Genomic DNA, 71,219 nt, shown 5'->3' with positions numbered 1-71,219 from the left:
GCTCCTGTGTAACTTGTATGTTTTAAGAAGAAATAGCAGCGTTGGTGCTGATGTAGCAGAGATACAAAATGTGTGTACGGTGTGTGCAGTTCTCAAAGTGAAACAAAAGTCAACAGCAGCTGAGGGCGCTGATAAATGATTCAAGACCGATACGTCAAGACCAAACTTAATTCTGTTTAATGTATATATATTTTTAGACGAAGCATATTTGATGTCAGCCGCTACGTTAATAGCATCTTTAATATTATGCGCTCCCAGTACAAAACCTACGAGCTCAGACATGATCAATGACTTACCTTCTGTCAGTGGCACAGACTGAATGTTATTATTCACAAGCTTCACAAAGACCGGGTTCACTTTGGGACTGGATTAGATAGTACAAGTGTACCTAGAAACTGGTAGCTCAGTATTTTACACTAATTTCACACAGTTATCCTTGTATTGAAACTCAGAGCATGTGGATTAGCACTAAACATTATTATTATACAGCAACAGCATGAATCAGAGGTCCTTTATCAGAGGAGTATTTCCAAAAAACAACATCATGACAGGTATTATTTGTTATACATATTTTTAATTAACAAAGTATCAAAAACAAAAGTTGACATATCACAAAGATGGAAGTACACATTGGTAGTAGCAGTGCAGTTGTACCTGACAGCCTACAGTTTATTCATTTAGGCTATAATGCTCCGACAGTCGAGCAGCTACAGAAAAAAAAAAAAAATTGCCTCCGGTAGAAGTAGGCACAATAGAATACATACGCATTGAACTCAGAGCCTATTAGCTATCTAGCCACGACTAGCAATGGTACAATGAACATCTTCAACCACAGAAACAACATGCACACCGTGAAACACACGCAGACGCCTGCGTCGCTTTAACCGTGTGACTCTCAAAGTTTTCTGCTCACATAACACATACGATAAACAACACAAACCTTCTCTAAAAACGTCTGCCATGCAAACATAAAATATCAAACTTCATTCCTCACCGTCAATCCGTGTACAGTAATGTGCCGTCCTGACATAAATTATTCCTCTTCTGCTGTGAAGTGTTTGAAAATACTTCCCAATAAGCCTTTTAAGATGACCGTAGATGCTAAATATGCAAAGATGTTTCTTTCTTTTGATCTGTCAGCTGTAGGGTGAACTGCAGTGGCTGCAGAAGAGATGCACGGCTACTGATGGGCATGTTGGACTGATTCTATGATTCGGGTTTGACAAGACAATGGCCTCTTTGGTCTCGTTTGTTACACTCCCTCAGTTTCTGTTTGCGTAATAAACCACATTTCTCTTGAGGGATGTTTTCACGCTGAAGCGAACAGGCCAGAGAGAGGAAAGGGGAGTGGAGGGAAAGAGAAATATTTGGCAGTGGGCTGAAACCTGGATACTGATGAAATTCATAATACACAGTATAATATCACACCATCTTGCATAACTTCAGAGTCAGGCATGTTAAAGGACCAGCCGAAAGCTGATGCAACACTTCGGATACCTAGCTAATGATATCTAGTGAACACAACTTCCAAACCAAATGCTTTTAACAAAATACGTTTTTTTTTTTTTTTTTTTAAAAATAACAATCTGTTTTGTTTTGCTCTGTCACGACCAAATGAGGCATCCTGTGTTTACATACAGCAGCACAGTGTTAATGCGCAGTCAATACAATATACAAGACTTTAGGTAGAAAACATGTCTGAAAAATAACACTTGGACATCGTCACAGAAGATGTAGAAAGCAACACCAGCTCTGTTCATCTTAAGAGGGAACGCAGTGATAAATAAAGTGTACTTTTGAAATTATACACAGAGTTACATTTTTGTTTGGGCAACTGTTAAGAAAAGTAAGGGATCAACTGCATATACGATTATATTGTGATTTTTACTTTGCTTTTTTTTTTTTTAAATTAAGTGCAGAATCATGAACCCTGCCTGCAAAGCACATTTCCCTTTTTGCGACTGCTACTGCGAACCCGATCGATAGCAAACAACCTGACTTGTACTCAAACTTTTGAGAGGTTAGCTCGTACATTGGGGCGAAAAAAACCCCCAAAAAACATAGGAAATTGACTTCTATTGTTAGCAGTAGGTCCTGAGTGGTTAGTAGCAGCAGCAAATTTAGTAGTTCACGTTGTATGAAGGACAAGCAGACAGGGTTGATACGACATGTCATACAGTAGTTACTTAATAAATATACTATTTTTTCATACTCTAAGCACAAACAACACATTTTTTTAAAGTCAGTGACTTGCAGCCCAAATGCCTGACACATTCACACAGTCATTCTGCGTCTTCTTTCTTTGTGGTTGAACAGTTAAATTATGTGCCATGATCACCTTGAAATCACGCTTTGGTACAAAAATCAGACACTAAATCAGACTCTCATCTATTCAGAATAACAGTAAACTAAAAAAAAAGAAAAAAAAAAAACAGTTGTTGTTGTTTTTGGGTTGTTTTAGTGCTTTAGCATCTGTCCTTGGCTCTGACAGTTTGTAATGCTGTTTGAAATTAAAAAAATAAAATACACAATGCATGTCAAGATGCTGTCTGTGGTATGTCACTTCCTGTCCAATCAGCAGCTACGATTTCAAGGAGTGGGAGGTGCCGTCTCTCTCTCTCTAGCAGCTTTGTGGACAGTGAATGAGACAGAGGAGCCATCTGAGGGCAGCGTTTCTTAAACGTCACCGTCATTCTCCTGTCACAAGTCTGTGTGGCCGCTCCACCTGCCTCTGTGCTACATCGGTGGCAGCAGGTGAAAGTCTCCGAAAAGTCAACTCAAGAAAACACACCTGGCGGCTCATAGGTGACCGGGACACTGGATGTGGTCGAGTGTCAGAAACCCTCCGTCTAGAGGTGCTACTGTGGAGATGGATGTGGAGGAGGAGGAGGTGGTGGTGGCGGTGGAGGAGGTGAGGTTGTGGAGTTGTAAGGTGCTCTCTTTGATGTGCTGGATGAAGAGGTTCCTCTCGTCCTCGGGCGTTTGGCCGTTCTGGGCTCGGACGATGCAGGTCGGCCGGTGCAGGTTGAGCATGTAGACCAGCTGCTGCTTCTGCTGCTTCAGCTCCTCAATCTGAGCCTTCAGGTCGGCATTGACCGTCTCCAGTTTCTCCGACTCCTGCGGAAGAGGAAGAAGTCACTTATTAATGCTGTACTTTCATGTCGATTTAGATGTTAGAGCTGTGTTAGGCATAAACATTTTACAACATGAGCACTATACAGAAGCGTGAGCAGGAAAAACAGATACAGACACATTTTACTCAGCTTCTTTTTTGTCTGTCTGACCTCTAAATTTGCTCATTTACAACTTTACTTCATTAGAGCAAACTCTAATGTGTCTTCAGGCCATAATCTTGATGCCTTGATGAAATTTAGGACTGTTTCCTTGAACGTTACGTTAATAATCCAAAGTTACTATTGTTTCTATGGCAAAAACCTTTGAGCTCAAACTTTTCTAAAACTGATAGAAGTTGACAACTACCTTTTGCAGAGAATCCGTCTTCTCCTTCTTCTTGTTGCGGCACTTGGCAGCAGCGATTTTGTTCCTCTCCCTCCTCCTCTTCTTCCTCTCGTGCTCCTGCGGTGACATCTGAAAACCAGAGAGACACATAAGAGGTCAATATTTTACCCGCTCATTTGGAAAACCAGCCTCACAGTTAGTGTCAAAACCCACAGATGACAACATGCTGTGCTTTCCCTCTTCCTCACCTCTCTCTTGACTTGGGACACGCAGGAGTGGTGGTCTGAGAGTCGGTCCGAGCTGCAGTCGTCGGAGCTCATGTCGGCGCTGAGCCCATTGGACAGCCGCTTGGTCTGGATGGCCAGCCGCAGCTCCTCTTTCACAATGGGCGTGAAGTTGGTGAAGTCGTCCAGGGTGAGGGTGCCCGGCGGGGAGAGGCAGGGCACCAGGGCGGAGCAGCTGATGTCGGCCAGCGAGGGACCTGAGTGCTGCAGCATCATTCTGGAAACACAAAAGAGTCAAAGATTTTTTTTTTTTAGGAGGATCAGTTTGCTGAAAGCGGGCATTAAAAAAGAAATCGTACTGTTTACAGGGAAGTTGTGCAAAAAACCATAAAAAGTTTCTATAAACTCAATACTAAAACACACTTCATCTGCCCATGAAGGTGTTATAGAGAGAATATAAAGGATTAAATGGCAGCAAGCTCAGTTTATCTCAATGTAAAGCTGCAAATAAAACACAATAAGTTATCGTAGTAATATCATCTGAGGTTTAAAATACTTAAAAGCATGATACGGTCTTTTTTTTTCGCTGAGTAATAATGATACAGATCTCAAATAATGCACAACATCTACAATCTGCAAACAAAGTTTTGCACTTAAATGAAGAGATTAGCATGTTATCTCAGGAGGGATCACTTGTGGTCACAGAGCCAAATGGGTGAAAGAAACACCTGAACTTGAGCAAATATTTGCCTCGCGGAAAAAACGGCATAAACAATTACAGGGAACCATTGATAGGTGTGGGTGTTTGTTATCTAAACAGAGGAGTGACTCATTATGGAGAATTATGAGTGACAGCTTGATAAGAAGATTAGATCAGCTCTGAGAGACCAAAACAAACACATTCATGTAACACACACACACACACACACACACCTGGATACTAACATGACAACCTTACATGTATTTCTTATATAAATGTACATAGTTTCAAAATGAGGCTCTGAATAGTTATTATTCGGTTAAATCTCCAGTTAATCGATCATTGCAGCTGATTTAAACTTTGCTCGGTTATTGTTTTTTACTTCTATTAGATTTCTCAGGTTGTAAATGCAGCTGTGAGTTCACGAATTTAACCGCAAAATTACTCACAAAACCTATAAATCACATACAACTGAGACATCCTGAGAAGAACCCTGATTCCACCTTGCAAGTTTACAATTTTATTGATTATTATGACTCATTAATAATAACCGCTCACAGGACGTCTGAATAAGGCGGAAATTAAAAAGTAAAGTCTCTCAAAAGTGTTATAAACTAAAGAATAACGCGTTTACAGAGACAAATCATTCATATTTTACGTTAATACGACTTGTGGAGGCAAGTTTAGGAGTTTTAGTAAAGTGTCCCGGGACGGCGGAGCGCACCGGGATTCCTCCGCGTTGCTACCCGGGGACAAGACACCCACAACCGGCTACAAAACCCCCGTCCCTCCCCGGAGAGAGAGAGCCCGTCCTACCTGTTAAAAGCTTCGACCGACTGGGCTGGATGAGAAAATAAAACCTCCTCTTTCCTAGTTCTTCCGCTCCGCTGTGTGTGTTTTATATATGTGCGCGTCTCGGTGCTGCAGTTGCGCTTGTGGCCGCTCCGTTGCATCACCCGCCTTTTATAGTCTGACCGGTGGCGGAGGGGGGCGTGGCCTGGTGACGTAGTTACGAGCCAGACGGGGGGAGGAGGAAGAGGAGCGGGGTGACGTCATCCTATTTATAGAAAGCTTATCCTGTCATGATGCAATCGAGCAACCCCGAGCTGCTCTGCCTTAACAGGACAGGCTTCCCCCTCCTCTTCCTCCTCCTCCTCCTCCTCCTCTTCTTCCTCCCTTCCTTCCCTCCTTCCTTCCTTCCTTCCTCCATCCACTCCCAGTCTTTTCCTCCATCTATTCCCCCTCCTCCTCTCTTCTTCCCCCCTTTTTTCTCCTCCATCCTTCCGTCATTTTCTTTCCTCCCATCCTTTTTTTCTTTCCTTTCATCCCCTCTTCTTCTCTTCGTCTCCCTTTCTCCTTCTTCCTTTCTTTCTTACTCTTACCCGCACGTTTGTCCTGTTCCCTCCTCATCTCCTCCTCTTCTTTTCAATCCATCATTATCTTTTCTTCTTCTACTTCTTCATCCCTCTGTATTCTTTCCTATCATCCCTTTTTCTTTTTCTTCTTTCTTTTTTCTGTCCTCGTACGCTCGTCGCCTCCGTCTCTTCCTTTTCTTTCTTCTCTCCTTTTTTCTTTCTTTCATCCCCTCTTCTCTCCTTCCTTTCCTTTACATCTATCCTTCTTCTACTTTTCTCTTTCCTTCTCATTTCTTTTCTCTTGCTACTCTTTCATCTCCTCTTCCTTCTTTTTCCCATCTTTTTCTCATCTTCTCTTCTTTTTAATTAATCTTTCCGTGCTGCTTTCTTTCTCCCTTTTCTTTTTCCTACGCTCTCTCTCCTCTCATCCCTTCTTCATCCCTCTGGTTTCTTTTCCATCGTCCCTCTTTCTTTCTCTCATGTCTGTCTTTTTCTGTCTTCCTTTTCTTCGCTCGTTCCCTCTTTCTCTTTCCTTTCCTCTGAGTTTCATGCCACTTCCTTCCTCTATCTTCCTTTCATTTCCATCCCTATCTCTCTTCTCCCCTCCCTTTTTTTTTAATCTTCCTTACCTCCCTCCTCCTCTTCCTCCTCACACCTTCACACTCCAGGTAGATTACATCCTCTTCTGCATAAACACTTAAAAAAATCAGAATTAAACGCCTGATTTTAGAACAATTAAGTCCACAGATGGGTAAATAAATACCCACCCTGCTCCCTCTTCCCCTCCTTCTCCGTCTCCTCTCCATGTTTTCACACTGACACAGATTTCCATTCCAGAAATTCCACACTGACGAGTGAATAACGCTCTTCAAGCTGAATGACACCCAGTGGTTATTTATTCCCTGGTTACATCTCACAGGCCGGAGTATAAAACTATGAGGTTAGACAGACAGACGGACGGACGGACAGACGATGGATGGACAGTGATGGGTCTGTGCCCTCTTTGCTCCCAGGAGGTGACTCTAACCTGACAACCAGCTGCCAGGTAGGTAAAGAAAAGGCACTTTTTCCTTCCATGATCAAACCCGCCGCACGCCGTGCCAGAGCTGCTCTCTCTGGACGTGGCGTGCTGAGGCCGTGACACGTTGTAGTGGCGGGCAAGTGGCTTTACTGTAATCTACTACTCTTCTGTGGCTTAATTGGTCTTAATCGGTTGACCTTGTTTACACGCCTGCTGAGTCTCACAGGGATTTTCCTGAGAAGAGCAGCGAGAAGGAGTGTTTCCACTGTAAAAACAGGCCGATGATGACTGGTAGCATCATTATTAGAGGAGGACGCAGCTGTGGGGCGAATAAACTGCAGCAGTGCAGCAGTTATAGTCACACAAGTCTGACGTTTTCCTGTAACAACACACATCAGAAGTGGTAAGAGTGCTTTTGTAGTATCAGTTTTTCAATAAACTGATCTTATTATGATGTAAAACGACTTCTGCTGCGGTGCTACAACCAGCCTTCACTAAGTTTAGCAGTTACTTTAAAGGGACAGTCTGTATAATTGCAGTTTAATGACGTCTACTTGTAGTATTTTTATTGGTGGCAGGAGAAGTAGAGGAGTACCACCTTCTTCTTCCATTTTCCTTCCTTCCTGTCCAGGTTTTTGGAGTTTCAGCTGCACGCGGAGTCATTAAGGGTGATTAGTTTAAATATTTGGGGCATCCTGGTGACCGAGTGCTTTAAAATGTCTTCCATAGCACCGAAACACCCCTGGTATTGGCTGACTACCTCTCACCATGTCCCTCTTGTTGTTATCTCCACTGGAAACTTTTTTAAAAAAGTTTATTTCCATCATATAGAATAGCAACTGGGATTAACTTGACCTCATGTTATTTACAGTGAGTTCCAGAGAGTTCAGTCTGGGGGAAAACACAACATCCATGAAACCATTTCAGAGCAAATAAGCGGAGATTTTTCCTCCTCTGCCGTCACGTCTTTACGTCTTTTCCTCCCTGTTTGGTCTTTTCCTGCCACTGCCAGCTCAAAGCCTCTTATGTTGTAATCCAGAAACTTCTAGTTTCTGCTGCATGCAACCAAAAATTTCCACTTTCACTTTGACCAAATCTGGCCTTTCTCAGAAACAATGTTGCTTAAGGAGTTCAGCAGTTGTGAAATATCAAAATCAGACATTAAACCCTCCATATGTTGTTCACTTTACTCCAAATCAATTGTACAACAGGAAATGTGACTTTGTAGTATGACTGATCTAGAAACTTCCACTTCAGTGAGAAATGTCTGGGTCATGCATTGTTTCCAGGGAAGCCTTGGTGGGCCGCTGAAAACACCTCTGTGCTAATTTTCCATTCAGGAAAGCCTTCACAGTGTGTGCTCGTGAGCAGGCCATGTAACTGGGCCATAAAACGGTTAATAATCAACCAAACGGTGTTTCCCTCGCTGAAAAATACAGTACCTTACTTTACCGTGGAAACCTTTAGAAAAACACTCAAGTTCACCTGTCGCTGATTGAGCAGATTCAGCTCGAGGTCAAAGGGTTTGGAGATAAGACGACATCTGGAAGGATGAAGGTTCAACTATCCGAACGTGAACTGCCTCCTCTCAGGGAGCGGAAACAGTCTCAGGCAGTGTTTAAATCTTGACCAAACCCCACAGAGGTTATGCAGAAATAGTCACATCCAGAGGACAAGAAGGAAACATTAGGAAAGACATCGTGACCCTGAGATCTCTTCGAGAAGCTAGAAGACCTCTGTGTTATTTATCTGCTGGCTCCAGATCCTACACACATAAAACAAACATGCTAAACAGAAGTTACTACATGCTATAACATGCTAAATAGAAGCTAAGCAGCGCTCACTCTCAGAATATCTCTTTTTAAGTGGCAGTTGATTGAAATCAACACCTCAGCAGGTTGTGACGGACGTTACATCACTGATTACTTTACAAAAATGTAAACACGAGCATGCGAGAAATAATTACAGACTGATTAGTAAATAGTAAATGACACCCAGAAACGAAGGAGGAAGGGCTCCAGCTCGTGTGTAACCTGGACTTTGGAGGTCCTCCACGTCAAAAATAACCTAAAACCAGTTCGATTTCATGTCATTAAAACAACAAGACTTGGTTGTGCACGTGACTTAGCTGGTACTGAATGATGTGTATTAAAACACATTTAAAGCCTTCATTTGATTTAAGGTAGTCACTTCATGTGTTTGCTACTTAAGTGAGAAGTGCAGTAAGTCACGGCTCCCGGCCCAGAGCGCCACTTCATGGTTTTAGTTCCGGTTTTCTTTCGGTTTTGATTCGTGTGAAAACACACAGCTGGGACCACCTTCATCTGTCGTGTGTGTGTTCTGGGACATGTTTTGTAATATAGTGTGTCAGTGGTTCTTCAGAGGAAGAGCCAGCAGTGATGGTTACATAAAGATGGGAAACAATACACTGGATATATGAGCTCACAGAAACTGCAGCAAATGTGGTAAACCTGAGCAGGTGGACCGGTCAGCAGACTGGAGTTCAGGTTAAAATATCAGTTCCAGTAAGGAGCCGACGGAGGAGCACCTGTAATTGTATCTGTGCCTTCGGGAGAGTCTGACAGCCAAGTGTGAAAAAGGTCCGGCGAAGTTAATTTGCATGTTCGCTCAACATATCTGGTGGTAATGGAGAGAGGGGGGGGGGGCTCGTTTAGATAAGGGAGACAGAAAAGTGACAGAAACAGTTGTGAAACAAATTTAAAAAGGTGTGTGTGTGTGTGTGTGTGTGTGTGTGTGTGTGTGTGTGTGTGTGTGTGTGTGTGTGTGTGTGTGTGTGTGTGTGTGTGTGTGGAGGGGGTTTCCAAAGCTATTTGACCATCTGACAAGCACATCTGCTTTGGCCCACATGGCACACATTTGGCCAAGACATCAGCATAAAGTGCTGCAGATAAAACAATTTAAATAAAATCAGGCCACAGATGAAACAAAACTAAACACAGATTTAATTACGAAGAATTAACAGTGCCACAGATTAATGAAGATTTGAGATTAAGATGAGTTAAGATTCCACTTTTTTAGTCCAAGTGGCTGCAACTGATAAAATCAAGGCTAAATCTGTTGGACCCCTTTAAAGTTCAGCCCTGTCGGAGTAGTTAGCGGCTGGTCGGCGGTGCCAATCATGTCAAAGTTCACCACAGTAAGTTAACCTCGACACGACGGCTCCACGTGGACACGGCGCCTCTGTGAGTGATTCCACTGAAACGAACTGACTTTGCTCCCAAAATTCATTCTTTCATTCATTCAACAAATGTGTTTTATCCACATTCCAGTTCTGGCTAATGCACTTTTTTGTTTGGGTGAAGCTGTAACACAGAAACACACACACACACACACACACACACCCTCGCTCTGGTGTTAAACAGTGTAGGAGGTCAGCGTTGTAATCCAGATTGATGCTGCGACATGCAGTCATCCTGACTATTAATACCAAATGATCGGAGCGCGAACCCGCCGGCTAAATATGACATTCTCTATTTTTATATTTGGAGGGTTTGATACCGAGCTCTGTGTTTGCTCACGCCCACCAAACTAGCCAGGTTTTAGTTCAAGAGTGAATGTTCAGCTGTGAGAGAGGTGAAATGCCAAAAGTAACATCCAGACTGTGGTGCCTGATGTCTGCAGAGGACTGGAAGGAGACAAATAAACTAGTATAACAGCTAAAAACAGCTCCAGAAACAACAAATCAGCTGGTAATAGTTAAAATAACTGGAGCTTTTTGAATGAATTTAACAGGATGTACCAGTGAAAACAACATTAACATCACGGCCTCTCTTTCTTTTCACTTTCTCTTCTACCAAGAACGTGCTCTCGGTATGAGGAACTCCCCAAAGTCCTGATTCAGTTCTCTCATAGTGAAACTTAGCAGCTCTGCGTCCAATCACGTCTGCGGCTGAAAGTTCATACAAACCGCACACACACTCTGCCGCCCAGGAAGGGAAATAAAAACCGACGGCAGGTGAAAGTGAGAGCGTGGTGTGTGTGCACCTGATGTGAGGCCCTGCATGTACTCACCTCACAGCTGAGGGGAACACGAACATCTAAAGGCACGCTGGTGTCCTTTTATGGGGACATTTCAGATTGTTTGTGAGATTTTGGGCTCTTCTGCTTCCATTTTTCCAGACAAGTGGGAAGAAAACATCCAAAACACACATTTAGATGTTTCTTTCACTACACTTTGTGTGTTTGTGTCTCTAGATTTCATATCTTTCTCACTGAGAGACAGAAATCTTATATACACCAACCTTTCCAGCTTTAATCCTAATCCTCTTTATATACTGGAGATTTTTACACAGGGGTTTGTTCATATATCACTCGCAGACTGATTTATACAACAATTTATTCCTTAAAACAAAATGAGACATTGTATTTGTGTTTTTTATTGGCTGTTGACAGAATTTTCTGATTTATGGACTCATAAAAAAAAAGATCTGGCTCTGAGATGTCAACAAAATAAAACAAGAAAGAGTGAGACGATGATTCATTAGCATATCTAAACAGGCATTTTCAGACAAGTTCCAATACAAAAAATAATCGTCTTAATCCAAGTAATCATCACGGGAAGTTTCATGTCGATATCTATTAGTTCTATTTTTTACCCTATTGATCAGCAGCGTCTCCCTTTAATCCAAGTGTCCCCAACAGGAACGATACTGTAGATTATCAGGGAGAAAACACAGACTGAATCCAGATCTGATGTTTGGTATCATGATTTCACACCCTCTTGTCTTAATGTCTTCTCGGTGCATTACATCAGCCGTCTCCTCTCATTGTTGGACAAACTTTAGGTCCTTTAGGTTTCATTATTCTGCCTGTTTCTTCACCTGCATGTGATGTGTATGAAGCATGTGTCATGCTGTACGACCGCTTGACGTAAGTCCATCACGCTTTCAAGATGCTGATTAACTTCCTGCTGTTCTCATCTGAGCTCTGTGGGATTTTACATGAAAAATCTTACATTTTATTTGCGCTGCATTAAGTTTAGTCACATTTATGTCCACATGAACTATCAATATTTATGTAATTACATGTTAAACATCATGTAATTGTTGTGTTATTAGCTTGCACTGCGGAAATACTTGGATTTTAATATGTTTTTGAACTAATTTGGGGTTTTTTTGTGCGAGAAAAACAAAAATAATGGCGAATTTGTGAGACTTTACTTTGTTTTCCAGTGTTACCATGACCCTTTTTTTTTAGAGGAAGTCTCTGACGTTGATGGTCGACAGTGAAAGCAACATGTTTGTGTGTCTAGCTCAATATAACTGAGACAGGAAAAGCTCCAAAGTGATTTTTTACCCTAAGTGTTTGGGTGCTATGGGGTCCATTTAATAATCTCTCCCAGATTTACAGATTAAGAACAAAGGATTTGTTGTTCAGCTATTGCTGGAGAAAGCAGCCTTTTCCTATTCCCTGTATTTCTAAAAATTCTTATGGAGATGATGATAAGTGGTGAAGACGAGGAGGAAGAGGAGGATGCTTCAAATCACTCACACGGTGTCTTTTCCCGGTTCCCTGCTGGTTGCCTGGTAAAGCCACCGAGAGGATGAGAGGCATTATTTCCCGGAAAGAAAGAGGGTGACGTAATCCGCTCCTGCTGAGAATAAAACATGAGGAGGAGGAGGAGGGGGAGGAAGAGGAGGAAGAGGAGGAAGACACAGGAGCTTTTGTTTACAGCTCTGTTGCTGTAGGGAAAATTAATACTATATATATAATTTATTCTTATTTTAATTATTATCATAATTATGCCGGAAATTGTCTATATACATTTCAATAATTCATTATTTGTAAATGTATGTTTAAATTAAATGTATAAAATGAATGAATATGAAAATACTTCCTATTGATTATCATTATCTGACATTAATATTTAGGCTTTGCCTTCATGTATGTTTATGTCTAGTATTTATTATTGTTATTTTTAAAGAAAATACATTTACTCTGGACATTTTCCACTCCAGACAACCTTTTCTATTCAGACTTAAATAAATAAAATAATATAAAAACTTTATTATTACAAAATGTTGTGAATTTAAAAAACATATATAAATAATATAAAAACTTTGTTATCAAAATATTACGACATTTTAATATTGTGACTTTTGATTATTCAGGTTTATTTGAATAGAAATGAACTGAGTGAATAAAATTGTAATTTTAGTAATAAAAAATTATTATATTTTTAATGATGATGATTTTATACCAAATATTATTATTATTATTATTATTATTATTATTATTTTATCATTGTCCTCTTCAGTCCGTCCTGGTCCAGGTTGCGTCATCCTTTCCGGGAAGCTGCGGCTCTTCCTCCTCCTCCTCCTCCTCCTCCTTTTTCTTCCTCTTCTTTTTCTTCACGGGGCATCCGGGAAATCCCCCCTCCTCCCTCCCCTCCTCCCTCCCCTCCTCTCTCCTCCCCTCCTCTCTCCTCCCCTCCCAGCATCACACCACTGCTGATGGATGCTAATGTCGCTCTTACTGTACATGATAACGTGCTGAACAGGGCTTTTAACGCTACCTACGGCAGCCGGACGGGATCATTTGCACTTTCGATCTGCGTGATTCACCGCATTCCTGTAAATGTGCTGAAGCTGAAGCTGAAGCTGAAGCTGAAGCTGAAGCTGCTGTCAGACTGCAGCATCACTGCAGCTTCCTCCTCCACAGAAGCCAAATGTAAGAGCTGCTCCACTGCTGAAGAACCAGTGAACCTGAAAAACCAGCAGCAGTCATACAGTTATGTAGGATTTTATTCCTTAATTAAGAATTAAAATATTAGAGCTACAAATCAGAGGTTTCAAAAATAAAGCGATAATATTTTGGGTATATTTGGGTTGTTTTATATATATTATATATATTTTATATATATAATATTTGACTTCATGCTCAAAATGTTGTGACTTTTTCCTCATTACATTACGATTTATAACTCTACATATTTTTTTCTGATAATATTATGACTTTATTCTCAAAATACTGTACATGTGTACGGCTTTAAAAAAAAAAAAAACTTCTTATCTTAGACTTTTAATAACACATTTTTTTACTACAATTTTATTTTAAATGTCAAAATCATAATTTCTTTGTTCTCTGTCATAATATAACAGTCTTATATTATTAATTTGCAGTGATACTGAAACAGTCAGTTCATCGACTTGATGTAAAATGAATCATCACGGACTGAAATTCAGTCTCATCTTACTTCATCTGTGCTCTGAATCTGTTTATTGATCTTCTTGCTGACGTGGTCTCTTTTTATACTGTGCTGTGTTTTTATTGTCTCGTAGAGTTTTTTTTATGGTTTTATTGTCTTATTGTCTTATTTGTTATGACGTTTTACACCCCGGTCACACATCAACAGTGAGACAGTGATGTTTAACTTGATGATATTACAGAACGACAACCTGACGCTCAATCCTGACTCACTTTTTATTTATAGCTTGGCATTTCGGGACATTATCACCTGAACCTTTCACTTCCCTCCTCATTTGTACTTTGCACCGCCTTTTCTTTTACTTTCACTTTGTTGTATTTGGTTCTGGATATAAACTTTTCTTTAAATCCTCTGTTTGTGCCCAGATTGGTTTAAAGAACTCGTTTTTTTTTCCACACGTGCTTTAATGGCTTTCTAATGTCGGTGACATTCACAACAACAGCAGCAGCAGCAGCAGCAGAGGTCGGAGATAAAGATCGAGCTGATGTTGTAATGATTCATCATAATTAGACCAGTTTAATGCTGAATACAGAGTGATGATTCAGTGTTGTTCAGTGGCTGAGTGCTATGACATAATGAAGTCAGCAGCTTCACATGTGACTGTGACTGAGGACTTTGTGAACTTTAACCTTCAGAAGTTTGAGGACTTGTTTGTGACGAGAATGTTTGTGTATTTCTATTTCTATTATGGAGACATGTTCAGTCTGTCTCCTGCATGGGAAAGGGAGGCACGTTTGTTAAATGGAGTAAAATATCACCCTGATTCTTGTGATTTTTCAGCCTCTCCGTGGTTGTTTTGCATCATTTTGTGGTCGTTTTGCTCCATTTTGTGTATTTTTTGCATCTCTTTGTAGTCATTTTATGTCTTTTTGTGGTCATTTTGCATATTTTCTGCCCGTTTGAAGCTCTTTGGCTCTTCTTTGTAGGCGTCTTGCTTGTCTTTAGGGCTGTTTTGTGTATTTTAGCAGTCGTTTTGCGTCTCCTTGTGATCATTTGTGTCTCTTAAGATATAAGATATTCCTTTAATAGTCCCACGACGGGAGAAATTTAAATCTTTGTTGTGTTTTTGCCTCTGTGTGGATGCTTTGTGTCTTTTTGTGGTCATTATTTCTCCATTAATGTCTATTTTTTGCATCTCTCTGTAAATGTCCTGCACATGACTGACTCTCAGATGTTAGTTACTTGATGAATACGTACTGGTACTATTGGTTTGCATCCAATAGACCTGTCCAGTAATTCGTCCATGATACTGACAAGTTTCAACCCAGTGACCCTGGCACCCCTCCGGCCCCGGCCTGCTGTATCACATAAACTTCTTTGCTTTCGGTATACTCTTGATCTTTGTGATGAATTTCTTTGTTTCTCTTTGTTGAAAAACACTATTTGCTGCCTAGAGGCTTTTCTTCATGCAGTAAATAAACTCCAGCAAATGAATAGAAACAAGCTTTTTATGTTACAGTTAGTTATCCTGCTCCTGAACCTAAAACAATGGGTGGCTGTGGCTGCGTGGGCTGTAATTCGTGGGCTTTTAAAACCACTGCTGGGTGTAACAGTGTGATAGAAGTGGACTGTGTCAAATGTACATGCTGTGATCTTTCATAAAGGAACCAGACTGTGACGGCTGAAGCGAGCTGAAGGTCATGGAGGACAGTAAACAGCGTGATTGAGTGTTTTTCCCTTTGCACCAGTTCGCTGCCCAAACTGTTCCCGCTGTTTGACTTTCCCACTGCAGTACGGTACCTGAACAGTCGCAGTGAGGTGTGTTTTATCGTCGTTTAATTCACAGCTCAGTGCAGTTTGGTTGGCGGCCAGTTGATACAGCGGCTCTGTGTATCTGATACCGGCCTGTTTTCTATGTAAGGATGATGTCACAGTCAACAGGAAAGGTCAACGCTCACTCACAGATAATAGTTTCACATCTACGTCAGCTGAAAACTAGTATTATTAGGATGTTTAAGTAAAGTAGACCATATTTTACACACTTATATTTAAAAACCAGGCTCACAAATTTACAAATTAAGCTGCTGAATCCATTTTTTTAAATCATTCCAGGCAACACTTGGTTCTCGTTCATATCCATAAGACGTGAAAATCACTAATCAAGCTCCATCTTTACTGATGTTCGGTTGCTGTGCAGTCTCTTTGTGCAAAACTGCTCTACTGTACTAGGAAGTGCTCATTTAACTCTGACAACAAGACGTGACTCGATTTGATATTGCTATTCTTAGTCTACAGACATTAGTGGAGAGCAGCGGCTGCCTCAAACAGGAAGAATAATGCAGCTCGTGTTAAAAGCCCATCAAGTAAAAACATGAACGTGTGGTTTTCACGGAGATGCTTTGACTTCCTGGCTCGTCATTTTCATCATCATGTCCTTCCATCACTATTCATTTCTTCCCTTTTCTTGTCTCCCGTCATGCTCTTCTTCTTCTTCTCTCTCCCTCTACCCTTTCCCTTATTTCCTCTCCGCTCTCTTCCTCATTTGCTAACCTCAGCTCTGCAGTCATAGATCAGTCAAACGTGGTTTTATAGTAGAGGAGCCATGTTTTGGTGACTAAACCGTGACTAAAACATGTGCGTGACAGAGGTGGAAGTGGTCAGAGGTCATGGGACACAGGCTGCAGGTTGTCTTATCATAGCGTCACTGACGCAGAGTGAGACGTAAACTACTGAAGAACATTTCAATATATTGATTTTAATTATATATTAGAATTGATTTTGAGAGTATGAGTGAAGATTAATGAATATTTTTTAACATTTTGGCGTCAAGGCGCTGCTGTGCAAACAAAATCATCTGATTCAGTTCTGACAACACAATTTTAGCTTCGCAATAGTTAACAGATTTTTAAAATAGATTTTTAAACTAGGGAGTTAAAATGTGCACATCAAAGGTTAATTTCTAAATTTAGCAATATGATGATTTGGTGATTCTTTAAGCCAAAAGAGGTCAAATTAGACTATTTGGGTGAAAAGCAACAGGCGATAGGATCCATGTATTTTTTTAATGACTGTATTTAGAATCTGCTTCACATTAAAATGTAACCACTGAAATGCAGTTAAAAAAATATATATATATCTAGATAACTTTATGTTTTCAACTGAATTCATGTGTTTTAATTTAATGCATAACAGCTTTATTGTGTTTGTGTGTTGGATCCTGCAATAATCACAATAAATACTAAGCATGAATTGTATTCCTTTAAAAATTCTTTAAATATGTTTTCTCTCTTGTTTTAATCTCAGAATTAAACCAAACCAAAGTTTTGCTGCTAGCGTGACGAGGCTGCTCTTTGTTGTAGTTCCGCTCTGCTGCAGTGGCCCAGTTTCCCCTCAGGTCTCATTAAACTTTTAATAAAGTTTCATCTCTCACACTTCTTCTCTACTTTCTAGCTACAGCCCAGACGTTGCTTCACTGCGTGTGCTTTAGAACACAATAAAACTGCATTTTAAGAAGCTCACAACGGTCACACCGGATGTCATTTCAAACAGGAAATATTGCATCAATCACCGCCCTATACTGTCGAGCTTCAGAGGCTTTCAAGGAAACATGTTGCAACCACCTTAGAGCTTAAAACAACTTCTCGTTTGATTTGTTTCTGCTCCAGCATGACAGATTAGACAGATTAGATTCTTTCCAAATACCTTCAGTGCGTCAGCATGATATTTTAAAAAGATTTGGCGGAAAGTTCAATGTGGCAAAGAACAAGTCTTTAGTTTGGTGCAACTGTGGAGACCTTCTTTACCTTCTTTACATTTTCACACTTATTTGATCACAGCAACAGTGATGCTTTGAGAATTTAGCCTCCTGAAGTGTAAAAAAAACCCAAAACAAACAAACAAATAGAGAGCAGACGTCACAAAAAGCTTCATCATAAAAGATGAAAAGCAAGTAAAAGACAGAACAATCAAATCAAATTAGGTTCCTGATGATTCAAGGCTCTTTAAGAGATCACAACAATCCTGAACTGGATTCTGAATTTGAAACCTTTTTGGCGGACAAAAGCTTAGCAGCAACATTTTAAAGTTTAAAAACTTGTTTAAGCGATCCAGCGTGTACAGTGTAAACAGAATTGGACCCACAACAGACCCTTGGGGGACACCACAAGAGGAAATTATATAAATGATGATATAATTGCAATTGAGGCTGTAAAGTGTTGTTTTAGTCCAAAGAATCGGACTATTTTCAACCTGTTTTTAATACTAATCAGCTTGTTTAAAGTATTTTCTGGATATTAGCGTCTGTATATTGAACGAGAAATGAGTAATGACACCTCATTGTTGAAAATTACTGCAGCAAATTTGTGTTGGAAACTGGATGAAATCCTTTCACTGCACTGGCAGTCAATAATCACACCTTTAGGATGTGGAATTTTTTTTTTTTGCAGTTCAACTTAACCTTGCTGTCACAGGAGGATTTCTGTGAAATAATAGTATACACTGACGTGAAATCATGAGAGAAATTCCCACTAACATGTGCACATAGTTTAATGCCAGGAACCTATGACCTATTCTTATTGCACAACAATTTCCCATGAAGCTGCAGCGTAACAAAATGTGACAAATACACCCAGTTGGTTGAACTCTCATTCTGTTCTTTTGTTCTGTCTCGGCTTTGCTGCAGCATCACATTTTCCCTTCAGGGCTGATTAAATTTTCATCGTATATCTTTCATAGAAAGAGCCGGAAGTCTGTATACACTTTCTGCATTTTCAAGTGAAGTTGGAAACTTATATCTGTGGCTGAAGGAATCTGACTCACCAGAGTTAAATCCTAAATTTGTTGTCAGGTTAGAACACCACACTTATATAGTAACATGTGCTTGTGCAACACAGTAAAGTTATGAACATTTAAAAACGTAAATACTGTGTGTGTGTGTGTGTGTGTGTGTGTGTGTGTGTGTGTGTGTGTGTGTGAGTGTGTGTGTGGGCAGTAGCACAGACGGGAACCAGCATCACATGGTCATAACGCTGAATATCATAGTTGTTACTGTGGTTTCATTGTGTAACACCGAGCTCAACATTTTAGGAAAACGCAGCACATTTAGGAAATCGTATCATGTGAGTTCTATATAAAGTGCATGCAAATAATATTTTAATGTAGTGTTATAAAAATAAAAAATAAAAAATCAGCTTTACAGCAAAATTTCCAATCAAAATATAGATTTTTGGAAAACACACACATATTTTTGTCTTTCTATAGTTGTGAGGACACTAGTTTTTATAATGCATTCCCTAGTCCCTTATACGGTGGCCGGGAGGTGCAAAACAATTTTACAATACGAGAAACACTTTTACAAAGCTGGAGACAAATTTACATTTTAGAAAACATTTTTACAAATCAGAAAACAAAATTACATTGCCATAACACATTTACAAGTCCTGAGACAAATTTACAATTGAGAAAACAAATTTACAAGATGTGAAACACTTTTACAAACGCCAAAACAAATTTACAAGTAACTTTTTCAACCAGAAAGGGAATGTACCGCGTTAATCGGCTCATATGTTCGCCACAAAACGGGCAAAAGACCGCTTGACTGCCGTCCATCGTGGGTCGCCATGAACTCCTTATCACTTCCGGTTCTATTCGACAGTTGGTACATTCCCTTTCCGGTTGAAAAAGTTACTTGTAAATTTGTCTCAGGACTTGTAAATGTGTTATGGCAATGTAATTTTGTTTTCTGATTTGTAAAAATGTTTTCTAAAATGTAAATTTGTCTCCAGCTTTGTAAAAGTGTTTCTCGTATTGTAAAATTGTTTTGCACCTCCCGGCCACCGTACCCTTACCCTAAACCTTAACCATCACCTATTTTTATCCTTTTTTAACTTTAAAGCCAAGTCTTTTTAACCCTTAAATGGTCCTTTGAGGTTGTGAGGACCGGCCAAAATGTCCTCACAATGCAGGAATGTCCTCACAAGGGTCAGGCCGGGTAAAACCAAAATTTCACAAACATACATAGCATACAACTACACATACACACACACACACATATACAGGTATGCTGATTCAGAATGAGGATGAGGAAGCAGCCTCTAGTATTTTCTGGAAAGGTGTCTCTGATGAGAAGAGCCAAGTATATTTATAACGAACGAACCCCGACAGGGTGGTGCTGGTGATGCTGCTCTGATATGTGAGTGTTTTTCTCACAAAATTAAAAGCCTTTTAACCAACAGCATGTAATCTGCAGGCACACTGTTTGCTCTTAACAGTCAGACATCAAGAGATAAACAAAAAGAAAACACTTCCACCTGCTGCAGCCGGTGAAATGGAAGGCAAATTAAAGTGAGACCATTAAACCCATCAACCCTGGAAGAGCAAATATCTCATAAGGTGATATAACCAGTGTGAATGCTGATGTAAAACACAAAGAATGAAGAACAAGTTTATGTAACTTTTATTATTGTGCAAAAAGTCCTAATTAATGAGCATCTGCATTAAGTTGATTGAAAACAAATTGGGCGCCACCGTCTGTTGTCGTGTGTGAAAGAGAAGCTGAGCAGTGGTGGAGAGGTGGAAACGACTAGAAAGGCGCTGTACAAACACAGATTTAGCATTTAGCGTTAGTCCCGATGAGTGGGTTTGATCCAGGTCAGATTCCTAACAGTTGCAGGCACAAAGTCAAACATTTAGCCCAGCGGTGTAAATATAGACCTCTGGTGACGCCGTCAGTGACGTTGTGATGATACCGTGACAGAAAGTATAGTTTAGGGCTGCCTACGCTGCATTACTCCCTCATTTCCTCACTCCTTCCTCCATTCCTTCTCTTCTTTCCTCTGCACTTCCTTCACTTTCTCATTTGACTTCTTCCCACTTCCTGCTTTCCTTCCGTCCTTATTCTTTACTTTTACCTCAACTTTCCCTTCATCCCTCCCTCCTTTGCCTCCCGTCTCCCTCCTCTCCCCCCTCCTGGCACTCCTCCTTCTTGTACAGTACACTACCAACATGCTGCAGCTGCTCCGGTCATAGTTATTTATAAAGCCTGAGTACTTCAGTTAAAGATGCATTCCATACATTTTCTCCTCGATTAGTAACCGTGTAACCGCAGTCTGATGTCCTGACATGTGTATTCCTTTAGTCATTAAGCTCATGTTATTCATTTATCTAAACTATTTGGTTAAAATAATTGTATTTTTCATTTTGTTTCATCAGCTGGTGAAGAACATATGATCGAAAGCTCTGAAACAGCTGCTAAATGGACCTTGTGGTGACATTGTCTTGTCACCTGCTGTTGACTTTAAATCTTAACTTTTTAGTTAGCAAGTCCTTAAAGAGCTCAGATTACATCTGGGCGACTCCATCCGTTAATAAAGGTCATGTGTTATGATCAAAAGCTCCAGTACAGCTGCTAAATGGTCTTTATGGTGGGAATATTTTGTCAACTTTCTCATATTTCTCATTCTTATTTTCTTTTAAAAGCAACGTAATGCCTCATATAAAGTGATTTATAGGTAAGTACGTTAAAAATAAGAAATAGTTTATGACAAAATAGAAAGCAGTTGTACGCAGTTTTTAAGTGTTTATCAAAATACTTGTCCACAACTTAAAATCCCGTTCATAAGTCCAGGTTATTATATAAACAGATAGTGAATGACAATGTGATATAACATAGTTGTAATAATATAAAGAAGTTTGCTCATAATTCTATTATAATGTGTTAGAAACAGTGTATTGTTTGGTTATATAGTACCTCTAAATGATGAAACAGGTGAACTGTGGTGGAGTTATGCAGGGTGTCGTCATGTTTTGTAGGATTTCATATAAAATTTGTGGGGTTTTATTTTTGCAGATTGCGTGCTGCAGGAATTTCACTTTTTTTATCTGTTTAACTGCAGATGTGATGCCCTTAAACGCACCACAGATCACCTGAGGATGAACACCGTGTTGAAAAGGAGAAAACTCCACTGATTTGTCTCAGGTGTTTGTTTCCTGAAACTAAATTCAAGGAGTGCAACACATAACTCTCGGTTTAAGCGGGAACATCTGGCATTTTTTACCTCTAACCTGTGTCCATGACAAAGTGGAAGTTCCCTCTGAGTTTGCTCCTTTCTTGGTGAGTCGCTGAGCCGAGAATGAAGCCGGGCAGGTTGACATACCACGAATGCTCACCAGGCCTCTTGTTTCACTGTTGTTTGTTTTTGTGCTACTGTCGGTGTCAGCACTACAACAGCTAGCGTAGCGAGATGAGTCATAAGTTAAATCATTAGTGTCTGAATTATTCTCCTGCCTTCAGTCTCTTTGTCAAACTCTGACAGGTGAAGGTTTGACTCTTCCTCCTCACCAAAAAACAAATACTTGTACACTTTATTATACTGAATTAACTTAGTCATAACCAGCTGCTTCACTGTGTTTGTCACCACTGAGGGTATGATCAGTGTTTTCTGTGGGACTGTGGGGGTTTTCGGCAAACAAGGGGAATTATGCAACAAGTAAACAAAAACAAAACAATTTCTAAATGGCTATTTGTAGGCCAACATAAATGAATAAATAAATAAATACATTTAGAAACTTAGCAGACCAAACATTTTATTTTATTTTATTTTTAATTTTTTTAATTTTATTTTATTTTATTTCGTTTTATTTTATTTTATCTTATTTTATTTTATCTTATTTTATTTTATCTTATTTTATTTGATTTTATTTGATCTCATTCTATTTTATTTTATTTTATTTTATCTTATTTTATTTTATTTTATTTTATTTCGTTTTATTATTTTATTTTTTCCTGTACTCTCTATACACTATGGAAAACTAAAACTGAAACTATAATATCCAAACTGTCTTACAACACTCCCAGTGTTCCCTGTATGACCTGTATGACCTGTATGACCTGTATGACCTGTATGACCTGCCAGGAAATAAAGAAAGAACATAAAGTGCTAAATTCATAACGCCAGCCTGTATTTATTAAACTGCTGATTCACTTATGAATCTGAAACAGTTTTAAACTTGAGAACAGACAGTACACGCAGCACAGGGTGGGGCTGTGGTCACATCAAATGACCCAACATTAACTGATGAAAACAACATGCTGAAATATTTGATCTTAGTGAGTCACTGTTGATGTCATAAAAGTAAAAAAAGACTGATTTACCTGCGACACTAAGCGATGACACCTGAGTCGTAAACATCCCACTAAAAAAGGGATTTACATATGACAAAATGTTTTATATATAGCACACATAGAAACTCTTCAGTTATGTTTAAACTCACTTCCCATGAACCCCCCCGCCAGCTGACCCGGCTCGTTATTGATTGTGTGTAAGTGGATCTCTGACTGAGGCCCCATTCCTCTCGCTCTGCTCCACTAACCCCTCTGTTTGTGTTTACATGGCTGTTACCGCGGCGACGACACCTTCACGCCCTGAGGACTTCCACCTCTGACGTGCAGACAGGCGGAGCAGGGCGAGCGAGGCAGAGACACAGAGGGAGTGACTGAGAGAGAGAGAGAGGGAGAGAGAGGGAGGGAAGCCTCAGCAAGGGCCGCATTCCATTCTGAAAAGTTTGCATCCTTTGTTTCCTCAACCGGTCTGTAATCTTCTCTTTCATTTTGCTTTTCTTCTTCTTATTTGATTTTTTTTTCGCCCAGAAACAAAAATAAAGCCTTTTAAATGTCTCACCTTTCTGTGTTATTGTTCTATTTGATGTTTTTGTATCACATATCTTAAAGGAACTGTATTGTATTGGGTGTAAAGGTGATTATTGCAGTGGTATCATACTGTCTAATTCCAATATCTATATATAATATCAAATAAATGTCAGCGAGCAGGTTACAAAATGATATATAATATTCATACGTGTAGTGTTTACTGTAAAAAAAAAGTCAAAACCATGACACACAGTTGGAATTTATCTATTTATTTATTGTCAAGCTAAGATCAAAACTGTGAAAATAAAAAACAGTGCATGTATTCATCTATTCCATCGATTCATTCACTGGTATAACATCCTAACATCTGTATTTCTGACAACAAACAGACTTTTTACTTGGACTTAAAGCTAAAACTGGTCAAAAATACATGTGAAGTCGTGTAAAAACGACCCGTAAAGTTTCTCTCCCTCTATTCCTTAAACAAAACTCACTCCGTTGTCTGATATCTGCACTAAGAGAAGTCAGGAAACAAAAAAGAAAAAGGAAACCCTGTGCAGAAATGGGACGTATCACAGGATTCCCAGGCCCCAGAGGTCTCGGCTCTCTCGGCTCGACGTGGCGTCACATCCTTGGCGGCGCTGCTCTGTTATTTTTAGGTCATGTGTAAACTGGGTTATATGGCCTTGGCAGCTGCGACGCACAAACACACACACACACACACACACACACACACACTGTTTTAAGTATCAGTGACGTTGAAACTACTGATCTTTATTTGCAGAGGTGCAAAGCAGCGATGTAAAAAGACATTACATCACTGTGTTGATATTAATAAGTAGGGAGACATGTCACAGCGTAAATAGACTCGTAGTTATACATGACATTTCTGGGGCTGCTGGCTAATATTGGCATCCGTTACAGTACGTTTTATATTTATACTTTTAGATTCTATCTGACAAAGTGAAAAAAAAAAGCATAATAAAGAAAGTGACTCCAAACCTGAACTCCAAAGTTAAAGTTTAACTTCTGTTGAAATCAAATCGCTTCCTGATTTCAGTCTTCATATCAGGTTTTCGCCTGAAACCCTCTGTTTCGCTCTGCTAATCATGACTCAGCTCCTTTTCTCAGTGTTGTTTCTTTCCCAGCTGTGTCCCATTTTTGTTTTTGTTGTTTTGCTTTTTCTTTTTTTTTACCCCCTTTGCTTCGCTGTGTGACACAGCAGGTCTCGTTTCATCACATCATTTCATCTGAGCTTCCCTTGTGTAACCGTGAGTCATTTCATCACATCCCAGCTTGTTTTGCACTGCGTTTCACCGTCTTTGGGTTTAATGCCTCGTCACAGCTTATGAAATCTTACCTCAGGTGGTGTAATGGCAGTTTAACTGTTCTCACTCTTCTCCAACAGTCATTTCATATCTTGGAAATTTCAAAAGGAACTTTTGCTGATGTATTTGCAGGACTGCTGCAGCTCACATGATTCAAGATTCAAGATTCTTTATTCGTCACATACACTGAAACACATAAAATAGAGATTAATATAAAAACACACAAAGTGAAACAATAAGAATAGAAACATATATATATATCTATACACATAAGATAAAGATAAATAAATAATAAATCAAAGGCTAAAACAAGGTATGTGTGTGTACATACAAGTAGATATAACAAGATATATCAGATAATGTTTCGTGAATAAACTCTTTGAAACAACAAAGCGACAACAACTACAACAGATCGAGGCTGCGGTAAACCGGCAACTTTGTGTAAAATCGCTGTTTTTGTCAATGGAGTCTGGTGGCTTTGAGGAGAGTTCTTACAGGTCTCTCTCTGTAGGGACACGTAGAATAACAATCTGTGCCGGTCAGTTGCAGAAACAAACGCCAACATATGTAACAATAAGGTTTCAGGTTTAAAAATACTTGTGTTGTCCTTAAATTTGGAGGGTTTGGGGTTTTATACCCAACTTCTCCTGTCCAGATGTTCAAGGGTCCTTTAGACACAAAGACACTAAACCTCAGATCCTTGAAAAGTACAACTGTAAAATATATTTTATTTATATATATTTATTTATGCGTTAGTAAAAGTATAGAAACATAATCAGGAAAATGTCTTTTTTATTATTACTCATGCATTAATGTGAAAGTAGGACTTCACCCTGTAGGTGGTCGAGGTGGAGTAAATGATAATTGTCACTATGGATTAATCCACTCGTTGTTTTTATTGATCTCTCTATCTACACCGCACAGGTCTGTGTGTCACTCTTGGCCAATCAAAGGGCTCAGGTGGGATGACATCACCCCTCCCGATCAGCAGTATGACCTCAGCCTGCATCATCATGAATTCCTAACGAAGGGATCTGACGCCGCCCAATCGGCGGAGGCCTGAGTTATCAGGTAATGAAGCCTGACTGCACGCGGCCAATCACATTTCAGGACGCAGATTACTGCCCAGCGAGGCTCAGAGGGAATCAATAATGCAGACAGACACACATACACACATGCACAGCTGCCCCGAGCCTGCCCTCACTACCATTACAGTAAATGATGGAGCCCAGGAGCAGATAGAGCACCGGAGAAAACGGGAAGGACAGACTGACTTAGGTGGAATAAACAGAGAGTGAAAAGTGAGAGTAGAGTGAAAAATTAAAGAGGACGGGGTGATCTCAGCGTTTTGGTGCATGATTCACTGCCAGTAGTTGTGAGTCACCTCCATAACAGCAACTTAAAACCAGAGGGACTGAGTCAGATTTATACACAGCTATTGTTCACCTGTTACTTTCTGCTGCCGTCTCTATCGCCTCTGTTGATACCACCGACTGCAATCTGAGCCGCTGGCTCCGTTCTCACACTGATTATTTAGTTTCAGCCGCTGGTATTATCTATTTCTTTTTCCCCCCGAGGGGCATATTTGTTCTTTGTTTTAGTCGTAGCGTGATATGTTTGATTGTTTTAATCCAATAATATGTATAGAAACTGTTCTTCATTGAACATAAAGTCCTTCTACTGGCACATATACACTTATAATCATACACTAGTACTCAAACAAACAGAAGCAGCTATAAGCAGTGATATTAATAGTAACCTCAACAGTGGCAGCAGTAACGGTGCTAAAAGTTGTATTAGTGGTAGCAAGTGTTGTCGTTATGAAAGTAGAAGTAGTTGTTGTTTCTGTAACGCTGGTTAAACATTAGTGAAAGTAGTTTTTGGAGTAGAGGTGGCACCACTTAAAGTTCTCTGGTAGCAGCAGGAGTGGTAGAGGTTCAATCACATCAGTATTTCACAGCAGTAACGGTAGTATTGCAGTATTTGGAGTAGTGATGATAGTGGTTATAACAGCTGTATATATAGGCTATATAGGCGTAGTAATACAGGAAGTAGTGTTTGTACTAGCAGAGAAAATAAAAGTACTAGTCACAGGTGCAGTAGTAGTTGGCGTAGTTTTTTTTTTACCACTAGGTATTGCCGTAGTACTAGCAGCAGTATTTTCTGTTTTATTTTTCCAGTATTACTAATGGTTATAGGAACTGAAAGTAGCTTTAATGATTGTTTAAATATTTAATTACTGGTCATACATGTATCAGAAGTAACCATAGAAACTATAGTTAACAACTACAGTATTGGTCATTTGATTTTCTGTATTAAAGACTATTTTAAAGCAATAGTTTCTTTATGACAAGAGGTTTGTTAAAAGCTGTAATGGCAGCTGTCGTAGTAGCAGTATTACAGTAGTGTTGTATGTAGAGTTCTGCACGGTATTGTCCTTTAACAGCAGCAGTTGTATTCATAGTGGGTGTTGTAATAGTAAGGAGTTACACCATCACTACTAAATGAAGCTTCGGCGGTACGACAGTAGTAGGAGCTGTGCTAGTAGTAATAAGAGAAGTACAAGTAGTAGCAGGAGGGTAGTAGTACAAGCAGTAAAAGTATTAGTAGTTGGAGTATTAGTTGATAGTAGTTGTATGAAAGGTGCCAGTTAATCTTTAGCAGTAACGTGGTAGTTAAATACTGTGATTGAGTTTGCTTGTACATGAACTCTTGATCACAGCTCCTGACCTGAATACCTGAAAAGAACCTGCAGGTAAACTCAAGCAAACCTGTTGAGTCACCATGTGATGGTGGAAAGTTTGTGACACACCTGACGTGATCACAGGTCCTCATCTCTCCACAGGTGATCTCCCCCGAGAGAGGAAAATGCCAAACACAGGCCACATACCACACGGTGATTATGCAAAACCATGCCGCCAGCTCAGTGATCACATGACCTGAGTCACCGTGACACCCGGCAGGTTTCACAAAGAGGAATTGAGGCTTTGTTTGGCTGATTGTCCTGGTTGCAGTGATACCAACACCGTTTTGGTTCTTCTTCAGAGCTGTGTTCCAGGTTGGAGTTGTGTTTTATGACTGGGGATTCTCTTTTCCAGCAAAACTGATGTGTCATTTGTGGCACCAGCAGTCAGGAGGACAGCGGAGTCATGCTAGACAACAATGTGTGCTCAGCTGAAAGCAAACCAGAGGGACATTTCCATGACATGATCTGCTAATAACAGGGCACTGAGACCAAACATGGCACGACAATGGCACTTTATTGGTGAGGTCTTGAATGCATCAGGTTCCCCCTTCAAGAGCATGTTATAACTCTGTAAATGTCAGTTTTTACCCGCCAACACTTGACAAGATGTGATTTTACATCACATTTCAACTAAAACTCTAAATGTTTTACATGTATGAAGAAAATGTGAAGCTATTATTCAAGTGATTGAACTGGAATAACTTAATCTTCATGTATGACTGGTGACCAGCGCCCTTTTCTCCCACACAGGATTCAGACCTAAATCCACCACAATTAACTCCAGAGTGTGTTAATTACTACTGAAGCCCACCGGTTACATAACTTTACTCCCTCACTTTATGGAAAACACAGTAGTGTTGTTAAATGACTGACGACAATGGGAAAAAAAACATGAATCCCGAAAATGTGTGTTTGGTGGGTAGTAAAACATTTCTGAGGAGAATGGGTTGAACATATGACCTCAGCTTTTCTAAAATCCAGGCTGCAACCCTGTTGATCATTTCTATCTGTGCGGGGAAGGAGCGACATTACTGACACCACACTTTTACGTATGTTAAGTAACATATTTACCACTTTTTTAGCAGACAAAGTGCTCAGTTTTGATCAGAAACTGCTCTGCTCCTGTTCATTTCTCAGCTCATAGAGAGGATAAACAACTTCAGTGTCAACGTGTCTCTGCAACGTGTGTTTTCCAAACTCTCTGACAGATCGGCAGTACCTGTTATGTACTTCCGCTTTTGCAATGTGGGTCAGCGTTTCAGTCGTGAGCGGCATCATGCAGCCAGACAGCCAGACAGCCAGACAGCCAGACAGCCAGCGTGGACAACCACCAGAAGCTCAGACTTGTAGTCCAACAACCACGGGATTTCCAGCTCTATGCCACAAACAAGGCAAAGGCTATCACACGCTGAGGAGCAAGAACAAATAACATCACAGGAACAGTTCAAACTGAGACATGTAGTCCTCTAATCCTCGCTAATTTTAGCTTTTTTCTGCAGTGACTCTGTCCAGTAAAACTTCTGTGGAGAGCAGCCTGACCGCACACAGTTACTCAGCAAATAAAGGCCTTTTCTTGAGGAACACAGCCTCCATTCTGCCACTCCTGCATGATCCAGCATGTTTACGTGGGGCTCCAGCTCTATTTTGGGAGTGCAAAAAGTTATTTTGTCAGCACGACAGGCCCGGTGACACGTTTCATAAGTGGGTATGGGACAATCAGCAGATGAAGATCATGAGGTTATGAGGCTGCAGCTGACTGGCAGCTCTGTGTTGCAACTCTGATGAAGCTGACAGGAAGTCGGACACATCACACACACTCACAGTGTTGCAGACCGCGGGGCTCTTTTGTTTTGGTTTTTTCATGTGGCTGTTGGTGAACCATCTCCCAGACAATGTGTGCATGTGTGCTCGATGTGACCACCTTTGGGAGGACCAGCTGCAGCCTTAGACCTGAGCCAGGAACTTTTTCAAAGGGCTGTTTGAGGGTTTGGGTGCAGTTTTAGGGCCGAAAAAAGAAAAGGGACATTGTGGGGACTCAACTCCTGTTTGTGGAGGGGTGGGGGGGCAAAAAACAGGTCCCCATAAGGTAGGTAAACCAATACATGTGGGGGGTTTCAACGTTTGACGTTTAGGATTAAAGTTGGAATAACAGATGTGGTCGATGAACACAGTGAAAGCTAATCTCAGCAGTGTGTTTTGTTTGTTGTGCAAACATGAAAAGTGTTGAGAAGTCACCATTTCATCTTTGCTCCTTATCAAATAGTGGCAGATAAAAAATAAAAATGTATTATAACTTGATGTAATCCAGTAATTTCATGGCAAACTGCACTTTGTAACTTGTTCAATGACTTGAAAACACATTTTATATTATTAGTTTTCTTCCTGTATTTTCATTCATCATCACGTTACCATGCCAACAGCCACTTACAGTTATAGTTGTAGTCGAATACTTGCTGATCGCTGCATTTGTACAGACTGCTTCTAAATGTTAAATAGCTTGTAAATGTGTTGTGTTTGTCACGAAAAGAGGCTGACGGTGTCTGGTTCACTTCACTGCTCCATCACTTGTGCAAGAATCAGCAGCAAGATGGAACATTTACAGGTTTTTACTGCGTAAACCTCATAATAAAAGTAAATAAGGAATTCAAAATATACCTGATAACCAGTGTAGTTATAGTTCTTTTATAAATCAGATTATTGTCTATGTTTTTATTGAATTTTTGTTTTCAGTTCAGTTTAGTTTCCAGACTCGTTTTGTTTATTTCAGTTCAGTGTTTATAAGATTCAGTATTCGTTTTAGGTTGTTTTTTTTATCATAATGTGATTTTTCAGGGGAAGATTTAAGAAGTTCAGACAAGACAAACAACAGTTTGTGAAGGCAGCTGACTCCCAGTCAGGTAAAAAAGATCCCAGTCTCAGCAAACATGTCCTGTATATTTTCACTTTAGTTAGTTTTGTACACAACTGCTTCAATTAGTTTTATTAGTTAGTAGTTAGTAGTTTTAATGAACCATGATAATAACCTGATGACACTGAGCAGCAGCTCATATTTCACTCTGTTAACCACCATGAAAAAACATGTTGTCTGTCCTCCTTATAAGGTAAAATGTCAGAGAGGGTCAAGAGAGAAGATGAAGTCATCTTTTGAGTCACTCTCAACCAGGAAGAAAACGAATGTCATCACACACACACACACACACACACACACACACACACACACACACACACACACACACACACACACACACACACACACACACACACACACACACACACACACACACACACACACACACACACACACACACACACACGTACGTCCCAACATGCACTAGTCAGAAATGACAGTTTGAATTTAACAGATTAAAACTGAATTTTAAATCAAAATAATAATAAATCCTCTTCTCCTCTCTCGGTTACCATGTTGACTGCATGTGTGTTGTCACCTCTTCTGTTTAAAGACCTGCTGATAGTTTACGCTTCCTGCACCTTCGCCTGCCTGACCGAGAGGGATTCCTGCTGAGACGGGGTCAAAGGGGAAGTCTGAAAAGAAAAGTTTGTTTTTCTGGCAAACAGGGAAAGAAAAAACATAAAACATTCAGTGCATGAACGCCACATAAATCAGTCAATAAGAATAGAATAGAATATTCATACTACAGATCCTTTTCACAATAAACTGATTGATTGATTCAGTTTCATCAGGAAGTGGACGGCAACAGAGACAGCCCTGTAGTGGAAACACCTCTCCCTCCGCCCCCCAAACGAGGATTAACGTGGCGAGGCGTCAACACGTCAAGTGAAATATTTCCAAAGGTGTCACCAGGAAGTTCCCTGAAAAGGCCAAGGAAGTATTCAATAACTGGGGCTTAGTGTCTTGATCCATTTGAAGTGCACGCTTTTGACAATGAAAATGAAAATGCAAATGCACGCAAGGTTTGTCTCCTCTTCTTCTTCTTTCCTTTAACCTGTGACCTCCACCTGGAGCAGCTCCAACAGGAAACTGCTGCTCAAAGGTTGGTGCATCAGTGCTTTTATTTTGCTGATGACGATGAAATGCAGAACTTTTAATAGTTGTACTAGTACTTTTACTTCAGTAAAGGGTCTGAACGCCTCTTTCACCGCTGGTCATAGGGGGAGGAAAAGGTACAGGAGGAGCTCAGTTGTTCCACTTTTAATAAGAGCCTTTAAACGCATCACGCCACTATTATAATGACCACAAATTAAGGTCATTATCACACCGTTATTTAACTACTTCAAGCAGTAAATACCAGTAAATTACTCATTTAAATAAATGTCTCCATCTTCTCCACAGAAACCTGAATTCAAAAATAAAAAAGTGATCAATCTTTCCACTCCTGAGCTGTGGAAAACATTTTCTTCCCTGAATTCATTAATCAGTAATTAAGAGATGACATCATCCTCTAGTGACTCAGAGCTTCGACAGCACACTGGATTATTTTCCAAGAGCTAAATTTTCCAATATGCAGGATATCATCTTATGATGAAACTGTTTCCTGCTGCCCCGTGGACACAGTTATTTCCTGTAACCTGTGGAAGGAACCAGCTGGAAGCACCCAAGTGAACCTTTCCACATATTTCAAGCTTTTAAAAAAAAAAAAAGCAGTGTGTAAGAAATCACATTTTACGTTTATTATCTCTTTAATAAATTGCTACAAACATACATTTCGGCTGTCATTTAGGATGTTATGCTACAAAAGGCATAACATCAGTGATTAGACGCGCAGATTTACATTCTCACCTGACTGTGTGTGTGTTACATAATGCGGGGATCAGGAGGTAAGATAGCTGAACTGTCCCCTGATGTTTTCTCAGCTCCTGAGAAGGAAACTAACAGAAGTCTGACGGGTTAAGATGCCAAAAGTCTTGACAAAACTGTCGCCCAAACACTGAAGGAAGTGGACTCACTTTTTCTCCCAGCAGCCACCAAAGCTGTACGAGTTTGGGTGACATCCAACAGAGATCCATAACTTCACTTTGTGGAGAGCTGCATGAGCGATCAGAGGATTTTTTTTGGGCTTTAAGGACGTTTTTTTTTCCCCCTTTCAAACAACAGAACTGAAGTGAATTCACCAGTTGAAACAGATCTAGCATGGGCCGAGTGAAACTAGTTCCTGTTGGGTGAATAAATTACCTACACATGTAGCTAACCCCACCCGTGTGGCACTGAGGTGGAACAAATCAAAGCTTTAGTAGAGTTAAATCTGCAGTAATGCTCTGCTGGGTATTTTATCTGGAGGATGTCTAGTCCTCTAGTCGTCAAAGTAAACAGCTTTGTGTGAAGTAAGAATATTAGAAACTAGACTTGGACTGAATGGAGGTACAGAATTCATTAATAAAACCCATCACTGACAGTCTACAAGTTGTGTTACGATAAAAACCACCTTCACCTCGTCTCACTGACTCCGACTGTCGCCTCTCCACGCTGCTCCTGGGCACCACGAGTGCTGCATATTTCCCACATCTCCCTGCGCTACCCGTACCCATGACGAGTGGAGTCAGGTGCGCTAAGCGGCTCTCTCTCTGCTTCTCTGGCTGAACGTATCTGATTTATGCAGCTGATTAGACGTAAGCGGTTGTTCCAGAGTTCTTGGCTTCTCCTGTAATTTCGACACTGAAGACTCTAAAATCATTTCAGCTTTTCAAGAAGTCACATACGTGCAACTGCAGTGAACAAACAAACAGTAAAGTGTCAAACAGAATTAAACATAAGAAAAGTACAAAATCAAAGTAGCCATAAAAGTAAAGCTTCGGGTGTTGTCAGACGTTTTAGGGTGTTAACCGGGATGTAATACCAGTCTAGTCAAGGACAGGATCACAAAGGGAAAATCTGACTTAAACAAAGGGGAAGAAACTTTGAATGAAGCCCCTCACATGAAGTCGAAGGGTGGCAACGCTGAGGGCTTCTCACACCGACTGAAGAACAGCGACACCTTCTGGGCACAAAGAGGAACTGCATGGGTTCTGAGACGCTGGATTAAAGGCTCCAAAACACACATTTATGGACCGAAATCAAAACTTTTCAGAGCATTTTACGCCTGCAGTCCCATTTAAAATAATGTGTAGATGATTTTTTTTGGCTCTGTACCAAGAAAAGGGAACATTTGGAGGTAAAAAGCAACGAATGAAAGTCATCCACCTCTTGATAGGATGCTGATTTCACTCCATATTCTAATTTTCTCTTTAATAATCATGCTTCTAGAAGTTGTGCTATCCCCAAATTACCTGCAAGCTGACATGAAATTTAAAAACATTGAATATTAGCACAGAAAAAAGAGACTGTAAACGCTTCAGCCCACATCGGTCCAACACCACACCCATTCTGCTCCCACCTGGATTAGGTTGTAAAAAAAAAAAAAAAAAAAAACACACACACACCATAAACCCTTCAGACATCGAAACACAGCCGTGGTGCAGACAGAACAGCTGGAAACGTGAACAGACATAAACCACTCACCACTGCCGCTGGAATGAGCAGAAAATGATCCTAAAGATCTCTAACAACAGAAGAATCTGATGGCGTTTCAGTATCGTCTTGTTTGACAAAGTGGAGATCAGCTCTGACCAGTCGGTGTCTGTTTTCATACCTCTTAGGGCAAATAAAACCACATTACATGGTTGATTATGACTCCAGCTCCCATGATGCAGTGGTTCTCGTCTTCCTGCTCCGGTTCTATAATCCATAAAGGCGCCTGTTCAGGGAGACGCAAACAGTCCCACTAACACTTTGTAGTGAAAAGACGGCAGGAGACGGAGGAGAAAAGTGTCTCGTGGAATCCTCCTCCTCCTCCTCCTCCTCCTCCTCCTCCTCCTCCTCCTCCTCCTCATGCTCTGGCGGTTACTTCTGCAGCTCCTGTGGCGTGCTGAAGGTCTCGTAGACGTTGGCCGCGAAGTCCTTCACCTGGTCGTTCATCAGCAAGTCCTGAGAGAGAGAGAGAGAGAGAGAGAGAGAGAGAGAGAGTTAGAGATACTTACAGAGAAGAGCAGAAAGGACCAACACTTATTCTGCGCTTTTGTTTTCCATCTTAACATTTCTTGATATTCTGTGTTGGGTTTTTAAGGGAAAGTCAAATTGTACAAAAGTGGGAATCACCCAATTTAACCATTAAAATAATGTATTATGACGTAGTTGTAACAATGTCACATCATGACTTCTGTCTAAAGCATTAACTTGTTTAATATACAGGACATCACAAACTAACGTAGTGTTTGAGCAGTCATTAGTGCTGGTTAATGTTTTAAGTCCCCAAATCTACAGATCTAATGAGGGAGCTAGATTTAAGTTTTGTTGCCAAGATGAGAAATCTACAAAAGGTTTTGTAATTTCAAAAATATTCTAATGTGGTAAAAGAAGAAAATCTCTTCATTTAATCCTGAAACTATGATTTCAATCAGAAACTGTCCGGTCAAAGAGGAAGTGAAGATTACGATCTGATGTCTGATGCCAGCATTCAGTGCTTTGATACTCGCTGCGTTTCAGTCGCTGCCAAAGAAAAATGGAGCTTTGACACGCAGCCTTAGCAGTCAGTGCTAATAAACAATCCCAAAGCACAGATGAAAAAGCTTTTGAAGCACCTAATAACAAATTCACCCTCACAATCTTATCAGGGAGCTGCACCTGTTGATCAACTGTCTAAACAAACAGCAGACAGTGTGTGGACTTTGTGTTCAGATAATTGAGCCGAACAAGTGCAGCCTGAACGGTGGGTCTGAGCCAGCCGTTGGGATCTGTTTGTCTAATTTGGTGGCGGACTGACTGGAGGCCAATTACCGACAAGTGTACTTGGCTTTGGCAAAAAAACCCCAGTGGTGACTGAGGCCTGCTTTCACCTGAACAAAGTGGCTGGGCGTCTCACTGCAGATGGTGTTGATCTGACCGTTGATGATGGGGATGATCTTCGCCAGCGGCAGACTGATTGCAGACAGACTGGATACAAACACAGACAGACAGACAGACAGACAGACAGAAAGGAGCTGAGTAGAGGGTCCGAGTCAACATGGAGCTCTGTGTCGGGACTTAAAACACTCTTTTCTATCAACTTCTGTTTACCTGAATGTTTGTCTACAATCCTGTCAATAAAAAATAATAATAATTTACTTGTTACATTACTTTGACTTTGCATAACTCATGAAACAGGCGGTCAAACTATTAGTGGTTCTTATGGCCACAAAAACCAAAACATTAGCTGACCTATCAGGCGACGAGCTGGGGGCGGAGTCACCGGGCGGCGGGCGGAAGAACTCGGCCAGATTGTCGAGCAGCCGAGAGAAACCCCGGTTCAAGCAGGCGTTTAGGACCGTGGTGAAGTCTGGACTGGAGCCACAAACACACACACCAGAGTCTCAGAGCACACACACACACACACACCTACAGGTACACAAACAGGTGACATGCTAATGTGGCGGCTACCTGTCCAACATGTCTCTGGTCTCGTTTAACAGTCTGATGGTCACTGCGTCGTTTTCTGTCAGCCCGCACGCCTGGACGCAAGAGACACAAGACAGAGAATGTGTGTTAAAGGCACAGGCGCTTCACCTGTGAGTGCTGCTGTGTGTCGCTCTCTGTGTGCAGTCACCTGGTCGGCGAGCGCGTTCTCGTCGTCAGCCAGCATGTACCAGGACAGCGGCCGACCGGAGCCGGCCTCCACCTCTGCTCGGATCCAGCTCAGCTGCTGCTCCAACTCCAGCAGAGACATGCTCTGCTTCAGAGACGTGCTGGAGACCACAGACAGCTCATCAACATCTGGATAAACGATTTCTGATTCAAGCCTCCAAAACGTGAAATAACTAAATCACATTTCTGACATTTTTACAGTCTTAATAATTAAAACATTAACCAAAAATACAAAAACGCAGCAGGCACTGGGGCAGCACAGACGACAGTCAGCTCCTCGAAGTCTGAGGCCATTATTCTTCCCTGGAAAATGGTGGATTGCTGTGGATTGTGGTTAAGAGAGAGCTGAACCGAAAGGCGAAGCTCTTGACCAGTCGATTTACGTTCCAGCCCTCACCTATGATCAAGAGCTTTGGGGAATGACTCAAAGAACGAGATCGCGCCTGCTGCCACAGCGACCAGACCCCGGATGAGCGAAGGGAAATGGAAATGTGGATTAGTTCCACTATGCATTAGACACTCACCCTCCCAGTGAGCTCTGCACTGCTTTCTTCACTACTGTTATCAGCTCTGTCAAACCTGGAGAAACACACACAGTCAGAGGAGAAGCTGTAAGAGTGTAATGACAGACTGAGGTAAACAAGGATGAACAGGGCTGTGGTAGTGTTGTGCTCCTATCAGATGTGTGTGTGTATCCTACCATCCCCTAGTAGATGCTGGATACTGGACAGGTACTGCTGCTGCACATCTGGGGGAGCCAGAGGAGTCTAGGAGAAGAAAACAAAACAAAAGTCACACTGAAAGTCTTCCAACAGTGGCATCCTGCTGATTCGACAACATACATTACTTACAAGCTGAACATTTTCTCTGAAACTCCTCTGAAACTTTATCTGCAAACACTAAAACGTTCAAATGTTTCCGCCGTATTTACCTGACATTCCCCACTGCCTTACGTCCCATCCACAAAACCTGTTTCACCAGGAAGTCCCTTCATGGCGTCTTAAATGCCCCCGGGGCAACTAAGCATGGGGTAAACACTTCCAAAAAACTGAACGTAACAAGCTGTCATTTAGAGGAAATTATTCAACCACAAAGGACGCAGAGACTCCGTATTTTAAGACTTGTTTACAGTGCAGGAGGGCTGCAAGTTGGAGAAACCAGAATAACTTGTTGCTTAGACTAGAGCTGCTTTTTTTAATAATCCACAAATACTTCTGTCGTACTTTAAGCTTTCTCTGGTTGCAGCTTCTCAAATATGAGGATTTGACATTTTTCTTTGAATATGTTTGGACATTTAATGGCACCAACTGAGAAGAAACAATTTATAGACACTAAAACGATAAACACGGAGAAACGATGAATCAAAAACACAATCAGTGGATGAAATAACTGTAAGCTGCAGCACAAGCTCAGAGTGAGATGGACAAGATGAGGATTGACAGCACAGGAGCTTATCTAACGGCAGAAAGTAACAGCGCTGCATTAAAGTTATTATTCTGAACTTATATTGCGTTGCTCACCATCGAGTTCTTGCCCACAGAGTTGTCCAGGTACAGGTATCCTCCTATGATGTTCAGCTGGACCCTCAGCAGAACCACCAGCATGCAGGTGCTGTACACTCCCACGACGGTGCGGGTGAAGCCTGAACAATAAAGCATTTCACAGGATTGACGTTGACGACTAGTTTGTGACGTCTGTGTGACATGACACCGAGTATGTAGGATGGTTTAGTGATGTCTGAGGTGGAGAGCAGAACTTACTCATGATCTTTAAATCATCCCAGATGTCCAGCTTATTGGCTGGTCTGTGAGACGATGTGAGAGAAGAAAAAGCTGCATCACTGTTTTGTTTGACATCATCAAGACTTTACAGCCCGTTTTTCTATTCCACCACACGGAATGAAGTTATACTTCAACACCGAATGTTGGATAAATGGCAGCAAACGGGCATATTTGGGTAGACTGGGGCTGCAGTAGCTCAGTGCATAGGGACATGGCTAGGGAACCTGAGGGTGGACTGGTAACTGGGGAGGTGCTGGTTCCCCTCCCCCCAGGCACTGCTGAGGTGGCCTTGATCAAGCTACTAAAGCCCAAACAGCTGCAGCGGCGCTACGCTACTTTCTCTCCCCACTTTTGATGTCTATACTGCAGAGCTCACATGGACTCAGGCAGGTGGACAACAAACGAAACACACATGACAACATGCTGCTGTGGTGATGACGCATTATTCACAAAAAAATGAGTAAAGTATTTCAAATTAAATTCTTCTTTGAATTGCATTATTATAATATAATCCAGCATTGGCTGTTCTACAGTATATTATAAATCATAGCATGTTTTCTCCTTGTGTGATATCAGGTTTCTATCTACCGTCTGTGTGAATCCATGTGAACGCAGCACAAGTGTGTGAATTTCTGCATTTCTTCTGTGTCTGTGTTTCCGTCTACATGTGCATGGGTTTACATAAAAACTGAGTGAAAAAAAGAATTTAAAATAATGAATACAGAAGCAAATATGACACCATCTTGGCCTTAAACAAATAAGGCACTTCTACTCACTTGGTCTTGAGTATTGCAGTGAGGCTTTCTGAGTTCAGCTGACTGATGATGGCTTCTTTGAGTGGAGGGAGCATGGACAGCACTGCAACACACACACACAGTCAAAGCTGAAAAGCTGAATTCTTCAATGTTTTCCTGACAACATGAAAGGATTTCTAAGGGATTATTAGTGACGGGGACAAGTGTAAAGTCATTACCAGTCATGTTGCAGGTCCTCTGGTTGCTTTCAAAGTGGAACTGTCGTCTGGCCTGAGCGATGTACTCTGTCGCCTCCCTCTCCTGGATCTCCCTGATCTTCTTCTGGGCATATTTACCCAGGAAGTAGACTCCTGGAAGATCACAGACGCATGAGTAGCAGCACTTACTAACATCAAGCATCCATCACACTTCCAAGATGAGTCTGATGTGCATGTAGGGTCAACCTGCAATGTGTTCGAGCACAAATCTATACTTTGGAATAGATGCTGCTAATAATCTACACTTTTAGTTGCTGGTTTCATTCAAGAAGATGAGTCATTTAGTGAAAAAACACACCTCTTATGCTTCTCTTTCTTTCTCTTTTCTGTTGAAACCCATATACTCTCTCACAGGTGTGCATTACAAAATTGTCCTCAGGCATTTTGACTCATGCTGCCATATGTTTTACTCATTTGGCGTCCAAAAAGTTTAAAAAACTTAATCAATACTTAACAAATCCACCAGTTTTCAGTGACTTTCAGTGCCTACTGAACAGGAGAAAGTCACTGCTTGATTAACTATTAGTAATAATTACAGGATAATTAGTGGTTTAACTTTACAACATGATAAACGAACCTGCAGCTTCCATAAAGCCACAGCAGATAAATCACACTGACACTCAGTGGTCAGCAGTTTAGTTATATCCAATTACCTTAGTGCATTCTCACCTCGCAATAAAGAAGCTTAGCGACAAATTAATATGCTAACACTTAGCATCCGTCAGGGCTGTTCTCATGGGTGAGACGTCACGCCAAACTCCATTGAATTTTCTGTCAATTTAAGGATGTCTTGCTTATTCGCAAAGACTCCAATAATATATAACAAAATGCCTTTATTGAATCGTCTTGAGTCATTTTTACTGCGGTTAACAGCCAGAAAAGTCCACAGTGTTCATTTCAGTAAACTTTAACTTCTGTCATGTAGTTTTGCCTGAATTCTTTACCATTGAAGTACACCATATGAGTTGCCACAGAACTCCCCTTTATGTAGTAAATTATACCGCTAGATGTAGAATATACATGCCGAATTAAAATGACACACTAATCGATTCTTAAATGCTCTTTAAATATAAATTTTAAAGCACGACTTCAACCGGCAAGTAAGAAATTATGATACTTCATTTTTTTCTCAGTGCAGTCAGGCGCGTTGCTAGTCATTGCTAGTTCAGAAGCTAGCAGGCATACCAGTTACCTCCTATTACAGCTCCGGTGAATATAAATTTCCTTTTGTGGCGTTTGACAAAATTCCAGACAGATGAAAACATCGTGGGACAGTGAAGGGTTCAGAAACTAAAACCCCCAAAACGCTCCGCACATTTAACTTTGCGCTTACTATTTAACGGACATGGTATCTGAAGAGTTTCGGCTAGCTAGCAACTCCTTGCTAACATGCTAACTGTCAAAAAGTATGTCGGTCCATGAAGGCAGAGCACATAAAATAACTTCCGGTTATGTATTTCAAAATAAAACAAGAATTGAGCTCTACACGTTAAGTGAAGACAAATCTTTTTAAAGGAGCATTTGAATTTTTGTCTTTCAAAAAAAAAACGATAAAACGAAAAAGATAACTACATTTGCAAAATAATAAAAAATGAAACACTGTCTCCAAAATACCGCAAACATATCTTTGGTATTCCTACGCTGCAAATTAATGTTAGAAAAATGTCTTAAAAATGTGACATTAATTTCCCAGGCTGACAGAAATGAGAGTTTCATTGTGTATAGTGGAGATAGAGACTGCAATGAAAAGCACCAGAGCTCACCTCTATAAATACAGTTATTAGTGATTTTACTGCAGTAATGTACAGAAAACTGAGGGATATTCAAATTATTTATACATTTTGAGGCACTCACTTTATATATTTTTCATGACTTTAGCACAAAACCTTACTCTGCTTGATGAGCCAAAAAAAAAGAATCAACCCTGAGTCAGTAAGAAATGGTAGTCATAAATCAAGCTTTTATTTTGTATGCAAAATCCCTTCATTTCCGGTATACGTACCGCGAACTGACGTCCACTTGACGCATCAGCCTGAACGTGGAACTGGTCCGTCCCGTATTATCTTCCCCCGCCACTCTGGGTGCACGGCAAACTCTATGGACGAACCTGGAAGTTGAAACAGAAGAAATAAGCCACTAATTCTCTCCGCTCTTGGATAATGTCGCTTTTGTTTAGTTGAGTTTAAGTAGAGGCAGTTGCCATGGGAACAGAGAAGGCCAGTGACGCTGGCAGTTTCTCTCCCAGTGATGCGGAAGTCGAGAGGTGGATGGCCAGCGCCTTTGGCATGGTGAGTGATTAATGCCAGTGACTGGGATCAATCAGTCAGGATCTGAGTAGTTCTTCAGACATTCTCCGTTTTAAAATTATTTCATGTTCATATTATGCAATTTTTTAAAAGAAAAATCTGCTGGTTCAAGCTTTTCAAACCTTTTTATGAGCAAAACTATTAAGAAATTACTGTAAGAAGCAATTGGCAGATGAATAAATAATGGAAATAAATGTCATTTGCAGCTCTAATCTTGTGCTGCGTTCTCCATGGGTGTGTGTGTGCTGATTTCTCTCTGCCTGCTGTAAATGTGCTGCTGCCAAAGGCCAGAGATGCTCTGGAGAGCGGAGAGGTGCCTGTTGGATGTCTGATGGTCTACAACGATGAAGTCGTGGGGAAGGGGAGGAATGAAGTCAACGAGACCAAGAATGTAGGAAGAATGAAAGACTGTCCTGCCTTTCCATTTTTGATCAGTTCACCAAACACCCAGACCAAGAGAGAATGAAACTAAAGTGACCAAACCACCACAATAACTTCATATTCAGGCTAACAAAACAAAGTGGGCCGTGCCAAATTCATTCATATATCACTTTAAATTACATTTACATCAATGAGCATAGTTAGAATATCCAGGTGTGTTTTAAACCTGCCACACTCTTAAATCCTTCATTTTTCAAACAGAGTTTGGTATCAGGTTTATCAAAGAGAACATGACACTTAAGGTATTACATAACATAGGCTATCTGTGTCTGTGTGTGTGTGTGTGTGTGTGTGTGTGTGTGTGTGTGTGTGTGTGTGTGTGTGTGTGTGTGTGTGTGTGTGTGTGTGTGTGTGTGTGTGTGTGTGTGTGTGTGTGTGTGTGTGTTAGGCCACTCGTCATGCTGAGATGGTGGCCCTGGACCAGCTCCTGGACTGGTGTGGCCACAGCAGCCTGGATGTGCGCAGGGTGTGTGAGCGCACCGCCCTGTACGTCACCGTGGAGCCCTGCATCATGTGTGCTGCAGCCCTCCGCCTGCTCAGTATCCTCCCCCAACCTCTCTGCCTGCCTGAGTATGTCTGAGTGTGTGTGTGTGTGTGTGTGTGTGTGTGTGTGTGTGTGTGTGTGTGTGTGTGTGTGTGTGTGTGTGTGTGTGGAGGACAGCTGTCGTTCCTTCACCAGCGGTCAGATATCCCGGTGGTCGTGTACGGCTGCAGGAACGAGCGCTTTGGAGGCTGCGGTTCAGTCCTGGACGTTTCCTCTGCAGACCTACCTCAGACCGGGAGCACGTTCAAGGTCTGCGTCCGTCCTCTTTGTCTCATTCTGTTCTTGGAAAGTGCTGCAGGCTGCTTGTGTGTGTTAGTGTTTGAGAGGAGGCCTCAGATTAACTGTTCAGTCATCAAATATGGGTGGAAGATGGTGTATATGACCGTGTGTGTGTGTGTTCAGTGTGTTTCAGGTCACAGAGCAGAAGAAGCTGTAGCGATGCTGAAGACTTTCTACAAACAGGAGAATCCAAACGGTGATTTTCTTTATTTTTGTCTACTTTTTTTTTCCCTTTCTTCTCTTCTATTCTCATTTTATTTCTTCTATTACTTCCATTAAAGATTTTTGTGTCTCATTTGTGATCTCCTCTCTCTCTTCCCCTCCTTTTAATCACATCTTTTCTACACCTTCATCGTCCTTTCTCCTTGTTTTTTTTACTGTTTCTCAGGAATACTTCAGTTCTTTACTGTTCTCTCCTTTTGCTGTTGCCATTCTCTTTCCTGTTAACTTCCCTCCTTCCCTTTTTCTTTCTTTTCTTTCTGCCATCTGTTAACGGCCCGTCTAGCCTCTCGTTCCTGCTGATTTCCCTCCCTGCATCCTTCTTTCCATTTTTCTTTCAATACATCCTCCACTTCTGCCTTTGTTGCTGTGCTTCTCCTCATCTTTTCCTCCACCCTCTCTTCTTTTCCTTTCTCTAACAGTGTTGTCATTTTTTTTTCCAGCCCCGAAACCCAAAACAAGAAAGGACTGAGCTTCTCCAGAGAAGTCAGCTGCAGATTAGATGTTTACATTACTTGTATTTACATTTTTTTAGTTTTATATTCAATAAACGGGCTGAACGAACGTGTGTGTGTGCTGACAGACCTCCTGTTACATTAGCTGCTCTTCCCTCAGCGGTGCAGCAGGGGGGGCCGTGGCCCACTGAAGGAAATGTGCTCTGAACATCCTCACAGGAGAGAAAAAACCAACTCTTCATGATGAACCTGCTGCCTCCAGTGTGACACTGCAGTTAAAACCCTCCTGTGACATCAGAACGTCAGACGTCCACTCTGTGGAGGTGCTGCTCCTCTTCGCTCGTCGGCCATGTTGAGTGTTACTGCTCATAAACACGCCGGCCGGTTTGCTCTTCACATGCAAATGTAAAAGGCGCCACTTCCTGGGCCATCAACCTGAGAACAGCACAGACACAAAGTGTGTGTGTGTGTGTGTGTAGCAGTGCTTCTCTGCTGGAGTGACCTTCACAACCGCACATGTAACACACACACACACGCGGTGACACAATTTAGACTGCTGTTTCACTTCCTCTCTCACACACACACACACACACCTATATATATACTGTGGTGTGTGTGTGTGTGTGTGTGTGTGTGTGTGGTCACAGTATCTGCAGCTTGGAGGAGATGAACAAACTGAGTGTATAAATGTGTGTAAGTGTGTGTGTGTGTGTGTGTGTGTGTGTGCATCTGTGAAGTGAGACTCTGAGTCTGTTTTTTGGTTTTTCACTTCCTTCCCCTCTTAGTTTCCTCTTTTAGTGGTTGACTCCTTCCTTCCTTCCTTCCTTCCGTCCTTCCTTCCTTCCTTCCTTTTTTCTGTCACCTTCCTTTAACTCTATATTTTTTCCTCCCCTCCCTTTTCCCCCACTTTGCTTCCTTCCTTCATCCTTTTCTCTTCCCTTCTTTCATCTTTATTTCCTATTTATTTCACTGTTTCCTCTATAGATTCATGACACAAGCATCCTGATGTGGAAGGTGTATTTTCATTTATTATATAATTCTAAACTGATTTGATCACAGTAACTCTGCTTTCAAAGAGCACTCAGGAGCATATTTCCCTTTCATTAAGACACTAATCTGTCCTCAGTTTAATGTAATTCCATCCATCTTCAGCCTTAAACCACAGAAAAGCGACCTCTTTCCTGCCCACAGTCCTTCATCCTCCACAGACAGAAAGCTCCTCCACAATAAGGAACATTGTTCTCGCTGTAATTAACTCCTCCTCAGTTTTAGGGGGGGAAAAGGTTCATCTGAACTGTTTTGGTGAAGGGAAGATGACGGGTTCAGTTCATTTAAAGCTAGAACGGCCCCACACACTCCTTTTCTAACGTATCACAGAGAAATTATGACACATATCTTCACCCCGAAGACTTTTCTCCCCCTCCCCTTACTGTGAAGTCTCTTCTCCTTCCTCTCTTCTTTCCTTCCCTCTCTTGTTTCTTCAGTGGCTCATGTGTCTTACTTTCTTCCTTCCTTCCTTCACACGATCTTGTTCTTTACTTCCTTTCTCATCTCATTTCCTTCCCTCTTTCTTCCATCAGTGGTTCACACTTCACACTTTTCCTCTCCTGCCCTCAGTCCTTCCTCCTGTCTCGTCTAAAACGGTTCATCGTATCGGTTTCTTTTTCTACTTCCTCTTTCTGCAGACGTGTGACTCGCACATTTTCACCACCCTTACAAAAAGAATATGAATATTCATGTATACAGTGTTTTCACTACATACATTTCACATCAGCTCAACGTTTCCCTTTATTTTCAGTAAAATCACAGGTTGTTAAAAATCTTTTTTTTTCTCAAATGGGTGTCGGGGTCCAGCTCCTCTGTGCTCGTTAGCATGTAAATATATGCTAATTAATGCAGAGCAGAATATTCAGGAATGTTTTAATGTGTCACCTCAGAGTGGAGGAGCTGACGTGCTGCTTAACACACACACACACACACACACACAGTTAGCTGTTAGACGCTAATGAACAGAGTGTTGTGTCAAACTCTCCTTTCCAAACTGACAGCAAGAGTCACACACACACACACACACACACACGTACACACACATCTACACACAGCTGAACGCCCAAAAAAAAGAACAAGTGGTGTAATAAGAGATGTCATATTGTGTAAAAGGTGAAAGAAAAACACTGCCAGAGAAAATCCAGTTTCTACTTTATGATTTGACTATCAAATGACCTGAGAGGAGGATGGGTAGGTGGTGGGGGGGGGGGGGGGGGGGGGGGGGGGGGGGGGGGGGTTGGGTTGTTTTTGGTTAAAGGAGGAAGCAGAGTGGGTGGGAGGGCGGGGGAGGGGGGTGTTGGTTTGACAGGAAGTGTTGTGTTGATGTGTTTTGTGGTCACGCTCCGTTAACCTTTACGGTCTGCAGAAAAAGTAAAGGAAGCAAACAGAGATGGTCTGAGCCGAGCTCCACCCTTCTGCTCGGCGCTGGGGGAGGAGAGAAGCCCTCCACAGAGCCTCGGCGTCCGTCTGCGCTTTGTTTTACTTTTGTTTTGTTGTGTCTTGTATCATCTTTTCTAGATGTGTCTTTTATTTTTTTTAACTCATCCTTTCTAGCTCGAGCAGTTTCTTTTCCTTTCGTCAGCTTTTGCACAGCTTGCTTCTTTCCTCTCGTCTCTTCCCTCCATCAGCTCCTGTTTTGCCTCTTTTCTGTCTGGATGTATTAGTTTTTTCCTCAGAGGAGGGAAATCTCATCACGCCTCCGCGTCCTTACACCTGGACGACACCCGTCTTTCCTCTATTCTGTTTTATTCTGGAGGAGAGAGCGCCGGCTAATAGGGCATCATTTGAGAAAGTGGCGAATGGTTTCATCTCATGTGCTAATTGGGCTTGAAGTTTGGGTTTCCATGGCGACAGAGAGCTGTAATTGAGCTGGATTGGCTGAATTCTAATTGAATTTCTCTCTCTGTTCACCACTTTGACCCAAAGTGAGCGCATGAGTGTGTGAGTCCATCCAGTTATGACACTGAGGCCAAACACTCACTCATCAGTCTCAGATTGTAATTATCATCTCCAACATCCCACTGAAACACTCCTACACACACATCCGCTGTGTTTTCGACCTGCTCGCCTTTATGCTTCCTATCATCTATCTGCCTGTTTGTTACCATCTTCAAAAATCACCCATATGAGCTTTTTCTGGTCGGCCATCTTTATAGTAAAGGCCTGATTAATAACCGAGGTGAGATTTGAGAAAAGTCTCATCATCATAGGGGGGAAAAAAAACCTTCCTCCACTGAGGAGCTGCATGTTTCTAAATGGCTTTTAATTTGAAAGGACAACACTCAGTCAGTCAGCTTTCACCCACTGTGGCTGTGTGGGATCATTTCAAGGGGGAAAAGGACCTCAAGAGGGCAAAAGTCGGTTTTAAATTCTAATTAATTTATTATTAGGGTTTGTATTTCTGTGTAATGTAGCATGTTGTTACCAAGTGTTACCTGTGACAGACTTTCTCAGCCCTGGAGCTCAAATATTATATTCAAACACTTGCAGGGACTTGCTGACTAATGAATTGAACTAAGAGATGCCCAGGAAAATCTGCGAGCACGCAGAGGTCACACACAATCCTGATCACAGGTTGTGGTTCCAACCCTCATCTGAGCTGTCGAATATGTTTGTGTGACAGAGTGAATATTAAGTTTTAGGACGCATGTTGAGCTGCAGGTTGGATCTTCTGCTTTTCTGGAGAGTCAAAAGTCAAAAGAGTTCCTTTCAGGGTCCAAACTGACCCACAGGAAGTATTTTCCACTCAAATTTTATTGATTTTTGTACCAACATGTAGATTCTTCCATACATCTAGTGTGACTGATAATGATGCCCAACACATTAATCATGTTCAGAAGTTTCGCAGCAGCTTAAGAGGAGAAACTTTTCATAACGCAAAAGCAGATTACAAATACTGTTTGTGTGTGTGTGTGTGTGTGTGTGTGTGTGTGTGTGTGTGTGTGTGTGTGTTTGTCCCTGTATGGATGTGTTATGTGCTTCTGTGTGTGTGTGTGTGTGTGTGTGTGTTAAAGTCCTACATTTGATGAGATGTATGTCGGCGCGCTTTGTCCGCCGCCCTTCACATAACAAAGACAGCTGCAACACGGTTGCTTAGTATTAATGTCACTGAAAACCAAAATAATCACGTATTAAAAAAAAAAACAACCCAAAAGATGATTTCTGACTCTTTCAATCACCTTTTTCTACATTTTCATTTAAAGCAACATTATGCAACTATTTCACCTTAAAATAAGAGCTTTGAAATCAGTCAGACTCCTAATAGGGAGAGTGGCGTCTCTTTCACTGCCACTCTGCACCCATAAAGTCTGTTATTGCACGTTGTAACTTGGGTCGAGCAGGTGCGATCACCTGGGAGGGATGCGCAACGCTTTACGGCACCGCGTCACACACCACCAGCTCGGATCTTCAGCTATGTTTTCAGAAGAAGAGGCTAGCTCTGTGTTTTCAGCGCGGACATCATGGCAGCAGTGAAGAGGACACCGCTGAGTAATAAGTGTTAACGCCGGCGGTGGAACAAAAGCAGTTTGCAGTCTGATGGGGCGTCAAGTCGCATAAAGAATACAAGATCTTGCATAATGTTGCTTTAACTGATGCTTTTTTTTTCTGTCTGTTATCAATGTTTTGGTCATGGGTACAGTTCAAAGGTAACGGTCTTTCCCACTTCCAGAGGAGGTCGCTTGTTTTCCCCGTTGTTCTCCCCCTCCGGGTGGGCGGGACACGACTCACGCTCCTCATGTCGACGCCCGCATGGTCGAGAGACGATCACTCACCTTTGACCTTTTCTGAGAGACACGAGGAGAAAAGAAAAAGGAGGTTAGTAAAAGTGAAAGAATGAAGTGTGTGTGTGTGTGTGTGTGAGGCATTTTAAGTGAGAGTGTAAGGCTGCAGACACAGATTTCCTCTGTCTGGTGTGGGTGGAGCGCTACCTGCCGACATACTGAGCAGATGGACGGGGAAGAGAGAGTGTGTGTGTGTGTGTGTGTGTGTGTGAGAGAGAGAGAGAGACCGGGAAAGAAGGAGGCGGCTGGCTGGCAGATGCCTCATCTGCTTCGGCTTTTTACCACTTTTCAGACTCACCAACAAATCTAAGAAAAGTGTGTTAAAAGGCCGAACTGTTGAGTTTTTTTTCCTTCAGTCTGAAGTGAATATGTGAATTCACAGATTCCTGATTTCACTCACATCTGTAAAGATCATCTTTTTATTTCCAAGCCTTCAGACTTCAGGGATTCAAAGACAAAACTAAAACTTTACATGTGAGAAGAACAAACGTAGCATCCACATCTCAACATGTCCTCTCCCCTGCACTCACTAACTTTTACCAGAAGTACAATCTAAACTGCTCTTTCAGCCTCTGCCTGCTTTTAAATCTTCACCTGCAGATTCATTTTCCTCAAACTTATCTTTTATGTTCGCCTATATGCTGTGGTTTAACAGCTTTTTAATGACAGTTTGGGTAGTTGGACACACTGTTCAGTCTAAAAAAGGTCGTGTGTGAGTTAAAAACAGGACGTGCAGTGGACGGACAGCTACTGGTGTGTATTGTGTATTGTGTATTGTGTATTGTGTACCTGTGTGTGGCTGGTCCCAGATGTAGCTGTTGAGGATTTCTCCAAGGGTGTAGAAAACACAAATCACCGCGGTCATCACGCTGAAGAAGACGACCCGAGCCAGCGGAGTGATGCGCTCCAGCACCGGGTACACCCACACACCCGTCACCTGGTGCACCCAACACGTCCTGGGCGGGTGGGGCCGCAGAGAGTTCAAGTTAATGTGTATTCAGTTTGTGGTAATGACTAAATCGTCTTTAATTAGGGATTATATCCAAATAAACTCATGCAAACTAATTTAAACCTTGAACTAAAACTTAAATCAGCCTAACAAAGACAAGCTTGACCTCAAACATAAACTAAACTAAGACAAACAAAACTAAAGATAAGTCATTAAACCTTGGCCTTAGTTTAATTGATGCTTCTGAGCTTCTTTTGAACAACATAAAGCTGAACTGGACAATCTGCTACAAAACAGGGGTCACCAACCAACACAGGTCTCCCCCAAGGACCACATGAGTCGCCCCCCGCAGGCCTGTTCTAAAAACAGCACAACTCACCAGTGAGCTGCGTCTAAAATTAATTTTTTTTTCTGTTGCTATTCTTTTTTTAATCACACTTGCATTTATATAGATTTAAAAATGATAATATCTTAAAAATAAAATAATTAGTTTAGAAAGTTTTAGGTGACCTCTGACCTATTCGAGTTCAAAGGTCAAAGTTCAAAGTTGGGCGCTCGTGGAGAGTAAGCTAGCGGAAATTAAGGAGCTGAATGTGGTTTCTAACCCATAAAACATGGCAGAAAAAAGAAAGAAAGCTCATCATTTCCACAGTGAATGGGAGGAAGAGTTCTTTGTTACTACTGTGAAAGAAAACTGCGTGTGTCTCATTTGCGGGGCGACGACAAAGCGGCACAAAGTGGAGAGACACTTCACTACGGGTCACAGAGCTAGCATGCTAACTGCCATGCTAACTGCCATGCTAACTGCCATGCTAACTGCCCACCGGGAAGCGCGCGACGGGCGGAAACAGCCCGTGAGCTGAAGGCAGCTTTGGGTAAGCAGCAGTCTGTTTTCACGAGTCATTGTTGATAATTATTGTGAGAAATTACTAACGTGATCAGTGTCTTCACATAGATGAGTATCATTAATCATTAATAATAATAATAATAATATAAAGGCTAACTTGTTATTTCAGAGTGTGACAAACTGGTAGCCCTCCGTATGACTCAGTACCATGAAGTAGCTCTCAGTTTCTAAAATGTTGGTGACCCCTGCACTAGATCATCACATTCACTCATTAGGCAAAGCTGAAATTAAACTATATTAAAAATGTGTCTGAATTTTAAAGGCTTCTAGACTTAAACTAGGCCTGACCTAAGCAGCACTGAACTACGCCTGAACTAGGCGTGTGTGGTGTGTTCACTGTGTGTCGGACAGAGGAAACTTTTGCTACCAGAGGACGTATCCCACGCCGAAGCAGCACACTGCCGCCAGACCCCACGACCTGCTGGGATATCGATGGTGGGTGGTCCGCATCTCGATGATGATGAAGGGAAGAACAGTGGTGTGCTGTGAGGGGGAGACAGAGACAGAGAGAGAGGTGGGGGTGAGTCTACAATCGTTCCTGAAAACAAACATTTGGGGTTTTGGGGTTTATTATTAAGCTGCAATATGAATTTTGACACATTATAAATCCAGTGGTGGAAAGTAATCAACTGAATTTGCTTGTACTTTATATGTGCACCTTTCTTCGGTGCTCTACTCAAGAAATATTTGTAGTTTTTACTTTATTATTTTGTTTAACAGCTTTAGTTACTTTATAGATTACAGTTTTTCATCCACTTCCTGTCCAGTCAAAACCACGAATCTCTAAATGTGGTGAATTTGAGTGTTTGTGATTAACTGAAAGATGACGTGTTCTTTCACTGGTTGAGAAAATTCGACTTCTTAAGCTAAATAAACAATTTCAAACTGACTTTTTAGACAAACACATGATGATCTTATAGCCCATGATGCATCGCTGTAGATTAAACTACCCAACAGGATATATAAGTATCAGCACAACCGTGATCATCTACAGCGGGAAACATTTTACTGCAGCATGAATACTTTTACTGCTTTAATACTTAAAGGAGGTTGTGAATGCAGGATTGGTACTTTCACATAATTAAAGAGTCTGGATATTTCTTTCCACCACTGAGGACATCTTTAAGCCTTTCTTGGTTCTGAATAAAACAAAGTCTGTAGAAAGTGCCACCAAGCTGCCCATTGGAGGGGGGGGGTGACAGAAGTTTGCACTTTTTGGACGAATCTCTAAAGAGAGAGATTTTTTAGAGCAGAAAGAGAACAGCAGCTCTCACACACACAATATGAGCTGCTTGGCTGAAGAGCACGTTTTCCCCTTACGAGCAAATATCTGCGCTGGAACGTCTGATATATCTATCGGTCCTGTACTATTGTTAATGAACGACGCAAAAATGAGACCACTTTTTATATTTATCCCCGCTGGTTACTGGATGTCAGTTTGTTCTCTTATAATAACTAATTCATCCCTATATACAGCTGGTGTGTGTGTGTGTAATCCATCTAAACACACAAACACGTTAAATGGAGGTCATGGCATGTGCTGCTATTTCCTGTGAAGCTGTTTCTGACTCAGAAACAAACCAGCCACAGCGATGAAGCCTGCACCTAAACACCCTCGACTGGTAGCAGCCGCGGCTCGTTTTTCAATCAAGTGTCAGAAATTAAATCAATCAGTCGCCATCCTGCACCTCAAGTGTTGCCAGTGTGTGCTCAGCTTGTCTGCCCTACACTCTTTGGCCACTAGGGGGCACTCGAATACAAAACACACACACAAGGGCACACACACGCACACACACACACATCAGGCATAATTGTCTCAGCAGAGTTGAGACCTCTTACCTCATTTGCACTCTCAGGAGCACAGCTGTGTGTGTGTGTGTGTGTGTGTGTGTGTGTGTGTGTGTGTGTGTGTGTGTGTGTGTGTGTGTGTGTGTGTGTGTGTGTGTGTGTTTGTGTGTGTGTGTGTTTGTGTTCACACTGGGCGAAGTCAGACTGCTGAGCTCTTTTGTTCGGCCTCGTTATGTTTCAGTGAAAAAAAAAAAAAAAACACAGACTGCGATTCTTCCATCTGTTAATTATTCCCAGATCGATGCTTCGAGATGGTGGATGTTCGCTGTGACGCTGTCAGGCCACAGAAGGTGTGAAAGGGTTCGGTTTTAATCCACACAGCCAAAGAAACTAGACCCGAACCTTGTCCGACACGGACCACCACAACGTGATGCACCCGAGCATGGACAGTAAAAAGTCCACTAAAGGTCCGAGTTAATTAGAAAACGCCCACAGGCTGCATGTCTTTGTCAGTGTGTTTAAATGCTCGTGTTTGCATGGACTAGTTAATGTGCGGCAACTTTAAGGAGTCTTTTAAAGCCTGATTTACACTCAAGGATTCAAGGATCTTTGTTACACATCTTATACACATGTTCACATGAGCTGGCACGAAATAGAGTCCTCGGGTCCTGGTTATTAACCAAAGAGAATAAATAAACTATAACCAAGAGCATTAGAGGAAAAAAGAAGGGTGTGCAGCAGTGTAGTAACAGGTACCTACAGCAACGGGATGTCTATCCAATCACTGAACCTGAACCTTAATCAGCCTAAAACTATATTTGATTAATAGTGATCGTTTCCTTTGATGTTACTAGATGTGAAATCTGGGTACATTTGGGGAAATCAGGGTGTTTGAGGCTGAAAACATAACCTACTTTGTGTAAAACCCCTTCATTATTAATGGTATCTATGTGATTCATAGCTAAAACATAACAGTCAGCTGATGTTTCCTCAGTCATTTAACAGGTGTGACAGGTCGGCCTGTCCTGCAGCCTGATGGGAGGATAAATAAGAAGGGAAACACTGAATATTCTCACATTCTGGCACCACGATCTCCACTTTTGAAGCACTTCAGCGAAAGTTTCCCCAATTCTTAGACGTCCAAAGTGGATTTAAGAGGACAAATCAAACTGGAGTCTATTCGACACAGCAGCAGCAGCAGTGGCAGCGCTTTGTATGCTGAACACCAAAGGAGGCGGCCGTGGTGTCACAACCCCGTTTGGACCAATCGGCTTCTCAGGCTTCCCTCTGAGGATTTTAAAAAGGTCAGACTGAAGATGCCAAGTATGTGCACACTAACAAAAGTAACAACATCTCCGAGGAGCGCAGAATAGCTCTCTCTCTCTCTCCTGGGGTCTTAAATTCTAGGTTTCCCTCCCATCATTATGTTGTGCGCACACACACACACACACATACACACACACACATCCTGACGCTGCACTTTTACCCAGAGTGCCTCAGTGGAATTCCTGTCTCTCGGTCGTGTTTAAGTTTAGTCTCTGTTGAGAGGACTCGCCGCTCATAAATAATACTCCCTTTATTCTCGCTGTCGCTCTCTCTATTTTTGTTTTTCTGGTTCTCTCTCTCTTTGTTGTCTCCCCCCCCACCCCTCTCTCCCTCTCTCTCTCTCCCTCTCTGTCCTTTTCTGTCTCTTCCTGGTTTGCGGTCTCGCTCGAGCCGCCAGCTTTCTGCCTCTGTGGAAAATCCCCCCTCTTCGGCAAACAACGGTGGTTCGATCCTGTGGTCTGGGGCTAAAAACGGGACAAACCGTTTCACGCAGATCGTCGGTGGGGGGGGGTCACGTGGCCGAGGGCAGTTTCACGGGGTCAAGCATTTCCAGTGTTGGCGAGCAAATGAAAAGGATGCAAAACAGATACTAACAGATGCTAGGTGCTGATGGATCTTCTCTGGGACGGCGTTTAGAAGCAGAGGATGTGATCTGGAGGTGAACTCATCATCCAGGCCGTCGGTGCTGACCTGCAGTAATAATCTGGAGTCTGTGTTTTATGATGGCTAAATTAACTTGATGCTCAAATATGACTCCACAGGAGATGGACGCTGCTTTTCCAAAGTTAATACAGTTACAGAAGCCATCTACTGTAGGAGGCTTCTTCTGTTGCTTTATTTCACTTTAGTTTGTGATTTCACTGATCCGATTCAGAAAAAAGGCCATAAAAAAGCTATGAAAACCAACATATACTCCAAAGATGTATCAAAAAAAAATCCCAAAACACACAGCAGGTTAATTAATTATGAAAATGAGACCTAGTGGCCACCATTTTCAAAGTCTTTGTCCATTTTGAGCGACCTGCTTAATCTCCCCTTAAGTTTACTTTCATTTAGGCTCTTTTCCAGCTGTATGATAATATCTGTATCTGCTCCACCGCTTCATTGACTCTCACACAGAGATATTCAAGCCCGAAGCACGTTCAATATTCTGTTAAGTCAGTAGGACACGTTTGGCTTTTTTTTTTTGGATGTGCTGGAGAATTTAAAATAAACTTCTGCAGGCCTCATAACACAAGATTAGCAGGATGAGTCCGCCGGTGGGGGCTTCAGAGTGGAACAGGTCAGCGTGCAGCAGCTGACGTGGCAATCGCTGCTCCGTCCTGAGTCCCTGCGCCGATAAACGCTTTCGGACTGAACTCCACCTGAACCCTGAAAACCTAATGAAAAGTCTCCTGTTGACATTTCTCTCAACAGTTTTCTGACTTAAGGAGCTTATCATGTCACAGAGGGACAATCCTGTTCCACGTCCTGTCAAAAATACACTCTGTCAAATTGTGTCTGAATGTGAACCTGAGTAACCCTGCAGCACCACCGTGCACTGAAGCCATTTAATGCCAGTGTGCAGCGAGGAGAGGCGGAGCTGCTGGTTACTGTCCAATATTCCAACATTATTATTAGGATCAGATTTTCTTCTTCTTTAATCCTGAAGCACTGATGTTTTTTTTATACACTAGATCAAAAACGTCCTGTAGAATACGTTTGAGATTTGGTGAACTATCAAAACACTGATCAGGTTTGGGCTTAATAGTTTGACATGTTCCCCAAGTGGTCAACTTTAAAGCTTTTGTAGTTCTGCACCTAGAAAAGTGCATCACAGTAGCAACAGGAAAGATTTTATTGATATCAGAGCCATCATCCATTCTGCTCATCGCTCAGTTCCTTTATTGATTCCTCATCAATTTTCTGTGTGGAATAAAAGCAGGCCGACAGGTTTCCAGCATCAGAGAAGCTGTTTCATTATCTCGGAGTCTGAACATAGAGACTGTCATCATCTAAAGGTGATGAAAAGAGAGAATAGCTTTGTAAAAATACAACCTGCAAGCCTGGATATGAAATATCATCTTTTCTGCTCACACAGGAGCTTTAAGTTGTTCTGCAGCCTTTATTCTGTACATTTACTGCCAAACTTTTCCTCTGCTCAGCTCACAGCCACCACCACTCTGCCGTCCCTCTCTGTGTGCAGCTTACACATAACGTCCTACAGCACCTCACCTCCTCATCATTTATTATATATTATATATTCTATATCATAACCAGCGCTGGTGTCAGTCAGGCTTTCAGCCGTTTCCTCCTCTCTCCTTCTTTTCATTCATTATTTTGGAACGAGCAGCTGCTGGCATTGATAAAAGGTGTCATATGTTGTCAATTACGTCCACAGTGATCTCATTTGTTTACAGCACACACTTCAACTTTTGGTTCGACAGCGACGCTCGTTGATTGTTAAATTGACGATGCATTAAAATTATTATTAAAAAAAAACACACGTCGTCACATTGACAGCAAATAAGCCACACACACACACACACACACACACACACACACACACACAGTGATGCTAAGAGACATAAGAGATGAAGGTTAGGTGTGTGTGTGTGTGTGTGTGTGTGTGTGTGTGTACCCAAACCCTACAATGATTCACCCGATGTTAATAAACAGCAGATCCTTGGCCAGCAGAGCTTTTATTACAAAACTACAGAGAGAAATGAATGTGTGTGTGTGTGTGTGTGTGTGTCACAGGTCACCCAGTGTGAGACCATAATCTTCTGTTGCTTGGAGAAACCTGACTGTGTGTGTCTGTCTGTGTGTGGGTTTGTCTTTATGAACTGCAAGAATAGTGGAACACACACACACACACACACACACACACACACACACACACACACACACACACACACACACACACACACACACACACACACACACACACACACACACACACACACACACACACACACACACACACTCTCTTGGATGACATTCACAGACGTAGCAAAAAGAAAAACCAGGTTGTCGTGGAGGGTTTGTTTTGATCAGTGTTGCTCTCTTAGTAACCGACAGACGGGGACCCCACCCCTGATCACTTTATTTAGCGGAGGGAGCTTTACTTTGTCAGCACATCATTTTTTACTCAATTAAAAAAGCTTTAGTATTAAGTGGAGGCGCCAACGGTGAGCAAAACTTATCAAACTTATCTGAGCATTTTAATGCTCACCGGCCAAAACAAGTGCAGGTGAGATGAATACTGATGTAGAAAGTGAGAAAAATTTTCAGGCTGTTCATTTCTAATCTTTGGTCGTTTCGTATAAAACTGAATGTTCAATGCATTTACTTCTTCCTGTTCGGGGATCATTAACTAAAAACAGGCACGTGGTGTCAATGTGGATTTATTCAGACGATTAGCCGATTGTTTAGGCGATTAGCCGATTCCCAGACAGACGGTTATATTTTATTTCCTCCCTAAATGCCCCCAGCAGACCATCATATCTGCAGGGAGTCCTTTTTAGCACAGCTGTTCTGTGACTGCTCCTTTGTAATTTAGTAGATTTAGCTGGCTGCTAACAAAGCTAGCCGTTACAGTAGCCGTCTGATGCTAACGTGTTGCTCTTGCTGTTAATTATCTGTATTTTACTGTTTGTTTACTTGATTAATTACTGTCTCCTGCTTTTGGGGACTTTATGTGACTATCCTGACTGCTGGTCTACTTTTTTTGAGTTTCCTTTTACCTGTATGAATTCATTTAAATCTTTTTTTTTTTTAATTTTTCAATGGGATCTTATTGGATTTGCTCTCCAAAGCCATTTTTTGCTTCCAGTAAAACTCTCATGGCAACTCCTGTTTTCAGTGTTTATAGGAGGTGTGTTCAGATGTCTGCATAGCTGTACGTCCACACACACAGCGTGGAGGCAAAACACTGCCACATTAAACCCTCAAATCAACGGCTGACAGTGTGAAGTAATCAAGTAGAGCAGCTTAAGTATCAGTGTTGTGGATAATACATCAATACAAAGTCTGGAGCGTCTGTAAAACCACCACTCGCTCACTTTCAATTACTTTATTAGCTTTGACAGATTTATTAAAACACTCTGTCTTTCTCGCTCTACATCACTCGACCCCTCCCTCCTCCGATGGGAATGGCGACGTGGTTGCCGTGGCAGCCGGTGTAGACAAACAACACTGATACCATGGAATACCGCAAAATATTTACAGCGACTGGACTCACACACACACACACACACACTGTGTTTCACAAAGGCACACATAAACTTCCTCACGTTTTCTGTCTCTCACTCTCTCTTGCTTGCACACACACACACACACACACACACAAAAAACACACACACACGTGGCCGTTGGTGATGTTCTGGTTGTTTTGGTCCTTGGCGACACCGCCATAGCAACCACTCAGCTATTACATCATCTTCTGGAGTACGGGAAGAGACAAACAGACACTCGCTGTCTTTGTCTCTTTCACTTCAAGTAGCTTTATGGGAATGATCTTTTTTTTTTTTTTTTTGCTCACACCCACACACACACACACACCTCATGCTGCTCGGTGTGACCGTGTTCTGGCAGGAGGAAGCTTCACGAGGAGGCTTTGCATATTACAGACAAAGTGCTGGAAAATGTTCTGATTATCTCGCAGGCTGATTTAAACACACGCGCGGCCGACGGCGTTATCAGTCATGGACATGGTGCACGCCGTGTTAGCCGCTGTCTAAACATTAGATTAAATCCACTTCCTCTAGATGGCAAATCAAAGCCAGCGACCCGCTGCTGGCTTTATTCAAATTCGGAGGCTCACCAGCACAGGCTTTGACCACTGGCACGATTTATCAAGTACTTTATGGAGTTTGTGATCCACTGATATGAGTGTAGCACTTATTTTACATGTCTTTCTGTGCAGAATTTGAATTTCAATCAATCAATTTTGTACTATTTATCCCATAACAGGCTGTAGGCAGGCAGCCCAGCTTTTTTACAGAAAGCCAAAAACATCACAATTTGTTTAATTTTCCACCCAATAGCTAAAATAACTGCCTTTAATACCAAAGGTTATATATTCAAGACACACTAGAGGTAAGACCATGACAATATAAAAGATTGTCACTCAATTGAGAGATAAATCTTTTCCACTATAATGATATAAATATTACTGAAGGCATTCAATCACAAAGGATTTTAAGAATTTTCTAGGTCAAATGGTATTTTTAAACGCTGGTTGGTGCTAAAAAATGGCTTCTAACGTTGCAGAAATTGAGACGAATTGTGACCCTTATGGCTTTCCATACTTCCCAGCACAGGACCCACAAAAACCGCATGCAATTGGTCAAAATAGGTCAAAATAATGAATAAATAAGGGGAATAAATAAAATGCGGGCAGCCAGAGAGAGCAGAAAAAAACTGTTGCAGTCTTAAATTTAGATTTTAGTGTAATTTAAGCAATTCTTAATAATTATGCCAATATTTGTTTTTTTTATTAACATCCACTCGGCTTGGTTAAAAGCGACAAATGATGCTGATTGTAATTAATTGTTAATATTTGATTTTATATCAGTGTAAAGGCCAGCCGTGCTGCATTACAGTCCACATGGGTGTGCTTCTTTTAACCATGGAGGAGATATCATTCAAGAAATATCTAGATGATTTGACCGGTTTCTAACAAGTGATCTAAATCAGTGATTTAGTGGAGAGAGTCTGACTCACCATGCCGTGGTTGAGCCACTGAGGGATGAAGTTGTCCAGTAGTCTGGGGTAGACCAGGTCTCTGTCGTACAGGTAGAGAGTCCAGAACGTAAACACCACGAACTAGACAGAGGAGGAAAACACAAAGTTAGCACACATCAGTGCCAAGAAGCTGCACCAGAAATTAAACATAGTTGTGTTGTCAGGTCAGTGATAAGAAATAGTCCTCTATCCACCCCTCTCATTAATCTCAATGTATTCATGTCTCTCTTTAAGATGTTGCAGCCACCTTAGCTCTCTTTTTTTCTTTTGAGAATGCAGTTAAGTATTGAAGAGGACACTGACGACCTTAATTACAAGCAAATGATGTGAGAAACCAACAGAGTCAGACCTACTAGGAGTCATCTAGTCAAACTAAAACCCCAAAACAGAGCCAGCACAGTGTGGAACAGGCTCCCAACCACAATCACTGAAGCACCCGGTCAGGCAACTAAAGAAGCACATTAACAACAACCCCGTGGATCATTACTCAGCCTGACGTGCTACTGCTCTGGTTTGTTTAGGGTGTTTCTGTCGGACTGGGATTTGTTCTTAAGGTGTTCTTATTTCTGTGTGTGTGTGGACTCCAGGAAGATGCAGCTGCTACTTTAGCAGCAGGGGAGATTCAGGGGGGGAATCCAGATAAATAAAGACTAAAGACATAAAACATGTCTTGCTGCAGTAAGAGCACAGTAAGCAGAACATGCTGCCTCGGTAGAACAGTGGCTTTCTGCGCTGAACTGCTGGTTCGGTGGTTGATAACATGAAGGTTGCCACATCTGGACTGGCAGAGCTTGTTGACAGGTGAGACTAACAGCTCTCAGGACGGACCGAGGAAAGCTTGAACTTGAAGGCTGATATCCAAAACAACTGGAGCTTCTACTTGACTTCATGACAAGATATCATGATGTTATTGGGATGACAACACGGCCTTTTGTCTGACACCACGCTGTGTCCCACTAGTGGTAAAGACCTACACTGTTCCTCCAGCTCACATCCATCTGATCATGCATTAGTATATTTTTAGGGGATAAAGGGCATCACAGCCTCGTTGGCCCTCCGGCATGACTGTAGATGTTTAGTCTGGTTGTTTCTCTCTGCACATGCCAGAGCCAGCTGGTTCACTAGACCTGTAGCTGTGCGCCCAGACCATCCCTGTGGTAGAGCGGCCACCGTCCGTCTCACATGTCCTACACGCACCATAAGCTAACAAACTCTTGGTCTAATGTATCTCCAGACTGTTTGGACTCGGGCCAGACCATGTTCTGCAGGACGGGGGTGGAATTACCTCACCGTCATCTGGGTTCCAGTTCGAGGCATCTGAACCAACCCCCCCTATTGTACCCTGACCGGCGAGTTCTCTGCTTTCAACAGGCTGGTGGAGGCAGGAAACACACACACACACACACACACACACACACACTTTGTCCCTGTGTGCCACATGTACACACAGACTTCCTCAGGCTTCCACGCTGCCTTACACAAAAAAGATAATATCCATATGGGCACAATGTATGCACCTGCACACTCATGCACATATAACTGGAGCTACACACACATATGCAGGCGCACACAAACACACACACACACACACACACACACACACACACACTCTTTCCATATCAGTCGGCTAGGTTTCCAGACATTAGCTGTGGTGATAATCATGTCTATTGTGCTGTGTGTAAACTGAACTCAGTGCCCAACTCACACACACACCACCATGCCAGCTGACTGCCTCTATAGGTGTGTGTGTGTGTGTGTGTCAGAGATTAAAATTGTGTGTAGTAGCCTCAACCGTGGCAGCTACTGTATCACTGGCACTCTGGTTGCTCAGGGCAGTTAGCTATCGACTGTGTGTGATTAGTGTCTGTGTTTAGTACCCATATTCATGACTGTGTGTGTGTGTGTGTGTGTGTGTGTGTGTGTGTGTGTGTGTGTGTGTGTTTGTGTCGAAACCTAGGACATGGTTGTGGTGAGACAGCCACACAAGTTCCTCAGTGCAGCAGCTACAGGGCACCTTGCCAACTGAAATCTTGAATAAAAGTGTGTGTGTGTGTGTGTGTCTATGTGTGTGTGTGTGTATGCGCGTGTGTTTGTGTGTGTGTGTGTGTGTGTGTGTGAGGCAGAACCATGTGAGCAGAGTCTGCCAGCGTTGTGAGAACAGCCTGAGGATCAGACGGAGGTCACCGTCTGGCTGTCTGAAGCAACAGAGGACGGCTCGACACTGTTTCCTCTCCTCTGCTTGTTCACAGACGAGATATGATCACCGCTGGTCGCCGTGGCGACACTGAAGCCACTTGTTCTGGATATTTGACAGTTTCGTATTACTACTCATCGTTTTCTTCGTCGCTTATTAGTTTCATTTCCTTTAAGTGACATCTTCAGATTCCTCCTCTTGTCTCAGCAGCAGCCCCAAAACCCAAAGATATTAAAATCCACTCTTAAACAAAAGCAGAAAATCCTCTTATTTGTGAACGGAGGAGCTCTTTCGTGATAAATAACTTGAAAATCGGGGTTCAAAGTTCATCCTCGACCCTGAAGCTGTAGGCTAAAAGCTTCACTTGCGGATGAAGGTCATGTGATGTGATCAAAAGCTCCATCAAATGGACCTTGTGGTGAGACCGTCTCCAATGTGGAGAATAAACTTTAGTTCTCAAGCCAAAGTGGATTAGAAGTCCACCTACTGATGAAGACCATGATTGAAAGCTCCAGATCAGCCACTAAACAGGCCTTTTGGCTTTTCTCAGCTTTTTTTTCTAATTCTTTTAGATTCATTTTTTGATTTCCTGTTTGATCAAAGAGAAACGTTGCCGATTGTCACCCAGCTTTGTGTGATTACAATGACAGTTTATGTTGAGCTGCACTGCATCCAGAGCTCCCTGCTCCTTTGCTGGGAAAAGCCCACAGCATTGTTTGAACAACAGATTGTATGTCCACACTTCTTTGTCTACGTCTGCCCGCTGTAAGAAGACGATTTAATGCTGCAACTCGACCGTCTGGGCCGCTCATGTGAGCCAGAACGCAGTGCGGAGGAATACTGGCGTATGGAGGAGGAGGAGGAAAAGGCCGTCAGCTGGTGAGGCTGGTGGTCGTTTCTGGTTCTGGTGCTTTCTGGTTGCTGTACGTTTTCTACCTTTAGAGCAAAAAGCAAATACCACAGCTTTTCTCGGTGTGTAGCACCGGTTTAATCTTTCTCAGCCAGTCCAGTTTAGTGGGAACGCCATCCTTCCAGTTGTGAAATGCTTTTTTTAAAATCAACTCATCACCTCAAAACAAGACGGCAACAGAAACCTCCAACTGTTGATTATTGATATTCTGCTGTTATTCATTTTTAGAGAGGTCAGATACACCTTCACCCGTGACGTTACAGTTATACAAACGACTTGTATAACTGTGTTACAACCCGCCCACTCCATCTCTGTCATCATCAGACCTCCCCGCTGACAGACTTAATGCAGTGGGAGCATTTTTGAATGTATGAACAGAAAAAGCACCACCGCCCCTCATCGCTTACACTCCGCTCTGGTCCTCCCTCCCACATCAGTGAGGCAGTATCCGTGTTTGCTGGTAGCTTTTATATAACACGGAAATGCCGTTGAATGGTTTATTGTTGCTGTTAAACTTGATGGCTTGTTCAGAGCGCCTTTGGCTAACTGAGCCCATGTGACGGATTCAATGGCTCCTTTATTACACCCAGGTTTAAATGTACAGTCGCCGATGCAGAGAAGGAGGCAGGGATTCCTCTCTCATGTCCAAATGTGACTGTTTCACGTGAAAGGAGTGTAAATGTCGCTGTGACACCCTCGTGCTGATTTCACAAATCTTTTTTTTGAGACTTATCAGAGAGGAAAAGGCTTCTGGATGAACATCTGGGCCAAAGAAGGGCGAGAGGGGTAGCAAGAGCGAGGGAGAGCTGATTATACTGCACATGCATAACTCAGGCCTTTGATTCCTGCGAGCCAGGCTGATCCTTCCCCGGGCTATTGTGTCTTTGTGTATGTGTGTGTCTGTGTGTGAGCGTTGGCTTGTACGCATCCATCCGCTCACCGCTCCGACGGGGAAGGCCAGCACAGCCATCATCCAGTCCCGCAGGCCAATCAGCTTCCTGAGCTGGCGCTCCTGCTCCCGGCTGTCGCCTCCTTTAGTCAGCAGACTGGACACATCGATCAGCACACACAAACCGAAAAACACCGCCTGGATCACCTGCGGAGAGACGGGGAGAGTTCAGCAAGCTCTTCAACAGCTCGCTCGCTTCTCACATGACAAACACTTCAAAGACAGAGAGAGAGGGGGGAGGAAGAGCTTACATGGTGAATTTTTCAGAGGAAGACTGAGGGAAGCAAGAAAAGAAAAGTTCAAAGAGGAAGAGACAGATATTAGGAGAGACACCAACCAAACATTAGAGCAAAAGCTGCGCTGCAACCAGAGCAGCACTTTTCCTTAACCTGCTTCACCTTCTCCTGCTTCAGTCAGTGATGTCAGCGTCACCACAAAGTCGTTCCAGCATCCTCAAGAGCAGGCTTCAGTCTGTGTGTTACACAAATATGGCCGCTGGGGTGTTTTTGTGGTGTTTAATCACCACAAACATCGACGGCACATAAAAAGTGGATGTAGCCATTTTGAAGCCTCCAGTTTGGCTTCATGGGCGTCGCCACTACGTCCACTTCTGTTACAGAGTCTGATAGATGTGCACACCGACCTGTGCTGCACTTCTAACTTACCAGGTACTTTTTTTATTGATATTTTACTCCTTTACTGTCGAGGTACCATTTTCAATTGGTGATATGAAGCCTCAAATTTCTCCCTCAAGCTGAAACATTCTCATCTCGGGTGAACACGTCTGAATTTGATGCATTAAAATGATATAGTTTTACACCGCTTTCTTACACTGGCTTCATGTTCAGCCTTAATACACCTGGTGAACCCTGACTAATGCTGTTTTCAGAGGGCACCATGAACACAACCCTCCTGTTTTCATTAGCAGCTTTATTTTGATGGTGTTTTTAACGTTCAGTCCACCGTCATCATGGTGTAAAGTCCTTTCATGAGATTTTAGCTCCAATTTCAGCATTTCAGGAAAGTTTCATTAAAAAAATACCAGATGGCTGATCTGACATGGCAAAAATAACCCCAAAATATGAATCACAACAAGATTATCACGATAACGCCGCTTGCCGTGATACTTTTGGGCACAATAACAGTAGCATGAAAATTTGACACCACACCTCCAAGCCAGAACTTCACAGCTGCTGCACTCAGTTCTCTCATCTTTCAACACACCGACTCTTATATGATGGATTCATGATTTCTGAATATCCCTGGAAAGAAGCCCAGACCCGCAGGCTCACGACTTTGCTGTGATGTTCTATTTCACAGCAGTCACAGCAATTTATTTTCACAATAATTCCATTTAGAAGTAACACAAAGACAGAATGCAAGACAGTTTTAGTCACGAGTTTTACACACTTTCTACAATCTAAAAGCACAAATGCTACCAGATGGGAGACCCTGGGTTAAAATCTCATCAAACGGGGGTCCGAAAACTTCTAATGGTGTCCGAGCGGCTTCCTGTTTGACTCCCAGCCAAACAAGTTTGTTGCATGTGACTGATCGAGACCGCTGCTGCCCTCGCTTGGGGTTATGCTCATTTGAATGGCACATTAACTGGTATTCAAAACTCTGCACTGCATGCTGACATTGTCTGATAGGTCCAAGTTCACAAGCTGTAATTTGTTTTTAATTACGGGCCTCCAGTTTTTCCAGTTTTTTTACTCTCTTTTTTCGAGACTTAACGCTGAAATCCAATAAACAGAAAATCATTTGCCATCTTTAAAAGGGAGCACGGCGATTTCCATTTTACTGGCCGTCACCTAGCAACAGTGCTCTCAAACTTAAACCACTTGAATGCCAAACATATCCTGTACTTGACTTCCCATACTGAAAATACAGCCCTGCCACTTCCATTTGAAAGGCAGCATCGCTGTATACTGCAGTGCCGTCAGTACCTGGACCGGATTGAACGTCTACATGTGAAGAAAACAGAAACTGTTTTGACTATAAAGTGTTTTATAATGGTGCGTTCAAGTGCAGTAATATAGATTAGAAAAACTATTCCATAGTCAGAATTCTAGTTTGTGAATGCAACACTGTTTTGCAGCCTTCTCCTAGAGATTTTGGATCTCCCTACACCCTGCACTCTGCACCCTGCACTCTGCACCCTACACTCTGCACCCTACACTCTGCACCCTACACCCTACACCCTGCACCCTACACTCTGCACCCTACACCCTACACCCTGCACTCTGCACCCTACACCCTGCACCCTACAACCTGCACCCTGCACCCTACACCCTGCACCCTACACTCTGCACCCTACACCCTACACCCTGCACCCTACACCCTACACTCTGCACCCTGCACCCTACACCCTGCACCCTACACCCTACACTCTGCACCCTGCACCCTACACCCTGCACCCTACACCCTGCGCCCTACACTCTGCACCCTACACCGTGAACAGCACCCTCAGAAGCAGTATTTTAGATTCAAGGCATTAAAGGAGACATATTTAGCTCATTTTCAGGTTCATACTTGTATTTTGGGGTCCCACTAGAATAAGTTTACACGCTGTGATATTCCAAATGCACACTTGTCTCATACTACGCACGCTGCTCTTGTCGGCCTCTCTCTGATCGCTCCGTTTTAGCTGCTGTCTCCTTAAGGAGAGCGACATGCTAACGCTGAGCGAGGTCATATGATCAACAGATCACGGCGTGTGACATCACAAGCGGGGTCAAAACTAAACAGAGCATTTTGACACAGATTTACTGAAAAGATGGAGCAGCAGAAAAAGAGAGAGGATGGTCTTTTCTGCATATTTATGTTGAAAAGACATTTTGCATAATAAGTGAATGATGGCAAGAGAGAGAGAGAGAGAGAGAGTACTTAAACCTCCCTCTGTGTGTAATGAAACACACTCATCAATATCTTCACAATGACGGATCTGACCTTCTTCTCCAGAGGAAGATGGAGAGGATGCACACACTCTCCTCTGATCTCCCATTGGGAGTATCACGTGTCACCCACTGGGTGTTTAGGGACGGCCTGACGTTGAAGAAGACATTTTGGCTTTATAGCTATCGGATCCCAGTTCACCTCCAGATATATATATATATATATGTGTGTGTGTGTGTGTGTACAGTGTGTCATCCTTTTGTCTAAGATTAGTCATCCGGTGGCCTGTTTCATGTGTGTGTGCTGCTTCAGTGTCTATTAAGTGAAATATGTGCGGACGTCAATAAAATATCAGCCCGATACGTTGCATAAATTAGCTTGCGTGTTACACAATTAATGGGTTTTTATGAGAACTCAGCTACCAGTGAGGCTACACACACACACACACACACACCGTATGATTAAGAGGCAGATGTTGAAGCGCTGTGTGTTTCCTGGCTGCTGCTGTTTACTGTACAGGTCTGAGACAGCACTGTTAACCAGGAGGAGAGGTCTAATGTGGAAAATATGACACAGCTGTTTCTCACACACACACACACACACACACACACACACACACACACACAGAGGTTTGCACTTCAGAGGGAATTATTCAAACTTCAGACAAGCCTTAACTGAACCAATGCTAAGAAAACCATAATAATGTTTTAGTGTTAGTCTTTTTGGCCAATCATCAATCATATTTTGTTAGACACATCATTAAATAAGACTTATCATTATTTGTAATAAGTATTTAAGTATAATAGATGTCATTATTGTTGTTCCTGTTGCTGCTTTTGCTTCACAGCCTTTGAGCGACAGCCCTCACAATGGTGAACTGTTGGAAGCTAAGCAACAGTGCACGCAAACAAACAAAGGAAAAAGGAGCCCAAGGTAGGACTGAAATCACACAAAATAAAACAGAAACACTGGCAAAATGTGCACGGATTTGTGCCTCAAATGGAAACACTGGTCGCCACAGAGAGAGTGAGAAAGCGAGGGAACCTTCTGCAAACTGTTTGTCTGAGCTGGTTAGCGTTAATAGCTGGTCCACAGCCTGCACTCTGTGGCGTTATTGCACAAGTTGACATGCCACGTTTGTGAATGACTGGCTGACAGACGTGGTCTCCAACAGAGCCGCTCCCATGTGAATGCACGCATTGTTTGGGATGACTGGGGGCTGTGTGCCTTTGTGTCTTCTTCCAATTTTTACTCGTCATTATAGCATGAAGTCCTTAATTTAATCTCTTAATTTAACTGTCTCCTGCCCCTCTACTGTGTCATACACAAGCTTTCACAGATCTATCAAAGATTATTGATCTAAATTGCTTTTTGCTATTTTCTATAACCTCACTGTTGATGCTAAAAACTGTTCTGCTGATCCTGAATCTGTTTAATTTAATTTAATGGTTAATGTGCTTATTTTAGGTGTTTTTCCTTCATTTAAAACCTAATTCTGTTTCATTTGGTTCTTTGAAAGCACTTTGAGGAATGATTTGCTGATCTTGCATGAAGTTGTCATGACTGTTGATGTGCTCTTATTTTGAAAAAACAAAAACGGCACAATGAGCAGTTGATAACATGGTCGGAGCTGATGAGACGGACTGAGCACTGATCATGTGATTGGAGGTACATGAGTGTGTTGGGGACACTCTCCCAGCATGCACTGGGGCAACAGCCTCATGAACATGTGACTCCACCATGTTTCAGCACCGTTTAACAGTAAATATTCCCAGTGAATGTGGTCACACTACGAGTGATGATCACAGTCCTCCTCCTGACGGCGAAACTCTCTTAAAAAGCAGCTTTAATTGCTTGAAAAGTTTAAAGCAAAAGTTTTGCAGTTAATCTTCAATTCATTTTATTGTTCAAATGACAAAACTCAAACTCAAAATTAAAAGCCTCATGTTCTCGCTCTATTTTCTTTTTTTCCTCTGACTAAAATGTAAAAACTTTTATTTTGTTGTACTCTTACAATAGTAACTCTTCATTATAACTAAAACTGTGGAAACTACAGCTCACAGATCACAGTGATTTCTCAATAACCTGCATGTTCTCACCTAAAAACCATAATCAGATCAATACCATTTCATTACACATCTTTAACACGTCTTGTATATGAAAATTAGCTCATGTTCGGGCTCACTTTTGCAGGTAAGGGCTTATTGCTATGACAACAGCTCCAGAAAAAAGTATAAGATATGATTTAACTGTCCAAACATCAACCGGACGAAAGGATATTTTTCATTCGGCCTATAACAAACCTGGTACCTGCATCAGGACCAACAGGCCAGCATGTAGAAGATAATCTCTATTATTTAAGTTATTTTAAGTCATGCTCCCGTGTCTATTCTACTCCTTGTTTGGCTGTGTCTTTGTTTTTTCAGATTAAGAGTCTCATATTCTGCTAATTCTCAAATTCATGCGTGTTTTTTTTTACGCTGAACGCTCCGTTTTAGAAGAACAGAACAATTTGTGTGCTTTGTTCTCACCCTCATCATCTTTGTGATACCAAGAGCTGGTTTTAGGGGGGGAAAAGAACAATGGCGGACAGCGAGGCGTGCTCAGGCATGGATGTATAAAGAGAACTGGATACAGCACTGGAGGCTCCGTCTATTCCTGTGAAAGCTGCTCAGTGGCGCAAAAAGTTTGTCTTCCCAGGGATAAAAGTACCCAAATTCTTCTGCATTGTTCAGCGTCTCGAGTCTACCGAGCCGGTGAGCCCTCCGCTATAATAAATGGCAACAATGGCGTCCATCAGGTGACGCCATTGGGCCCCAAAAGACTTTCCATCTTTCCATAGATTTACATTGTAAAAGATATGCCAGTAAATCAATGGAAACATGTTTTTGAGAATCACAACCTGCACTGAGTGACTTGTTTTATCATCAGAATTTGATCCTTATAGTCCAATAACGTTTGGGAAGCCTAAGACTAAATCACTGCATTCCCATTTATTATAGCAGAGAGCTAACAGGAAGTTAGCAGAGGGCTAACAGGCTTGGCACACCTGAGATGCTAGTGCACGATCCCGGTACTTTTACACCCGGGAAGTCGAACTTTTTGGACTTTTATAGGAATGAGCGGAGCCTCCAACGCTGCATCCAGTTTTCTTTACGCATCCACGGCTACAGAGCCTGGTGCACTTCCTGGGAGCTTGGACTCAGGAGGTTCAGGAGGCCTGCTGAAGCGCTGGAGGTCAAATTTCCCTTCATGACATCCCAAAAGGAGCCAAATCCAAAGAGTTACTGAGCAGAAAAAACAGAGCGGTCTAAAAAAAGGAGTTTAGACACAGCGGGGACACACATGCATGTTGAAAACGAATTAAAAAGTGCATTTAACACCAACACAAACCAGTCCTGTCAGTAGTGTACGCGCGGCGCGCTCCCGCACAGGAGGGGGGGGGGGGGGGACCATTTGTAGCAGGGGTGCATTCTGCACCGCAACACCTGTTCCGGTTCTGCCTGCACACGGTGACCTCATGGGGCCAGTGCACCACGCTGGAGGCTTCAAAGGCGACTCCAGACACAGTTTAGTGCAAATAATGAGGGTCTAAAGAGCTCGTGCCCCGCTGAGGAGCCGCTGCACACCGGAACAACAGGCGGGGGGAGGCGGAAACGCTGCGTAATGATTTAAATGTGAAGCACAGGCTCATTCAGAGACACCTTAGCGGCTGTTTGGGGTCAAAATGAGGCGACAGGTTAAATCCTACCAGGTCGATGAAGGTGAGGAACTTCCAGCTGCCCCCGTAGGTCTGGTGCGCCGGCATGTCCAGGGCTTTGTAGTGGCAGAGGATGGAGAAGTAAGACAGCAGGATGGCGACCCGGAGGACCTGCGAGGGGATCAGCGCCATGATGCTCGCTGTCTGTCTGCCTGTGTTCACCTGTGTGCCGCTAGCTGCTCTGCACCCGAGTCCACCTGTCCTCCCCCCTGTCTGTCTGCCTGCCTGTCTGTCTGCTTGTGCTCCTGTCTGCACCGGGGTTCACCTCCCTGCCTGCGTCTGCGCCTCTGCAGCTCACCCCCTGCTCCGGCTACTGCTTCCGTGTTATGGTGACGCTGCAACGCGGAGGGAGGGGCGAGCAGGAGCCTGTGTGCAGAGTTCAGTGAAGGTACACAAGCATTTGATCAGTTTTAGTGATGATAAAGGTCACATTCAGCTGCTTTTACTGTGTTTAAGCATCATATGTGTCCAGTTCTAGTTACTACTGCAGTGGTGATGAACTCATTTACTCATTTGTTGTTTTACTGCACAGAATTTGGTGCTGCTTAAATAATGATGTGACCACAGAGTATTGTGGGTCATACTGAAATTAAATTAGATGAAATTGCTATGACTAAAAATTATATAAAATGATAATACTAAGAGGAAGAGGAGGAAGAATGGAGCTATTTGTTTATTATTAGTATTTAGCCTTAACATTTTTTTAATGAGAGTTGACTTTAGCAAACCTCTTTAGTGTGTGTACACGTCATAGACATGGTAAGGCTCCTACAATCCTATCATTATTATTATTATTATTATTATTATTGTCAGTCACATGATGGTTCAAAGGACCAAAGTGTTGATGATAAATACCAAATAATCATGAGATTAAATGGAGTAAAATAAGCAACACATTTTATACATGCACTACAAATTTGAATTATTATTTAACTGATTAATTTTAATTTCATGATGGCATTTGCAAATGGCTAACGACGCTTTCATTTTCTAATACTACTTTTACTACTACTAAAGTGTGTAATGTACGTGTGAGTGTGAGTGAGGGTGCCTGATTAGAGATGGTCAAAGAAAGTTATGGCAGGAAACATTTTAATTTAATTAACATGAGCGATAAATCTGCTCTTTCAGTATAAAGCTCAGTTTGTATTGCACCATAGAATATTAGTTTTTTTTTGTAGTTTCAGCAGTGAGCGACCAATGAAACGTTGTCCTGGAGTGGAGATAATGTTAGTATTTCATAGCTTGTCAAGACAAATTGCAAAGATATTCAACTAATCTGGACATACTTGTGTTTGTGACCTGATTCAGAATCATGTGTCTTTCACTTTCTAATCCACAATAAACTTGGAAAGTTACCCTAAACCCTGAAAAAGTAATAGTCCAATCCTAACCCCCCCACATGCACAGAGTGTGTGAGTGTGTATCATCTGTCTCCTGGATAAAAATTAGATTTCAGACCCTCTCACCCAGAACAATCTTGTCCCATGATTTGACTTTTCCCACCAGTTTCTCTACCACAAAGTCCTGAAGGCAAACTTCTTTTTCTTCTACACAGAATGTATAAACAGCAAAGTTGTCGGATCACAAAAGTGGGCGTGCGAAATCACCCAAGTCTGATAGTGGGGGTGCAGCTGAACACTCAGTGAAGAAAAGCTCTGTTGAT

At 42.1% G+C, this 71,219-nt stretch overlaps 4 protein-coding genes across 4 annotated transcripts; 1 reads left to right on the top strand and 3 right to left on the bottom strand.

Moving 5' to 3' along the window:
• Positions 1–2,665: 2,665 nt before the first annotated feature.
• atf3 (activating transcription factor 3) lies at positions 2,666–5,248 on the bottom strand. The gene is made up of 4 exons (XM_070849644.1): positions 5,200–5,248; positions 3,708–3,960; positions 3,481–3,588; positions 2,666–3,117 (listed from the first exon to the last, which is right to left on the bottom strand). The coding sequence occupies exons 2-4, from the start codon at positions 3,957–3,959 to the stop codon at positions 2,800–2,802; spliced, it is 678 nt and encodes a 225-aa protein (XP_070705745.1). The 5' UTR covers position 3,960; positions 5,200–5,248; the 3' UTR covers positions 2,666–2,799.
• A 29,206-nt stretch (positions 5,249–34,454) lies between these two features.
• pex3 (peroxisomal biogenesis factor 3) lies at positions 34,455–40,450 on the bottom strand. Its single transcript, XM_070849618.1, has 12 exons — positions 40,265–40,450; positions 39,034–39,165; positions 38,837–38,918; positions 38,040–38,083; positions 37,800–37,921; positions 36,980–37,046; positions 36,804–36,858; positions 36,242–36,380; positions 36,076–36,146; positions 35,857–35,979; positions 35,496–35,592; positions 34,455–34,587 (listed from the first exon to the last, which is right to left on the bottom strand). Exons 1-12 carry the CDS (start codon positions 40,335–40,337, stop codon positions 34,504–34,506), a joined length of 1,089 nt encoding a protein of 362 aa, XP_070705719.1. The 5' UTR covers positions 40,338–40,450; the 3' UTR covers positions 34,455–34,503.
• Positions 40,451–41,150: 700 nt separating this feature from the next.
• adat2 (adenosine deaminase tRNA specific 2) lies at positions 41,151–43,425 on the top strand. The gene is made up of 6 exons (XM_070849670.1): positions 41,151–41,360; positions 41,665–41,769; positions 42,208–42,358; positions 42,506–42,612; positions 42,766–42,838; positions 43,305–43,425. The coding sequence occupies exons 1-6, from the start codon at positions 41,274–41,276 to the stop codon at positions 43,331–43,333; spliced, it is 552 nt and encodes a 183-aa protein (XP_070705771.1). The 5' UTR covers positions 41,151–41,273; the 3' UTR covers positions 43,334–43,425.
• A 3,686-nt stretch (positions 43,426–47,111) lies between these two features.
• Positions 47,112–69,795, bottom strand: aig1 (androgen-induced 1 (H. sapiens)). The gene is made up of 6 exons (XM_070849310.1): positions 69,545–69,795; positions 62,887–63,042; positions 58,822–58,923; positions 50,369–50,484; positions 48,935–49,101; positions 47,112–48,148 (listed from the first exon to the last, which is right to left on the bottom strand). The coding sequence occupies exons 1-6, from the start codon at positions 69,683–69,685 to the stop codon at positions 48,129–48,131; spliced, it is 702 nt and encodes a 233-aa protein (XP_070705411.1). The 5' UTR covers positions 69,686–69,795; the 3' UTR covers positions 47,112–48,128.
• Between the last annotated feature and the right edge of the window lie 1,424 nt (positions 69,796–71,219).

Source organism: Pempheris klunzingeri, chromosome 18, assembly GCF_042242105.1.
Source record: "Pempheris klunzingeri isolate RE-2024b chromosome 18, fPemKlu1.hap1, whole genome shotgun sequence".
Classification (NCBI taxonomy): Eukaryota; Metazoa; Chordata; class Actinopteri; order Acropomatiformes; family Pempheridae; genus Pempheris; species Pempheris klunzingeri.
The sequence above is the reverse complement of the archived record's forward strand: the minus strand, read 5'-3'. Positions and strand labels throughout refer to the sequence as shown.

Coding starts and splice junctions, on each gene's coding strand:
- atf3 (XM_070849644.1), bottom strand. CDS start 3,959: ATGATGCTGCAGCACTCAGGTCCCTCGCTGGCCGACATCAGCTGCTCC. Junction 3,589..3,707: donor TGTCCCAAGTCAAGAGAGAG/GTGAGGAAGAGG, acceptor TCTGGTTTTCAG/ATGTCACCGCAGGAGCACGA. Junction 3,118..3,480: donor AGACGGATTCTCTGCAAAAG/GTAGTTGTCAAC, acceptor CCTCTTCCGCAG/GAGTCGGAGAAACTGGAGAC.
- pex3 (XM_070849618.1), bottom strand. CDS start 40,337: ATGTTTTCATCTGTCTGGAATTTTGTCAAACGCCACAAAAGGAAATTT. Junction 36,381..36,803: donor GTGCAGAGCTCACTGGGAGG/GTGAGTGTCTAA, acceptor TGTGGTCTCCAG/CACGTCTCTGAAGCAGAGCA. Junction 35,980..36,075: donor ACCAGAGACATGTTGGACAG/GTAGCCGCCACA, acceptor TTGTGGCTCCAG/TCCAGACTTCACCACGGTCC.
- adat2 (XM_070849670.1), top strand. CDS start 41,274: ATGGGAACAGAGAAGGCCAGTGACGCTGGCAGTTTCTCTCCCAGTGAT. Junction 41,770..42,207: donor AAGTCAACGAGACCAAGAAT/GTAGGAAGAATG, acceptor TGTGTGTGTTAG/GCCACTCGTCATGCTGAGAT. Junction 42,359..42,505: donor TGCAGCCCTCCGCCTGCTCA/GTATCCTCCCCC, acceptor ACCAGCGGTCAG/ATATCCCGGTGGTCGTGTAC.
- aig1 (XM_070849310.1), bottom strand. CDS start 69,685: ATGGCGCTGATCCCCTCGCAGGTCCTCCGGGTCGCCATCCTGCTGTCT. Junction 63,043..69,544: donor TCCTCACCTTCATCGACCTG/GTAGGATTTAAC, acceptor GTCTCTCCGCAG/GTGATCCAGGCGGTGTTTTT. Junction 58,924..62,886: donor TGGCCTTCCCCGTCGGAGCG/GTGAGCGGATGG, acceptor TCCTCTGTCTAG/TTCGTGGTGTTTACGTTCTG.